Source organism: Nicotiana sylvestris, chromosome 2 (assembly GCF_000393655.2).
Source record: "Nicotiana sylvestris chromosome 2, ASM39365v2, whole genome shotgun sequence".
Lineage (NCBI taxonomy): Eukaryota > Viridiplantae > Streptophyta > Magnoliopsida > Solanales > Solanaceae > Nicotiana > Nicotiana sylvestris.
This window is the reverse complement of record NC_091058.1, coordinates 143106165-143178253: the sequence shown is the minus strand read 5'-3', so window position 1 is coordinate 143178253 and position 72089 is coordinate 143106165. Positions and strand designations below refer to the sequence as shown.

General features: G+C 37.9%; 3 protein-coding genes across 3 annotated transcripts; all 3 read right to left on the bottom strand.

Annotated features, from left to right (window-relative positions):
• Positions 1-45373: 45373 nt before the first annotated feature.
• On the bottom strand, positions 45374-47090 carry LOC104248390 (uncharacterized). The gene is made up of 2 exons (XM_009804643.1): positions 46292-47090; positions 45374-46011 (listed from the first exon to the last, which is right to left on the bottom strand). Exons 1-2 carry the CDS (start codon positions 47088-47090, stop codon positions 45374-45376), a joined length of 1437 nt encoding a protein of 478 aa, XP_009802945.1.
• Positions 47091-48315: 1225 nt separating this feature from the next.
• LOC104248383 (1-aminocyclopropane-1-carboxylate synthase 3-like) lies at positions 48316-50030 on the bottom strand. Its single transcript, XM_009804635.2, has 4 exons — positions 49884-50030; positions 49664-49795; positions 49403-49563; positions 48316-49270 (listed from the first exon to the last, which is right to left on the bottom strand). The coding sequence occupies exons 1-4, from the start codon at positions 50028-50030 to the stop codon at positions 48316-48318; spliced, it is 1395 nt and encodes a 464-aa protein (XP_009802937.1).
• Positions 50031-63759: 13729 nt separating this feature from the next.
• LOC104232898 (squalene epoxidase 3-like) lies at positions 63760-68172 on the bottom strand. Its single transcript, XM_009786184.2, has 8 exons — positions 67665-68172; positions 66663-66774; positions 66283-66457; positions 65961-66129; positions 65558-65782; positions 65111-65386; positions 64387-64665; positions 63760-64227 (listed from the first exon to the last, which is right to left on the bottom strand). Exons 1-8 carry the CDS (start codon positions 68133-68135, stop codon positions 64093-64095), a joined length of 1842 nt encoding a protein of 613 aa, XP_009784486.1. The 5' UTR covers positions 68136-68172; the 3' UTR covers positions 63760-64092.
• Positions 68173-72089: the final 3917 nt, after the last annotated feature.

Sequence of the window (72089 nt, the reverse complement as noted above, 5' to 3'; positions counted from 1 at the left end):
CTGCGAGGTCGTGTCATTAGTCACTACGCGTAACCTCTCATTTTAACCTAAATAATACTTACCTTCTCGACCAGGTCGGCGTGCTCCTACTTCACGGACAGAACCTCTTTTTGAGCTTTTTCTAACTCGGCTCGAAGAATAGGGAGGTCTTTGAGGGCCTCGTCTTTTTGCTCACTGAGAACCCTATACATGTCCTTCTGCCTGACTTGCTCTTTGATCTTGAACTCGAGCTAGCTGACTTCCATTTGAGACCGAAGGAAACTTTCATGGTAAAGAATCGAAGCCTAAAAAACAAAACGATAAGGTCATGAGGACATGCTAAAGTTAGATAAGATGCACGAAGGGCACAATGAAGGGGAAACTTACCTGGTTCAGTTCTTGTTGTGCCTCATTTATGATGCTCGATGTGCCCATTACGTTCATCTTTTCCTGGTCCTTTTCGATAACTAGGAAACGAAGATAGTTGGTCGTGCCCACCGGAGAAGATAGAACCCAGGTGTCTGCCGAGATAGTAAACATGACCGTTCTTTTACAGTTGGGATCCACACTCGGTGCAGGGAACTGCCTTACCAAATTCGGTCTCGATCTCGGCTCGCTTGCCCCTAATGATATGTTCTTTTTTGGAATCTCCAGGTGACCAAACGTGGAATAATCCTACCGCACCCTTGTCCACACTATCAAAGAACATGTTGAGGGCCGCATCTGCACCCCGTACTGTCTTGTTTGACTTCTCTATATCAGCCTAAGCCTATTCAAACATAGACTCTGTATGAGATAGTGACTTCGCGATGTTAATGATATCAGCTATTTCCTTCGGGGCAAGGATAGTTTCTTGGGAGGCCGTAGCCTCTGATTTTCCTTCTGGCTCTCGAGCTAAAGAGGGATCGGCCTCTCAACCGCCTTCCCCGGTTGCTACCTATTCTTTTTCGTCAATGATCGGCCCATGAACAACGAACTCTAGTTCATCGTTTTCAAGGTATTCCCTGAGCCGGCAGAGGGAGTCGAGGTTCGATACCTCGACTTGGGTACTCTTCGTATTGCTTTTCCAAACTTGGGCAGTTACCCTCTTTTTCTTAGCCTCGACGTACGGGGAGCCAAATGATTTCCTCTTTTTCTCCTGCAGCAGCTCCGGGCTATCCCGAAGCAGAGAGTTTAGCAAGTGAGGATGGAGCCTCATCCTCGTCCAATGGACGAAGCTCAATGGTCTTGGGCAAACGTGTGAAAGAAAAGGAACTTAGTAGAAATAAATATTGAGTATGAAAGCAGACTTGTTTGGAAGGAGCACTCACCATGGGAACAGGCCTCCCACTTGCCCTTTGAAAGTTTGCACCGGATAACTAGGGATTTTAACGTATTTCATGCTCCTTCTTGCTTATGCTTTGATTATAAATTGTTACAAAAATGTCCCAAAAGGGCTCATAAGTTGTGCTTGATTGCAGGTTTGATCGACAAAGTGACGAAATGTCAAAGATCGGCTCAAAAGGAGTGAAACCTGCTCAAGTATCAAAAACAAGGCAATTTGAGGAAAACAAAAGGCCTAGTGCGGCCGCATTCGTCTTTGTGCGGTCTGCATTAGGTGGTTCAAAGAGTTGGCAAAAATGGGCTTCAGGTACCGCGGCCGCAGTACACATTTCGTTGTCCGTGGTGAAGGCTCCACGGTCGCGCTATCATTATGTGTTGTCCGCAGAAGAGAGATTCAGAAAGGTGAAATTTTCCATGGTTCAAGCTGCGTGGTCCGCAGTCATACTTGTGCGGACCGCATTAGAGATCTCCGCGGCCGCGGTCCATTCTACGCGGTCCGCGGAGCCCAAGTTCAGAGAGCCCAGAATTGAAGTCCAAGAGCCTAGCGCAGCCGTCGTCCATTTTATGCGGCCCGCGCTGACCCCGCAGGGGTATTTTTGTCCAGGTTTTTCAGCCTAGTATAAATAGAACATTTTGCCATTTTTAGGTCATCAGTTATTTCCAGAACATAGCTGCGCTCGTGAGAAATTATTGTGTAGCCATTTTTGGCATCTTAACTTAGATTTAACGATAGATTCTCTGTATTTACATTAGCTTTTAAATTGATATGTCTTGTTCTTCATCTATTTCTCTATTTTCTCTTTCAAACATGAGTAGCTAAACCCATTAGCTAGGGTTGTGGCTCAACCCTAGTGTGGGTAATTGATGGGTGTTGCCATCTAAGGTTAGATTGACTATGGGTGTTTGTTATTTGGGTCAATTTTATGGTTTAATCTATGAATTGGTAGTTGCAAATACTGGTTTGTGCTAAGTTGACTTGGCTCTTCTTGAGAAAGAGAGCCTAAGTCTCCAAAATTGACCCAACAAGGAATTGGGATGGATTCAAGAGTATTGATAGTCCTAATTAAAGGGTTAAACCTCGAGAGAGTAATTACCCAACTTAAACCCTAGTTGCTTGAGCTAATTGCCTACCCATTTGGTCTCGAGAGAGTTAATTGGGCAAAATCACTCTCTTTACCGAGAGGTGTGAGAGTGGGTAAAATTGTGCAACAGTTATAGCATATTTCCCCAATCATGTCAATCGAACCTTAGAAGTATTTACCCGTAAATTAGCCACCTAGGTGAAAGTCACTACCCTAGTGCCTTTCTACCCATTAGATTCAACTCTAGATATTTTCTTATTAGCATAATGTAATTCTAATTAGTAATTGATAATATTAGTTTATTAAAGAAAATTCAAAAGATGTTTGGAAGTGACATTTGGAACAATTACACAACTCTACTCTAGATAGATACTCGACTCCATTCCTAGCTCCCTATGGAAATCGATCCTGACCCTCATATCGGGTAAAAGCTATTGCGACCCTTTCTTCCTACTTTTTAGTAGTGTGGAGTTGGCAACGATCACTTTTTGGCATCGTTGTCGGGGAGCTAACGGTTTTGGCTATCTATTTAGTTAGTTTTGTGTATTGTTCTTCTTTCTTTCTTTGTTAATTACTTGTTTGTGTCATTACTCAGGTACCCACATGGCTTTAAACAACGGTAATGATCCTCTTGGAAACGTGATAGCGAGGGAGGAGGTAGATGATCTTGAGCAAGATGAGGTGCCTCTTGAACCTCAAGGTCAACGGAGAGGCCGGAATGCCAATGTTAATCCAAATGACAATATTCCAGACCCTCCCTCGGTTCCTCCAAAGAGTGGCTCCCAGAGTATTACCGAACCAGGGCTACGCAAGTGCTATTGTCCCACCCCGAATCCGGGCGAGCAACTTTCAAATAACCAATGTGATGTTGACCTTACTTGTGCAGTGTGGGTACTTCACGGGCGCTGCAAATCAAAATGCCTACAAACATCTCAAGGGGTTCGTAGATACATGCTGGGGGAGCAAACAGACGAATGTATCCAAGGATGCGTTGAGATTGAGACTTTTCCCGTTCTTACTTTGGGGAAAGGCATTGGATTGGCTCGAGAGACTCCCCAACCATTCCATCACAACTTGGGATGAGTTGACGGATAAGTTTATTGCCAAATTCTTCTCTCCTAGTCATATGGCGGCACTTTGAGATGAAATATTAGCCTTTAAGCAAGAGCCAACGGAACCTTTGCATGAGATTTGGGAGAGATATAGAACGATGGTGAAGGAGTGCCAAAATAATGATATGACCGAGGCCATGATCCAACAAACCTTCTACCGGGGCATAAATACTACAAATCAATGCATTGTTAACCAATTGGCTGGGGGCAATTTTATGAAGCTTTCTTATGAGGAGGCATGTGATGTACTTGATGAAATGGCATACACTTCTTCAGCATGGCAAAGTAGAGCAAATGTGCCTCAAGGTGCCCCTACGGATATCCAGCTGCACAAGGAATTACATGATCACGGGCAAGCGATAGCTGAGTGTAATACTACGATGAATCAATTGGCTAAGGCACAGTTGCAACAAGTTCAAAATCCTCGCCAAGTGAATGCCATGGAGGGTGTTAGTATGCTTGTCAACAAGAGAAGGCAAAGGAGGCAACAAAATCAAGGAAATTCTGAGCAATTTGTTGATGAATATGATGGGTGTCAAAATGATGGTTATGATGACCAAAGTGAAGTGGTACAATATGTCAACAACTATCAAGGCAATAGAGCCAACTCTTCAAACCAACAATGGCGGCCCCAAGGAAATTGGGGCAATCAACAACAAAGTGGTGGCAATTGGAACAACAACAACCAAAATAATAATTGGGGTAATCAAAACAACAACCAAGGTAATTGGAATGGAAATAACAACAACTGGGGAAACAACAATAATTAAGGCGGGTGGAACAACAATGGAAACCAAGGCAACCGGGGGCAAGGCTTTCAAAGGCCCCCAATGTACCAACAACCGAACAACCCACCCCCTTTCCTTTCTCAAGGTCCTAGTTCTTCTGGTAATGATATGGGTAGAATTGAAATGATGTTCGAGCAGATGATGAAGAGGAATGCGGATTCTGATGCACAATTAGCTTCTCACAACACCTCTATCCAAAACTTGGAGGTGCAATTAGGCCAAATCTCTCAGCCATTGAATACTCGCCCGAAGGGTGCTCTACCAGGTGATACGGTAGTGAACCCAAAGGGTGGGAACAATCATGTTATGGCGATCACAACAAGAAGTGGGAGACGCGGTGATGTTAATGCCTCTAAACAAAAACAAGTCGTGGATGATGATGTTGAGTTGCAAGATGACGAAGTCTCTTTGGTAGTTGAAGATGTGGTTGATGAAAATGTGAACAATGAAGTGAGGATTGATATTAAAGAAGTCGAGGTGGAAACCCAAAATGATGTGAACCCGTCTAGGGAATACATAATTGACATGCCGAAGCCGATTGTGCCAAAAGCAAAGGCTTCTTTGCCAAGGCCACCTCCACCTTATCCTCAAAGGCTCGCAAAGTAGAAGAATGATAATCAGTTTAAAAAGTTCATTGACATGATGAAGAGCTTATCTATTAATGTGCCTCTGGTGGAGGCACTTGAACAAATGCCGGGTTATGCAAAATTCATGAAAGACTTGGTTACAAAGAAGTGTTCTATGGATTGTAAAACTATAAAGATGACTCACCAAATTAGTGCTATAGTGTATTCAATGGCCCCGAAGCTTGAAGATCCCAGTGTTTTCACCATTCCTTGCACCATTGGGAGTGCAGATTTTGCCAAAGCTCTTTGTGACTTGGGAGCTAGTATCAATTTGATGCCCTACTCGGTTTTCAAAACTTTGGGTATCGGGCAACCTAGGCCAACTTCAATGAGACTTCAAATGGCGGATTGATCGATGAAGTGACCTTTGGGAATTATTGATGATGTGCTTGTTCGGGTGGACAAATTCATATTGCCATTTGACTTTGTGATTTTGGATTGTAAGGTGGACTATGAGGTTCATATTATCTTGGGCAGACCTTTCCTTGCAACAGGGAAGGCATTGCTTGATGTTGAAGCGGGTGAGCTCACTTTCCGAGTGGGAGATGAAAAGTTCATTTTCCACGTTTGCAAATCTATGAAGCAACCCAATAGCACCGAGGCGTGCTCATTTGTAGACCTTGTCACAGCTGTGATTGTGGATGATACCAGTGCTATGATCAACGTGGAAGATCCTATTAAAGTACTGCTCTTAAACATGGATGTCAATAATGATGCTAGTAGAGTGGAGTGTGTGAATGCCCTACATGGGATGGGCTCTTATTCTTATAAGCTGACAAAATTATCTTTGGATCTTGAAAATCGGAAAACTCCACCAACAAAGCCATCAATTGAGGATCCACCGGTGTTGGAGTTGAAACCACTTCCTCCACACCTCAGGTATGAATTCTTAGGCTCAAATTCTACTTTACCAGTTATTCTTTCTTCTGGCCTTACTAACATACAGTTTGAAGCCACCTTGGAGGTTCTTCAAAAGCAAAAAAGGGCAATTGGATGGACTCTAGCCGACATTCGGGGAATAAGCCCTGCATTCTGTATGCATAAAATTATCTTGGAGGATGATGCAAAGCCTTCCTTGGAGCATCAAAGAAGATTGAATGAGGCTATGCAAGAAGTAGTAAAGAAAGAGGTTATTAAATGGTTGGATGCCGGGGTTGTGTACCCCATTTCTGATAGCTCATGGACTTCTCAGGTACAATCTGTGCCAAATAAGGGTGGCATGACTGTGGTGACCAATGACAACAATGAACTTATTCCTACTCGGACGTTACCAGGTGGAGAGTGTGTATGGATTACCGGAAGCTAAACAAGGTGACTCGAAAGGATCATTTCCCATTGCCATTCCTTGACCAAATGCTAGATCGTCTTGCGGAGCGTGCTTTTTATTGCTTTTTGGATGGTTACTCGGGGTACAATCAAATTTTAATTTCCCCAGAGGATCAAGAGAAGACAACTTTTACCTGTCTGTATGGCACATTTGCTTTCTCTCAAATGTCGTTCGTATTGTGTAATGCTCCAGCGACCTTCCAGCGATGAATGATGGCTATTTTCACCGACATGGTGGAGGATATCTTGGAGGTTTTCATGGATGATTTCAGTGTGGTTGGGGATTCCGTTGATGAGTGTTTGGGAAATTTGGATAGAGTATTGACCCGGTGTAAAGACACCAACCTTGTACTCAATTGGGAAAAGTGTCATTTCATGGTAGAAGATGGTATAGTGTTGGGTCACAAAATTTCAAAGCGAGGGATTGAAGTTGACAAAGCCAAGATAGAGGTGATTTCAAGGATCCCCCCCATTTCTGTCAAAGGGGTGAGGAGTTTTCTTGGGCACGCGGGTTTTTACCGGAGGTTTATAAAAGATTTTTCAAAAGTGGTAAACCCCTTGTGCAAGTTGCTAGAAAAGGATGAAAAGTTTGTGTTCGATGAGGGGTGTATGCAAGCATTTGAGCTTCTCAAACTCAAGTTGACCACTACCCCTATCATTATCACACCAAATTGAAGCTTGCCTTTCGAGCTCATGTGTGATGCTAGTGACGTTGCGGTTGGGGTTGTTTTGGGCCAAAGGATCAACAAGATGTTTCATCCGGTGTACTACGCAAGCAAGACCATGAATGAGGCTCAAAGGAACTATACAGTCACCAAGAAAGAGTTGTTGCCTATTGTGTTTGCTATGGAAAAGTTTCGACCTTATCTTATGGGGGCCAAAGTTATAGTGCACACCGATCATGCTGCCCTTAGGTACTTGATGACAGAGAAAGACTCCAAGGCAAGATTGATAAGATGGGTGCTACTACTCCAAGAGTTTGATCTAGAAATTGTGGATCGGAAAGGAAGTGAGAATCAAGTGGCGGACCACTTGTCTCGTTTGGAGGAGGAGGGGAGGCCTTGTGATGGCCTTGAGATCAATGATTCATTTCCCGACGAACAACTCCTTGCGGTGTCAATGAAGGATATGCCATGGTTTGACGATGTTGCAAATTACCTTGTGACCAGAATAATCTCGTATGAGTTCTCTTCTAACCAAAGGAAGAAGCTCAAGCGGGATATTTTGGATTTCTATTGGGATGAGCCATACTTGTTCAAGATTTGCATGGATGGTGTGATTCGTAAATGTGTCCCGGAGGAAGAACAATTGAGTATCTTAAAGGCTTGCCATTCTTTACCCTATGGTGGCCATCATGGTGGGGTGAGGACCGCCTCGAAAGTTCTTAGTTGTGGATTCTATTGGCCCACCTTGTTCAAAGATGCGGGCGATTTGGTGAAGAGGTGTGATGAGTGCCAAAGATGGGCAGAATTTCAAAAAGGGATGAGATGCCTCTCAATACCATTCTTGAAGTGGATATCTTTGATGTTTGGGGCATTGATTTCATGGGTCCATTTGTTAGTTCTTGTGGGAATACTTACATTCTCGTGGCGGTTGACTATGTCTCAAAATGGGTTGAAGTCGTGGCTTTGCCTAACAATGAAGCCCGAAGTGTTGTTGCATTTCTTAAAAAGTGCATCTTCACAAGGTTTGGCACTCCTCGTGCGATTATTAGTGATGGGGGGTCTCACTTTTGCAATAAAGCTTTTGACACATTGTTTTCCAAGTATGGTGTCAATCATAAGGTTTCTACCCCCTATCATCCTCAAGCTAGTGGTTAAGTGGAAGTCTCCAACAGGGAAATTAAGAGCATCTTGTCAAAGACTGTCAATGCCACTAGGACCAATTGGTCGAAAAAGTTGGATGACACTCTATGGACTTATCGGACGGATTACAAAACTCCGATTGGTATGTCTCCGTATCGGTTGGTGTTTGGAAAAGCTTGTTATCTTCCGGTTGAGTTAGAGCACAAGGCCATGTGGGCTTTGAGGAAGTTGAATTTGGAATGGGATATTGCGGCAAATCTTTGTGTTGAACAACTCATTGAGTTCGATGAGTTTAGATTTCATGCCTACTCAAGTTTATCCTTGTATAAGGACAAAATGAAGTACCTTCACGATAAATATGCTCTGGGTAAAGAGTTCAAGGTTGGAGATATGGTTCTCTTGTTCAATTCTCGGTTACGTCTGTTTTGGGGTAAGCTCAAATCAAAGTGGAGTGGGCCATTTGAAGTTGTGTTCGTGACCCCATTTGGTGCTCTTGATCTAAGGAACAAAAATGGTGAAGTTTTCAGAGTTAATTGGCACTGGGTCAAGCATTATCTTGGAAAATTTAATGACAGCCACGTGGTGACACTTCTTCATCTAAAATGATGTGATGGTAACATGCGTTGTGCCGCAAAGTTAAATCAGGCGCTTCTTGGGAGGCAACCCATGTCTTTTTCTTCTTGTTTTCTTTGATTTTCTTTGTAGTGTAGGATCCATTTTTGAGCTAATTGGTTGTGAGATGTTGCAGGGATTGTGTTGATATAGTGCAAAACATTTTGGAAAAATTGAACAGTCTCTGAAGTTTCCAGTGCGGTTGCATTGCACTTTGTGCGGTCCGCACTGGTGAAGGCTAAATGGAATACTCTCTAAAGTTTGCCATCGCGGCCGCATGGCATTTTGTGCGGACCGCGGTGGACCTCCACGATCGTGGTCTATTTTGTGCGGACTGCGGAGGTTGCCTTCTCAAACTTCTTCTGAACAAACCCAGCGTGGTCCGCGGTCCGTTTTGTGCGGCCACACTGGTAGGTAAGACTAGGTCCCACATGTTTTTCTATAAATAGACCACAGGGGTCACCAGTTACCCTTTTCGAAAAATTGACTCTCAAAGACCTAAAATCTACTGTTCACCCTCTCTTTTCACGTAAATCCTTGCTTAGATTGATTCCTTGCATTCCATCTCCACATCTAGTAACATTTCACTCATTTTTCTTTGTTTAATTTTACGATTTCATTTTATTTTCATATCCATTAGCCTGTAGCTTCTTCTTCTTCCCGTAATTCTTAAATTTCTAGGTTAGTTTGGTTTAACTGTTAATCTTTGTGTGCTTTGTGAGTGTAATGAAATGGGTAATTGAGTAGGGACGTTAATTAGGCAAAAAAAACTTGAACTAGTTACAAGATTTGAGAACCCTAACTCAGTTCCTTGACTTAGCACCCTCCGCGGATCGCGGTCATCCTTGTGTGGTCTGTGGTGCTGTGATGCGGTCCGCAGTAACAATTTGTGCGGACCGCGGTGAGGATTTTTTCAGGAAATTGACCTCTTGCCCAGCGCGGCCGCATTGCATTTTGTGAGGTCCACGGTGGTTAGATTCAGAGAAGTGGTTTTATAGACCTTGCCTCAGTGCGGACCGCAATTGCTTTTATGTGGTCCGTGGTACCCCCAGTGCGGCCGCACTCCTTTTTGTGCGGTCCACACTGGCCTGTTTCTGCAACTGTGTCTGCAACTGTCTGTTTTTGTTCTGCAATTCTTATTGCACTAATGTCTCACTGTCTCTACTGATACTAACAAAGTTAGATGCTTGTGCTTGCAGACAATGGTTACTCAAAGAGGGAGAGGCTCAAAACAACCTGGGAGAGGTGAATCCTCCCGGAGAGGCAAGGGTCAGAAGATGATCCGACGCACTCCCAAAGTGAGATAAAGTATTAAAAAGCTGCGGAAAGCAATTAAAGCTGCTGATAGAGCTTGTGACCAGTCGGGGAGTGAGTACATACCTTCCCAGATATATCCTCTAATTCTGTGCCCGAATTTGTCCCTGACTGGCCCGGGAGAATGAGATTGACTGATGATACTCCTCTACCCACACCCACTTCCCATGCAGCAGATCATGTCTCCACTAAGTCATCTGAGGGCTCAGCAGCCGGCAGTGGCGAGTACTCCACCTCCCCCACAGCTTCATTATTCGGGGAGAGTGCAGATGGAGAGGATGAGGGAGATGAGGAGGTACCTGGGGGTGGTGTGCCTCAGGTTGGGGGTGTTGACCGGACTAGAAACCCCGCTGTTTGGGAAGATAGATTCATCAGCCGGGTGGCGTTCCACAAGTTTAGGGAATGGTGGCCGTCACGAAAGTTTATTCTTGAGAGGAGCTTCATTGACAGAGACCTTTTAACATCAAGGTCAAACCTGTGGCTCTGTTTTCGTGGTATAGTTTGAAGGGGTCAGACAACCCCAAAGACAAGAATTACAAGCCGCCTACTTCTGCCCCAACTGGCCAGTCTGAAGAGCCGGTTTCGATAGAGCCCTCCACTAAGCCTATCTCTACTGAGCCTACCTCTACAGTTGCTGACATGCCTCCCGGACCTTCCACTACTGCTGGTCCCTCTACTTCAGCTGGCCCGAGGATTCCATCTTCCTAGGCCCATCCTATCACTGCCCACCAGCTGAGCCAGACATTTCATAGCTTGAACAACTGGATGGCGACTACTTCGTCCAAGTTGTCTACATTGACCTCTACCATTGCGGCTCAGTCGGCACCACAGACAGTGTAGGTGCCCCAGTCTATCGAGGATTCACTTAAAGAGATTCTTGCCAACCAATAGAAGATCCTTGATTCTTAGGCTGCCTTGGCTAAGGCAGTGGATTCACATGGCAAGGCGCTGAAGGGGCTTTCCAGGGAGCACAAGAAGCTGCGCAAAACACGGGCTTCCAAGGAGTCTATGAAGGAGCTTAGAGCGGATGTAGACAAACTGAAGGCAGACTAGATACCTTTAGACTTGCTATTTGAGGATCCAGCTCCAGCAACAGTACAAGCAACAAAGCCACAGTAGGAGCAGACACAGAGGCCTCCAAAGAAGAAGAGGAAGCTCACAGTAGGAGCAGACACAGAGGCCTCCAAAGAAGAAGAGGAAGCTCCCTAGTGCAGATGAGGCCATCATCCAGTCAGCCACAGGATGTACATGATATACAGCCTATCCAGGTCCAGGCCCCAGTCCCAACAACTGAGCAGTAGGATACCGGGAACCAGTCTGAGGTTCTCGTGCATACAGAGGACCCGGGGACCACTAATGATCCTATGCAGACGGACACAGCTTAGGGAGTCCTCATATCCTTTCCTTATACTTTTTGGTGCTTATTTGTTTAGTTGTCATTGGGGACAATGCCAGCTTTTATTTGAGGGGGTGCGCCCTACATTTTATCCTTGGATGATTGTATATATATACTGATTTAGTTTATGCCTTTTTGATTTTCTATTGGTCTGTATATAACTTTACATTTAGTTACTTTTATCGCACTTTTTATCTTTCCTTTGGTCTGTATATAAAGTTTACATTATTGTATATATTCATCCCCCATTGTATATTCAAATCCTCTATTGTACATATTCAAATCCCCGTAGCTTCTTATATAGGCTAGTAGCTTTTTGTTTCGTTTTTGGCGCTTTCAATAAGCCTTTGGTTTTCTTAATGCCACGGTTCTTTCCAAAGGTGGAGTATTGTGTGAACCGGGTGGCTCTTCCCGATGATTGATGGCGTAACAACCTTCTTAAAGGTTTGAGTCCGTTTTTATTGTTTTTATTTTTGGTAGTTTGTAGTTAAGGGTACCTCAAGCAAAGCTTCACTTGGGCCTAGCACATTTGCCTTTGATCCCATGGTCAAAGACAAAAATGTTGTGTTTAGGATGGTGAAAGTCGTGACATTGAGACTCTTGTGTTGACTAAACAATCATCATGTGGTCTTTCGGGACCATTGTGTGCTCAAATCGTGTCTAAGGTTGTTGTGGGCCCCCAACTCTATGTCTTTAGCAATACTTGAGCTTGTGTGGCGAGAAATCGAATTGTGAGTCCAAGTCCTGAGCTAATGGTCTAGAACTTGTCCTCAATATCTATTGAGGTGAAATCTTAAGTGAAATTTGACTTGAGAAGTGATTATAGGCTCTCCTTGATCCAAATGATAGTTGAACAATTTCATAGCCTACCAATGATATAATCTCTAGTTAACCCTTTTGAGCTTTAAATCTTTTTCTTCCAAGAACCAATGCTATAAGCCTATACCCGTTCAAAAATATACCCTCTCTTGGCACCCGATCTTTCCTTGAGCAATGACAAAAGTCTAAATTTTGGGGGAGAGACGAGAAAGGGAACAAAGTGGTAAAAGGTACAAAAGTGAAGAAAAGGAAGGCAATGAAAAAAAGAAAAGAAAAGAAAAAGACAAAAAAAAGCCCAATGTGAAAAAGAATAAAAAGGGATTCAAGAAAAGCAAAAGAGAAAAAGGTGTGGAAAAAGTTGAAAAAGGAGAAACGTTTTGAATTGCATAAGAAAGAGCGATAATGTGTCTCTCTAGCCCCTTAGAAAGAAGTGAGATACTCAAAGAGTCAAGAGAATTGTGCCAAATGAATAAAAGAAGTGCTTAAGGGAAGATGGAACCCATTTAGACCAAAACATTCCCTACGCTGAACCAAAAGCCTTCACATTGACTCCACAAAAGCCCTATATGATCTTGAGTTGAATGACGCTTGCATTAGTGGATACTTACATGAGGGGCAAGCATATGGTACTTAGAGCCGAACTTATGACCTTTCCTTAAGAGAGACGAGTGAATTCCCATTAACCTCAGTTTGTGTGCTAATACTCTAAAAAGGTGAGGTTTGCTTATGGAGAGTTGAGGATGTGTGAGTTTGGGTTCCACAATGACCAAAGTAATTGAGAGAGTTCTTTGATGTAATGAGTCAACTCATGATGTTCTTGTGTCACACTTGATCCATGGTTTTTCAAAGTTTAAATGTTGTTAATGATTCATTCGTATTGAGGGCAATTGTTAGTCCCAATTGATGCTTGTTGAGGTTACTTTAGGATAGCTGGAAATACTTGAATTTTCCCTTAAGGGGTGGGTCTTATTTTGTTTGCTTAAAGACAAGCAAAGGCTTAAGTTTGGGGGAGTTGATAACTAGGGATTTTAACGTGTTTCATGCTCCTTCTTGCTTATGCTTTGATTATAAATTGTTACAAAATAGTCTCAAAATGGCTCATAAGTTGTGCTTGATTTTAGGTTTGATCAACAAAGTGACGAAATGTCAAAGATCGGCTCAAAAGGAGTGAAACCTGCTCAAGTATCAAAGACAAGGCAATCTGAGAAAAAAGGCCTAGTGTGGCCGCATTCGTCTTTGTGCGGTTCGCACTAGGTGGTTCAGAGAGTTGGCAAAAATGGGCTTCAGGTAACACGGCCGCAGTACACATTTCGCAGTCCGCGGTGAAGGCTCCGCGGCCGCGCTATCATTATGTGCGGTCCGCGGAAGAGAGATAGAGAGGTGAAATTTGCCATGGTTCAAGCTACACGATCCGCAGTCATACTTGTGCGAACTGCATTAGAGATCTTCGCGGCCGTGGTCCATTCTACGCGGTCTGCGGAGCCCAAGTTCAGAGAGCCCAGAATTGAAGTCCAAGAGCCTAGTGCGGTCGTAGTCCATTTTATGTGGCTCGCCTGACCCTGTAGGGGTATTTTGTCCAGTTTTTTCAGCCTAGTATAAATAGAACATTTTGCCATTTTTAGGTCATCAGTTATTTCCAGAACGTAGCTGCGCTCGTGAGAAGCTATTGTGTAGCCATTTTTGGCATCTTAATTTAGATTTAATGATAGATTCTCTGTATTTACATTAGCTTTTAAATTGATATTTCTTGTGCTTCATCTATTTTTGTATTTTCTCCTTCAAGCATGAATAGCTAAACCCATTAGCTAGGGTTGTGGCTCAACCCTAGTGTGGGTAATTGAAGAGTGTTGCCATCTAGGGTTAGATTAACTATGGGTGTTTGTTATTTGGGTCAATTTTATGGTTTAATCTATGAATTGGTGGTTGCAAACACTGGTTTGTGCTAAGTTGACGTAGCTCTTCTTGAGAAAGAGAGCCTAAGTCACCAAAATTGACCCAACAAGGAATTGGGATGGATTCAAGAGTATTGATAGTCCCAATTAAAGAGTTAAACCTCGAGAGAGTAATTACCCAACTTAAACCCTAGTTGCTTGAGCTAATTTGCCTACCCATTTGGTCTCGAGAGAGTTAATTGGGCAAAATCACTCTCTTTACCGAGAGGTGTGAGAGTGGGTAAAATTGTGCAACAGTTATAGCATATTTCCCCAATCATATCAATCGAACCTTAGAAGCTTTTACCCGTCAATTAGCCACCTAGGTGAAAGTCACTATCCTAGTGCCTTTCTACCCATTAGATTCAACTCTAGAAATTTTCTTATTAGCATAATTTAGTTCTAATTAGTAATTGATAATATTAGTTTATTAAAGAAAATTCAAAAGATGTTTGGAAGTGACATTTGGAACAATTACACAACTCTAGTCTAGATAGATACTCGACTCCATTCCTAGCTCCCTGTGGAAATCGATCCCGACCCTCATATCGGGTAAAATCTATTGTGACCCTCTCTTCCTACTTTTTAGTATTGTGAAGTTGGCAGCGATCAGCGCCATTTGCGCTCAAAATATAACATTTGTTTGCAGATTCCGTCTATCCACTCCTTGAAGCAAGGGAGTGCGTTAGGAACTCGAACGACCGTCGCATGATGATAGAAACATGCAATTAGATTAATAACAAAAGAAATTCCAATTACTTAGGAAGGAAAGAAACTTACGTGCTGAGTTTCACTTTTCAGGGAATGGTAAAAATTCGGGGGGAGGGGGGGGAATGAGATCTTCGATTTTCACCTAAACAAATCTCTCCTACCAACCTCGGTCCCGATCTTCATCGATGCTTAAGAATGGAGCTTTGCTTGCTTGACGAATGAGTTTGATCAAACCCCCTCAGAATGTAGGAAGTGTATCCTCGGTAACGGAGCATACATGTACCTTCATACCCCCCTCGCCTCGGTCATATTGATTGGAGGCTTTTTCAACTTTGAAGTCATTCTCAATGGAGCAGCCCTGGGTGATGAAGCTCTTCAGGGGAGGTTTCGAGGCCACCACAGGCACGGCCACCTTGGCATTCGTGGCCGGGTTGGAAGTAAAAAGGATGGTTTGTTGAGGCATAGATTTGGAGGTCTTCGCCATCGAATTTTGGAAAATATGAAGATTTGAATGTGAGGATGAAGATTTGAAGATAAGGATGAACGTATGAAGGTCAGATTTGAAGATTTGAAGATAAAAATATGAAGATCTAGAAAATAATGTATGAATGTTTGAAGGGGTTAGGAATAGGTGAAGAGTTCAAGGGTAAATTAAGAAGCTCTGGAATCGAAAAGTAAAAATGTGAAAAGGTGATCGAAACTTTTATAGAGAAAGGGTAATCAATGTGCAACGTTTCACATTCGGTGACAGTCAACCAGCGGTTGACATGTGTCTGAAGTCAGAACGATGCGATTGATAGGACATTTCACTGCCCTGTCAACTCGGCTGTAGCGTACAGAAAAAGGAACCGGGTTTAATTTATCGCTTCATGTCGCTTCGATAAATCTACTCTCCAAGAAACAAGGGGACTATCTGTGTACGGGTAAAATCAGGGCATAATTTTCCCTATTGCCTGATGAGGAAACAAAGGTGAAGCACGACTCTGATTATAATGGAGGCAAGGACAACTCGTATCGAAATTCAGGAGGAATGAACGATTTATTTGGGTTCAGGTACGGTGAAATAATGGATCCAGACCAAGAATAATACTTAGACCTCGGCAAACGTGGAGAACAATTATGCATGACGAATAAGGGGCCGTAATATTCGCCCTCAATCGGATATTACGGCGTGAATCCCGTTTGACACCAACTGCGGATCGACATTTACCGAAAAAAGAAATTTTTTACCTTATTTAGACTTGTACTAGATTGTGAGAAAAATAAAAATAGATGGTAAAATGATTGAAGAAAGCACAAACTAATTCGAATATTATATTATTAAAATAATAAATAAATATCAATTACTACTTTTAGTAGGATTACTTCCCGAAATGACGTATAACAAAAAAAATCGATTATCAAATTACTCAAATAAATAAATATGATTATCACAATATTTCTCAATCAAACAAAAATAATATATCAAAAAATATCTTTGAAATGAGGGTGGGTCGGATCATAATGGATCGGGTCAACATATTTTGGTTGGATCTGGTTATTAATTATTTAAGAAAGACAAAATAATGGTTCCGTTAAACTAAGGGCATGAATGACCAAGTATTGGACGGATTGTGCATATATGTGCCAAACTATTAACGACGGGCATATCTGTCCTACTTCGCATAGTTCACTAGCATATATGACCCTTTTCCGTTTATTTTCTCTTTAACTTATTTATCTGTTGTTCTTAATAATGTATTGAGTTAAATCACATATCCTTTAAACCGCGTACAGATTTAATTGTTACTTATTTTTAGGGTAAACACTGTTCAATATAGAAATGTGTTATTTTTAAATAAATAATGCCACATAAAATAGAATGGGGGAAGTATTTTACATTGTCAATTACTTCTTAAATAATATTTAAATAAAGATCATTACTTTTGTTTTATTCCAAAAAGAGCACATTCATTTATAATTACAGCATTTTCCCGAAATCATGTACGTTTAGTACTCTTCAAAATTTTAAACATAGTCCACAATTTAAGAAATTAATTTTGAACCATATTAATCTATCCATATTTCTCTCCCATCATTAATCTATACTTACTATCTTTATGAAAGTTCCCGCTTTTAGAATCCCCTTTTTCATTATTGTATCAAACACAGTCTTAGTAAATTCACATTTTTATTCCATGTTTGAAGGTGTATATATACATATAATTTTTTCCAATGTAATTTTAAATATTTACATATGTAATGAATATATTATGTATATTTGCCTATACCGAACGTGTTTATGTCTATTCAACGTATAATTTTGCATGCATAATGTATAAACAAATATACATATTCAATATATGTATTATGTATATTTAGTGTATAATTACATATACTTGATGAGATCAATATATAGTTTAAGTATATTTGACATTTGAAATATATACTCCGTATATGTGATATATTTTAAATTTATATTTGATGTACATTATGTACGAACAATAACATATAAGTGTATAAATATACTATTAGGATATTGAAACATACACATTTACTATGGAAATAATTTTAAGTTTACAGATTCATAAAATACTTATAATATTTCACTCATCTAATTATATTTTTATTACTATATGTGAAAATAACAACTAAAAAAATTAAAATAAGTGATACTTTCCTTTGGAGGATTCGTACATATATGCCTTTTGGTTTGTGGCGTTAATGTTAGAAGAGAGATGCATGTTGAAGGTAATTAAATGGGTTGTATAATTCTATCAAACATTTTGGTAGAGATGAGTATTAATATGACTAATTTTCGGTAATTAATAGGGCTGATTTTGGGTCCTTTGTTTAATTAGAATCTGTTCAGAAAACTTAATTTTTGGTCCAGCATTATATGTTTTGGTCAGGACTGTAATTAATTAGGTGCTAGTTTGTTAATTACTAATTCCTGCTAGGAATCTGAAAATTTTTCTTCAATATTGGCTAGACCCACATGCCCAAAAAATAGCATCAATGTTTCCATTTGATGTTCAGTTTGTCTAAGGAATTTAACAACCGCCCAGAATCTCAGATTTGCAATGATTTAGTATGAGAAAAGAACCTTATTTTCAGATAATAAGTGGAAGTAAATCAAGTAATATAATGTTGTCTTTATTTCAGGCACATGCATAGATTCTACTTAAACATGGAGATAACCAAAAAGGATCCTACTTGGATATTTGATACTACCTCCGATCCAATTTATGTGAACTTATTTGACTTGACACAGAGTTTAAGAAAAAAATGAATAATTTTAAAATTTGTGGTCCTAAATAAGTCAAAAAAAACCCAGAGTATTTGTGTGGTTATAAAAACTTCTAATTAAGGATAAAATTGTAAGTTTAAACTAAATTATTTTCAAATTTAGAAAGGGGTCATTCTTTTTTAAAGAGACAAAAAAGAAAATAGGTTCACGTAAACTGGAACGGAAGGAATATCAAGATTTCAGTTGTTCTCATCTCTAGTTGCGGATGCAGCCTAATGGAGCAGGATTTATATGGATCCAATACTTTTGACGTAACATATTAATTTATATAAAAATTCGTTAAGTTACGATAGATAGTAGGTCAAAATCTATAATTTTAAAAATATAATAGGTTCGATGCTAAAAATATCTTAAAGATTAAATCTGTAGAGTTTAAATTGGATCCGACTCTGCTCATCTCCTGCCACCAACCTCATTATCTATATATATATATTAAAGCAAGAAAGTTACCATATATAATTGCATTGTGGTTAAGCCAAGTGACAAGCTAATAAATGCAAATAGTATATGGTAACTTTATTCTATATTTGACTATGTTAGTCATATATATATATATATTTGAATTAAAGAATAATTTTGAATTTATAGATAAAGTTTTTAGATTTGAATTAAAATAAAAAAAGAAATTATCTTTTTTTTTGTCAAGTTATCATACTTAATTCGGTTAATGATCATATGCAATCATGATAGGAACTTTTGTTATCTTTTCTGATTATTTAAATACTACTGCGCCTGTGGAAAAAAAAACTATTCCATATAACTATAAAATATTTTCACATTTAAAATCCTATAATTATAGTTCTTTAAAGGAATATAGCTAGATTTAAATAAACTGAATTTCTTTTCAAATAAATGTAACATATAGGGTATACATCTATGGTTATCCAGATAACAAAAAAGAGTTTAAAATCGAATAAAAGTTTACTTACATATATAATGAAGTAAACTTACATGTTGGAGAAAGAAACATCACTCAAAATTAGTCAATATTCAAAAAAATTATTTTTTTCCATTTTGAAAAATATTTGTTTGAAGAGTCAATTTGTATAAATGGACATCAAACAAATAACAAAATTTTGGCTATACATTTGCTATTATTAATTTTAATTTAGCACCTACTAGAAATTAAAGGGTATAAGTTGAAACCTCTTTGTTTAGCTGCAGCCAAGCCAACATTGCAAGGGTTTAATATTTTTTTGTTGAAGAATATCAGTTTTGAATCACTAGATTATGTAAAAATGTATTTTTCTCGAATTCAACAAGAGGGACATTGGTTTCTAATTGTCATGACCCTGGTTTGCCCTCCATGAACCATCGTGACGGCACCTAATCTCTACGATTAGGTAAGCCTAACTTTGCGGAAGATAACCAAACTTGCGGAAGTAAAACAATTTAAAAACAGAAATAAAGCAATAATAGTGTAAATGTGCCGCTCGGCATACACCATGTTTAACTCTCAACACCAAACATAAATCCAAGACCCGGAAACCCATGAATCACAAACTAAGAAAGAAATACTACATAGCTCTAACTCCGAAATTTCTAATAAAGAACAGAAAAGTACAGAAGGGCTAAATACTAAATGCAGGAGTAGAAAGGGACTCCTTGGTCTGCGGACGCGACAGATGTACCTCGGAGTCTCCAAGCAGTCACCTCCCTCAACGATAGTAGGACTGATCAGCGGTACCTGCATCTGCACATAAAAAACATGCGCATAAGAGGCATGAGTACACCACAGCGGTACTTAGTAAGTGCCAAGCCTAACCTCGGTTGTGTAGTGACGAGGAAGGTCAGGGCCCTACTGAGGTTAAATACAATATAAGGGTTAACTGTGTGGAATAAAACAGTATAAATAAGTGCAACAATAAGAAATAACATAGAATTGACAGAGCAACAACAACTAGAACATAGACAACACAAGCCACAGAAAGAAATACAGCTCAACACAAACTGGGGCACCTTCCATGATATCGTCCTATAATCCCAATCACAACTATCAAGTGGATCTCCCGGGATACCGTCCCGTAGTCCATCATATATATATGTCTGAAGGATCTCCCGGGATGTCGTCCCGTAGTCCAACTATCAATGCGCGGGGATCTACCGAAAATCTCGATCCGTAGTCCCCAAATATAAATACTCAGTACTAGGAAAATCTAACCCGCAGTCCCAAAGTAAATGTGCAGGGGGATCTATCGGGAATCTAAGCCGCAGTCCCAAAGTAAACAGACAAGGGGGAGCTACCGGAATCCCACATCCGTAGTCCCAATGTAAATATACAGCGGCAACAAGAAATATTCAGAGAAGGGAAATTTCATATTAAGGCAACAAATAATTCTAGCCTAGCATGCTGCACGGAGTTCAGGTAAACAGATTTGAACAATTGAAGCAATTAAATCACTTAGACCTGCTTTCCTAAGCTAACAACAGGTTTAATAGCACAAGTAATAAAAACAGGATAAGGAACATACTGATAAGTACTTAAAGAAAACCGGATTTTCAATAATTTGCAAAAGTACGCACTCGTCACCTCACGTACAAGACATTTCAATTACCAAATATATCAATCCTAAGGGGAAGGTCCCCCACACAAGGTTAGACAAGCCACTTACCTCGAAAAGGCTCAAAATCAACTTGAAACCATACTTTTGTCACGAGTATCCGACTCCAAGTGGACCAAACCTATTCAATTCAATTGCATATTATAAATAACACCTCAAGTAACTGATTCTACGATTTAATTCAAAGCTAATACACGAAATTAGGTAAAATAACCAAAACGCCCCTCGGTCCCACGTTTCGGAATTGGGTAAAATTTATGTTTTCAGAATCCTCTCACTCTCATGAGTCTAACCATATCAAAATTATCCCAATTTGACGTCAAATACCCAATCAAAACCCAATCTCTTGGTCTAAGAACTTTTCCCCCAAATTCTACCAAAATTCCTAAACTAAAGGATGGATTCAAGTGAAGATTCATGGAAATTAGTCTAAACCGAGTAAGAATCACTTACCCAAGTCGCCCAGGTAAAAATCCCTTCAAAAATCATAATCTCCCAAGCTCCCAAGTCCAAAATATGAGTTATGGTCTAAACCCTCGATTTTGGATTTTAAATTCTCTGCCCAGATGTTGTTCATTGCGATCGCAAGAAATGGCATGCGATCGCGAAGAGGAAAAATGAAGAGCTCCTGGAATGGCCTATGCGAACGCGACCAGATGCACGCGATCGTAGAAGAGGAAGAAGCGGGCTTACGTGTCCGCAGTCGAATCCACGCGAACGCGAAGAGGAAAATGGCCTCTGAGCCACCGGCTCAGTTTCTACTATGCGAACGCGAAGAATGGGATGCGAATGCGAAGAAGGAAGGAATAGACCTCCGCGATTGCGAACAACTAATGCGATCGCGTAGAACAAAATGGTCACCCTTCGGAATTGCTCTACGCGAACACGGAGGAAGGGCTGCGATCGCAGAGAAGGAAACCAGATACCAGCTGTTCAACAATTCAACAAGTTCCAAAAATGATCCATTGATCATCCAAAACACACCCGAGGCCCCTGGGACCTCAACCAAAGACACAAACGTATCCTAAAACCTCATTCAAACTTGTTCCAACCTTCGGAATGCTACAAATAACACCAAACACCTACTTTTTATCGAATTCAAGTATAAAATTTCAAAAACTCTATAAAACATACTTTTGATCAAAAAGTCTATCAAACCTCGTCCGAATGACCTAAAATTTTGCACACACATCCCAAATGACATGACGAAGCTACTGCAACTCTCAAATTTCATTCCGACCCTCGGATCAAAATCACACTATCGAACCGGAAACTTCCAAAATTCAATATTCGGCATTTGAAGCCTAAATCAGCTACGGACCTCCAAAACACTATCCGAACATGCTCCTAACCCCAAAATCACCCAACAGAACTAACGAAACCATCAGATTTCCATTCCGAGGCCATCTTCACACTGTTCCGACTACGGTCAATTTTCTAACACTTAAGCTCTCATTTAGGGACTAAGTGTCCCAAAACTCTCCGAAACTCAAAACCAAACATCCCGGCAAATCAAATTAGCAGAATTAAACTTGGGGAAAGTAGTTAATAGGGGTTCGGGGCATTAATTCTTCAGACGACAGGCCGGGTCGTCACATCCTCCTACACTTAAACATTCGTTCGTCCTCGAACGAGCATAGAGACATACCTGAAGTAGTGAAGAGATGAGGGTAACGGCTGCGCATATCCTGCTCGGTCTTCCAGGTTGCCTCCTCGACCGGCTGGCCCTGCCACTAAACCTTTACCGAAGCAATGTTCTTTGACTTCAGATTTCTAATCTGCCTGTCCAATATTGCCACTGGCTCCTCAACATAAGATAGATCCTTGTCCAACTGGACTGAACTGAAATCCAACACGTGCGACAGATCGCCATGATACCTCCGGAGCATCAAAACATGAAATACCGGATGAACTCCTGCCAAGCTAGGAGGTAAGGCCAGCTCATAAGCAACCTCCCCAACATGCCTCAATATCTCAAAAGGGCCAATAAACCTCGAACTCAGCTTTCCTTTCTTCCCGAACCTCATAACGCCCTTCATAGGTGAGACCCGAAGCAGAACCCGCTCTCCAACCATATAGGAAACATCGTAAACCTTTCGGTCCGCGTAACTCTTCTGTCTGGACTGGGCTATATGAAGTCTATCCTGAATCACCGTAACCTTCTCCAAAGCATCCTGAACCAAGTCTGTGCCCAATAGTCTGCCCTCACCCGGCTCAAACCAACCCATCGGAGATCTGCACCGCCTACCATATAAATCCTCATACGGCGCCATCTGAATGTTGGGCTGATAGCTGTTATTGTAAGCAAACTCTGCCAAAGGCAAGAACTGATCCCAAGACCCTCCAAACTCAATCACTCACGCACAGAGCATATCCTCAAGAATCTGAATAGTGCGCTCGGACTGTCCGTCCATCTGAGGGTGAAATTCTGTAATCAACTCTACTAGAGTACCTAAATCATGCTAAACGGCCCTCCAGAATCATGATGTGAACTGGGTACCTCTATCTGAAATGATGGAAACTAGAACACCATGTAGACGAACAATCTCCCGAATATAAATCTCTGCCAACCGCTCCGAAGAATAAGTAGTACACACAGGAATGAAATGAGCGGACTTGGTCAGCCGATCCACATTCACCCAAATAACATCAAACTTCTTCAAAGTCCCTGGGATCCCAACTACAAAGTCCATGGTTGTAATGACCTAACCGGTCGTTTTGAGCTTTTGCACTTTGACCGCCAGTTCTCGGGCATGACTTGCCCTGTATGGTGTATTATGACTTATGTAAATCGTTGGTTTTGGTTTTCAGGGTAATCGACATGAAATTTGGAAGAACAGTCTTCAGTTTGAAACTTAAAATTTGAAAGGTTTGACCAAGATTTGACTTGTTTGTATATCATCTTAGATCGGGACTTTTATGATTTGGTTAGCTCCGTTTGGTGATTTGGGACTTAAGAGCGTGATCGGAATGCATTTTGAAAGTCCGTGGAAGGTTTAGGCGTGAATTGGCGAAATTGAGATTTTGGAGTTTTCTGGTTGATAGGCGAGATTTTGATATAGAGGTCGGAATAGAATTCCGAGAGTGACAGTAGCTTCGTTGTGTTATTTGGGATGTGTGTGCAAAATTTCAGGTCATTCGAACGAGATTTGATAGACTTTTGATCGAAAGCATAATTTAAGAGTTCTTAGGCTTGAATCCTATGTTAAATTGGTGATTTGATGTTTTTGTGAGCGTTCCAAAGTATTGAACAAGTTTGAACGATGTCATGGGATGTGTTGGTACAATTGGTTTGAAGTTATGGGAGTTCAGGGATGTTTTAGGCCGAAAATCATAGCTGTAGCAGGCCCAAAAGGGTTGCAGGCCTCGGAACCCACCTGCGCGGTCCACACAAAAAGAAGTGTGGCCGCGGTATGTGTTGTGCAGACCGCACAAAATGAAGTGCGTCCGCGGTAGGTGTTGTGCGGACCGCACAAAATGTTGTGCGGCCGCGGTGAGAGACATTTCACTGGTCCTACTTCGGAAGCTCATATCTTTTAATCTACAAGGAATTTTGAGATGATTCAAAAATGAAAGTTGTAGCTCTTCATGTCTAGCTTCTAGAAAGGTAACGATAATGCAATTTGGACATATGTAGAGAAAGTTATAGCCAAAATACTAAAGCCTGTCACTGCAGAAGAAGGCCTGTGCGGCCGCGGTCAATTTTGTGCGGTCCGCGGAGGTGGAAATCTGTGGGGTACTCTATAAATATGAGGTTTGGGTTTTATTTTATATTTTGACCTAGAGAGCTCGGATTTTGGCGTGAAGGTTTTTCAAGAACTTCATCGGGGTAAGTGATATTAACTCAGACTTGGCTAGAGTACATGAACCTATCATTGAATTCATAATTTAATTCGTGAATTTGGGAAGAAAATTTGTGGAATCTTCCAAAAATATAAAATGATGATTTGAAGGACCAAATGGTACCGGAATTGGATAATTTTGGTGTGGTTAGACTCGTGAGGGTATGGGGATTCTAAAAATATAATTTTTACCCAATTCTGAGATGTGAGCCAGGTGATCGGGTTTTGGTAAATTCAGGAATCGTGCCTTTGTTGGTTGTTTTCGCTTGGGCTTTGTTCCCTTAGCATATTGTGACGTATTCATTCTGATTTTGGATAAATTTGATGTGCGTGGAGGCCGATTGGAGGAGCAAAGGCGTCGCGGGCTAGAGTTTGGACCGGATCGAGGTAAGTAATGATTGTAAATACTGTCCTAAGGGTTTGAAACCCCGGATTACACATCGTTGTGTTACTTTGAGGTGACACATACTCTAGATGACAAGCGTGGAGTGGTGTACCATTGGGGATTGTGACTTGGTCCGTCCTGTACGACTGTTAAGTCGCGTATTTGATTTGAAATCTTATGATATTCCATGTTTTAGAGATTTATATTATATTTTGGGTTGTATGCCATGTTTGGGGTCTTGTGCCGACCTGCTGAGACCCTTAGGAGCCCTTTCACTATTTTTCCTCACTCTATTTATTTTGAAAGCATGTCCTCATTCATGTTTTACCTGTTTATTGTTTAAATCTAGTTTTATCACTTTATTTCTTAAAAATATGAAAACTGTTTGGGATGGGTTCCCTGTTTTACTGATGGTCCGAGTGATCGTGAGTTGATAACTAAGATAGATCGAGGGTCTGATTTTGAGGTTGATGACTGAGATAGACTGAGAGTCTGATTGTGAGGTTAATGACTGAGAGAGGCCGATGGCCTGGTTTTGAGGATTATATTTCTATGGATCGGGCTGCACGCCGCAGTAATATATATATATATATATAGATCGGGTTGCACGCTGCAGCGATATGTGGGTCGGGCTGCATGCCGCAACGATATAGCGTTTGGGCTGTAGGAGCCCCTCCGGAGTCTACACACCCCCAGTGAGCATCGTCGACGAGATATATGGATCAAGCTGCACGCCGCAACAATATATGGATCGGGCTGTGCGCCGCAACGGTTACTATGTGGTACCTATTGAGCGTGAGTGCTAAGTGTAAATACTGATTAGTAAGAGTTGAGTCACGAGTGACTGAGAGGCTAGCCCGAGGGGCGATATATATATATACATGCACCTGAGTGATGCTTTGCCTGAGAGGCCTGTTTATGAACTTATTGATTTTTACTCCTCTTTAAGTGAGTTTCTATCGAATATGTTGATTTATTGACTGCTTTCACTCATCTTTATACCAAGCCTCTGTCGAAAATATTGAATAAATGTTTCTAAACAACTTTCATTTAAGCTGGGGCTTATGAGATGTTCAGAACTTAACCACTGATTTGGTTTTGATATTTCTACTGAGATTTTCTTGTTATGAGGTATTTATGACTCCTATATTGCCCGAGGGGCCGATTATGGTTTTCATCTCCTTTGTTAAAAAAAATGATATTGAACCCCTACTGAAACCATTGGAAGGTATTTTTAAATGATTTTTACCAAAAGTTGGATTTTAAACGAGACGATTTACTCGTACTCTGATTTGAAAGCCTGTTGTACTTATTGAGTTTAACATAAATGTGGATTCATTGTTTCCTACCGCTCAGTCTTTATTTACTCTTATTACTTACTGGGTTGGAGTACTCACATTACTCCATGCACCTCATGTGCAGATTCAGCTATTTCTGAACCCGGTAGCGGGTTTTGGATGCTCATACGCGGAGTCATCAGGGTTAGCAAGATGGCTGCACAACATTCGCAGTACTGCTTCCTTCCTCTCATTTCAATTCTGTACTTAGTACACTTTGACTATTTTGTAGTATTCAGACCTTGGTAGATGCTCATGGATAGTGATACCCCGATGTTATGCTTGTATGTTATTTCTGCACTGTTCATTCAGACTCATGTTATGAGATATTGTTTAATTAAAGGCTTAAAAATGCCTCTTAACGATTAAGGGGTTAATATTGGTGTTGTATTGGCTGGCCTTATCTTCAAGAGAGGCTCCATCACGACCGGGCCGATTTGGGGTCATGAAAAGTTGGTATTAGAGCCTAGGTTACATAGGTCTCACGAGTCATGAGCAGGGTTAGTAGAGTCTCGTGGATCGGTACGGAGATATCTGTATTTATCCTTGAGAGGCTGCAGAACCTTCAGGAAAAAACTTCACATTCTTGAATTCTTATCGTGCGTCCTTTATCCGGCTTGAAATATAACTCTTTGAATTCCTTCCATGTGTTCGTATGCATGCATGAGCGCTCAGTATCAGATGTACATCGATGGCTGGTGATTCCCTGATCGAGGGACGAGATGTGATCTCTGTGAGTTGATGTTGGGCCAGTCTGGAGGACTTGAGGCTGGATTTTTGCCTATAGTTTGAGCACTGAGGTGCTGATTGTGTGTGCACGTGTTTTTGAACTTATATATTCGATAGTGCCCCTATTAGTAGAGGTGATAGCTGGATGGCTCCGTGATGAGTATGTTATGACTGCGAGATGTATCTATACGAATTTGAAGCGATGAGAAGGGTCTGGTGGAGGATAGAAGAACTATTAGGTGCTTGGATTCCATCTTGATTCGAGGTATAGCCCCGAGTTATGGGCGTGTGAAGAATCTTTTCATGCTTTCCAGTTGTGAGTAAAGTAAATTTCATGTTTCGGTATGAATTCAAAATTAGGAAGACTAAGTGATTGCGTAATGTTTGTGACGGTAGAAGGTATACAGAAATGATAATTAAAGGCAAAGCAGGTGGGCTATCTCCTGCGAAGTGTTCTGAGGTTGTGTGATCCTTATGTGTCTGTTAGAAGATCTTATGTACAAGTGAAATATAAGTGCGGAAATTTGAATTGTGGGTCGCTTAAGAGAGTGCGCTTAGCTGTTGCGATAGTGAATGCGCGATTTGCAGAAGATTTAAAGTACTAGATGATCTGTGTTTTCACTAGCTTATAACATATTTGAGTTTAATCTCACTATGGTATCATGGCATCAATAGAGTATAATCGTTATGAGTTATTGAGTGTGTGTTGATCTATGGCTTCGAGCCAAGTGGGGGAGTCTGCTATTGATTAGGCAATTGCACGATTATGTGCTATGTTGGTTCCAGTTTGAGGCGTGCTGGTGAATCAGTTATGGCTTGCGAAAATTGAGACCGAGGATGGCTCGAGTAAAGGAAAATTTTGACAGAGGTTATATTATACTTCATAGGGTATGAGAATCACGGAATGTCTTGAGTTGTTGTTGGTAAAGGATGCTCGGTGCATAGAGAAGGAAGTTGCTTGGTTGTACCAGAATGAGGTTACATTCTGCGGTGTCAGAGTGCTAGTGAAGCACGGGCTGATGGTTTTTTTGATCAGGCTAATTGCGGTTTGAGTAGAGTGGATGACTCTCGGGAATGGTTCTAATGGGTTCAAGACTTTCAGGTAATAATTGGAGATTTTCAAGTGTATAATTGGGCTAGAAACTGAGGTTTGCATCAGAGGGTGCCAAGACTGTATCACTTCTATATCAATTATGGGATCCTATGTATCACTATCAGGAAGGTAAAGGTAACGGATATAGATTCACATGAAGTTTTCTCAGAGTAAAGTATTTTGAATATGGTGCCTTTGGGAATAGATAAGAGAGTATTCAGCGGCCTATGGGTCTCAGAAGGTGTGGCTTAATGCTTGGATCCCATATGGTAAGTTTGGGTTGAGGAATTGTGATGTTATAGCAAGAAGGAGTATCAAGTTGAAGGTAAATCAGAAGGAAACTCGGACATATGGTATAGCTTGGTAGTGGGTCGGATCGATGTGGTAAAGATATGATTAACTCTTTGGATGCTTATGGGGTAATGAGTCTCTACAGGTGTTTTGCAGCAATTCTTTTGGGTTCTAGAGTCATGCGTAGCTCGGTTGAGTTAGAAGGAATTCAGTCCTGATGAATTAGGGTTGTACAAAGGGAATTCAAGGAGTTCTTAATGGTTCCTACCTTGGTTGGAGATGTATATTTTCCTATTGGCATGAGGAGCATGGGATGTATAGTGGTTCTTTTCTAGATGGGATCAATGGGAAGTTCTTGGCTAGTGGAATGCATAGTTGCTTGCGGTTCGGAAGGGGTATGAAGTTCTCACAGTTATCCTAGAATGGTATGGGTCATGTGGTATGTTGTAAATGATTGAGAATTGCGTGTGTGAGGTTGTGGTTCGGTTCTGAAAGGAAGGTTATAAAATTCTTAGGCAGCACGTGGAGCTTCAGATGATTAGGGGGATGATCTTCAGATGATTAAGGAAATGGTGTTGCTAATTGGAGTGATTTGACGAGGGTATATGTTTCAGAAAAGGCAATGTGGTGCAGTTGATGGTACTTCGGTAGTATTGCGGCACTTTCTTATTAGATCGACTGCTGATATTCGAGTGCTTAGTGGTACAGAAGAATTTTAGAGTATCTCTCGTGGAATGATTAGGATCAGGTGTGGTGATTCGTGTGCTATATGGAGTTGGAGATTGGGAGTTCTCATGTTCAGGCTATGTTGTGGTTGTGGGTCGCGTGTATTGGCATTGTTTAGTGACTATCGGTGTTTGGAGACCCAAGCGGATCTTTTGCTACTTGGTATGTTAGATTTTGTATGTGATATTGGGTTCAGACTGGTTGGCTCCGAGTTGTATTGTTGAGGGATGTGTTGATTCGATTCTTATTGAGCTTATTAGTATTCTGGGGAGATCTATGAGCTGCATTTCTGTCTTGCGAGGTGTTATGACCTATTGGTTATAGGCACCTATGGTGCGGTTCTATCGAAGTTTCATAGTGGAAGTCGAGCGAGGAGAGTAATTGTGTGTAGCTCAGTGAATGACGTATCGGTTATGTCCTTTCGGTTGTGTGATGTATGTTATTGGCTTCACCGTGGGTATGATAATTTGCTTTAGTTTCAAATATCAAATTGCGTGTGGTTGTCGATTTCAAGCATAGTAACCTTGTGGGGTTAGATTTGTGTGTTATGTTCTGATGATGTAAGACGGGTTCTCAGCCTTGTGTTGTGGTGGTACTGGTGAACTTGATGTATAGCTCTTTCATTTGAGTCATTTTCATGATTTGAGTATGTTCGGACTGTTGCTTATTGGTGTGCGTATTGTGCAAGTGGTGGCTTAGGCCTGTATTGATGTGTCATGTCACCAGAGTAGTATGTTGGATTAGATGAGATCGTTGGGATCATTAATGAATACAAACGGATTTGATTTCAGCTTGTTGGAAGGATAATATCGAGCTTCGGCTCAGGAAAATTGCTATGGTCTTTTCCAAAGGAGAAGTGGCTTCATGAATAGTTGATCTGAGAAATAGTTATGGCTAACTGTGTGGTTTATTTATCATTGGCAGTATATGAAAGTGTGGGAATGAGACTTTAGTTGATAAGAGGTTTTCTATCGGTATTCGGTTGTTATGTGCAGCTGCTGTCATTAGAAGTTATTGCTGCGAGTGTTTGAATTATGTGGTATATCATGTGATTGCACCTGAGATAGAAGATATGGTTTGTGACAGCTTGTTTGGACTTATTCACAGTATAAATGTAAGATTCTGATCGTATTGAGGATATTAGAAGCAGAAATGTTGTTCTATGGTTTATGGACTAGGATGGATTGTGAAATTTCAGTTATATTGTGTTATCGAACCTATGTGAGATAGGGTGACATGGGATCACCCCCGGGTATGTGCATGGTGAGGTTATTCTGTTATTGATTGGCTTTTAGAACAACTTTAGGCACGTTCGATGATGAACGTATATTTAAGTGGGGGAGGATGTAAAGACCCGACCGATTGTTTTGAGCTTTTGCACTTTGACCGCCAGTTCTCGGGCATGACTTGCCCCGTTTGGTGTATTATGACTTATGTTAATCATTAGTTTTGGTTTTCAGGGTAATTAGCATGAAATTTGGAAGAACATTCCTCAGTTTGAAACTTAAAATTTGAAAGGTTTGACCAAGATTTGACTTGTTTGTATATGAGCTCGGATCGGGATTTTTATGATTTGGTTAGCTCCGTTGGGTGATTTGGGACTTAGGAGCGTGATCAGAATGTATTTAGGAAGTCCGTGGAAGGTTTAGGCGTGAATTGGCGAAATTGAGATTTCGGAGTTTTCCGGTTGATAGGCGAGATTTTGATATAGAGGTCAGAATGGAATTCCGAGAGTGACAGTAGCTTCGTTGTGTCATTCGGGATGTGTGTGCAAAATTTTAGGTCATTCGAACGAGATTTAATAGACTTTTAATCAAAAGCATAATTTAAGAGTTCTTGGAGTTCTTAGACTTGAATCCTATGTTAAATTGGTTATTTGATGTTGTTGTGAGCGTTCCGATGTTTTGAACAAGTTGGAACAATGTCATGGGATGTGTTGGTACAATTGGTTTGAAGTTTCGGGTAGGTTCCAGGATGTTATAGACCGAAAATCATAGTTGTAGCAGGTCCAGAAGGGTTGCAGGCCTCGGAACCCACCCGCGCGGTCCGCACAAAAAGAAGTGCGGCCGCGGTATGTGCTGTGCGGACCGCACAAAATGAAGTGCAGCCGCGGTACGTGTTTTGCGGACCACACAAAATGCTGTGTGGGCGCGGTGAGGGACATTTCACTGGTCCTACTTCGGAAGCTCATATCTTCTGATCTACAAGGAATTTTGAGATGACTCAAAAATAACGGTTGTAGCCCTTCGTGTCTAGTTTCTAGAAAGGTAATGATATCGCAATTTGGACATCTCTAGAGAAAGTAATGGCCAGAATACTAAAGCCTATCACTTCAAAGGAAGGCCTGTGCGGCCGCGGTCGTTTTTGTGCGGACCGCGGAGTTGGAAATTTGTGGGGTACTCTATAAATACGAGGTTTGGGTTTTATTTGATATTTTGACCCAGAGAGCTCGGATTTTGGCAATTTTTTGAAGGTTTTTCAAGAACTTCATCGGGGTAAGTGATTTTAGCTCAGATTTGGCTAGAGTACTTGAATCTATCATTGAATTCATCATTTAATTCGTGATTTGGGATGGAACTTGGGAAGAAAATTTGTGGAATCTTCCAAAAATATAAAATGATGATTTGAAGGACCAAATGGTACCGGAATTGGATAATTTTGGTATGGTTAGACTCATGAGGGTATGAGGATTTTGAAAATATAAATTTTACCCGATGAGGAGGCGTGGGCCCGGGGCTCGGGTTTTGGTAAATTCGGGATTCGTGCCCTTTATTGGTTGTTTTCACTTGGGCTATGTTCCTTAGCATATTGTGACGTATTCGTTTTGATTTTGGATAGATTCGATGCGCGTTGAGTCCGATTTGAGGAGCAAAGGCGTAGCGGGCTAGAGTTTGGACCAGATCGAGGTAAGTAATGATTGTAAATACTGTCCTGAGGGTTTGAAACCCCGGATTACACATCATTGTGTTACTTTGAGGTGACGCACACGCTAGATGACGAGCGTGGAGTGGTGTACCATTGGGGATTGTGACTTGGTCCATCCCGTACGACTATTAAGTCGCGTATTTGATTTGAAATCTTATGATATTCCATGTTTTAGAGATTTATATTATATTTTGGGTTGTACGCCATGTTTGGGGCCTTGTGTCGGCCTGCTGAGACCCTTAGGGGCACTTTCACTATTTTTCCCCACTCTATTTGTTTTGAAAGCATGTCATCAGTCATGTTTTACCTGTTTATTGTTTAAATATGGTTTTATCACTTTATTTCTTAAAAATATGAAAACTATTTGGGCTGGGTTCCCTGTTTTACTGATGGTTCGAGTAATCGTGAGTTGATGACTGAGATAGACCGAGGGTCTGATTGTGAGGTTGATGACTGAGATAGACTGAGGGTCTGGTTGTGAGGATTATATTTCTATGGATCGGGCTGCACGCCGCAGCAATATATATATATATATATATATATATATATATATATATATATATATATATATATATATATATATATATATATATATATATATGGATCGAGCTGCACGCCGCAGCAATATGTGGGTCGGGCTACACGTTGCAGCGATATGTAGGTCGGGCTGCACGACGCAGCGATATAGCGCTTGGGCTGTAGGAGCCCCTCCAGAGTCTGCACACCCCCAGTGAACGTTGTCGATGAGATATGTGGATTGGGATGCACGCCGCAACAATATATGGATCGGGTTGCGCGCCGCAGCGGTTACTATGTGGTACCTATTGAGCGTGAGTGCTGAGTGTAAGTGCTGATTGGTAAGAGTTGAGTCACGAGTGACTGAGAGGCTAGCCCGAGGGGCGATAGATATATATACATGCACCTAAGTGATTCTTTGCCTGAGAGGCCTGTTTATGAACTTATTGATTTTTACTCCTTTTTAAGTGAGTTTCTATTGAATATGTTGATTTATTGATTGCTTTCACTCATCTTTATACCGAGCCTCTATCGAAAACATTGAATAAATATTTCTAAACAACTTTCATTTAAGTTGGGGCTTATGAGATGTTCAGAACTTAACCACTGATTTGGATTTGATATTTCTACTGAGATTTTCTTATTATGAGGTATTTATGACTCCTATTTTGCCCGAGGGGCCGATTATGGTTTTCATCTCCTTTATTAAAAAAATGGTATTGAACCCCTACTGAAACCGTTGGAAGGTATTTTTAAATAATTTTTACCAAAAGTTGGATTTTAAACGAGACGATTGACTCGTACTCTGATTTGAAAGCCTGTTGTACTTATTGAGTTTAACATAAATGTGGATTCATTATTTCCTATTGGTCAGTCTTTAATTACTCTTATTACTTACTGGGTTGGAGTACTCACATTACTCCCTGCACTTCGTATGTAGATTCAGGTATTTCTGAACCCGGTAGCGGGTGTTGGATGCTCATACGCGGAGTCATCAGGGTTAGCAAGATGGTTGCACGACGTTCGCAACACTACTTCATTCCTCTCATTTCATTTCTGTACTTAGTACACTTTGACTGTTTTGTAGTATTCAGACCTTGGTAGATGCTCATGGCTAGTGACACCTCGATGTCGGGCTTGTAGGTTATTTCCGCGTTGTTCATTCAGACTCATGTTATGAGATATTGTTTAATTAAAGGCTTAAAAATAACTCTTAATGATTAAGGGGTTAATATGGGTATTGTGTCGGCTGGCCTTGTCTTCACGAGAGGTGTCATCACGACCGAGCCGGTTTGGGGACGTGACAATGGTGATCCGCTCCCACTTCCACTCTGGAATCTCTATCTGCTGAAGCAACCCACCTGATCTCTGGTGCTCATACTTCACCTGCTGACAGTTGAGACACCGAGCTACAAATCCAACTATATCTTTCTTCATCCGCCTCCACCAATAGTGCTGCCTCAAATCCTGATACATGTTCGCGGCACCCGGATGAATGGAATACCGAGAGCTATGTGCCTCCTCCAGAATCATCTCCCGAAGCCCCTCAACATTGGGTACACGAATCCGACCCTGTATCCTCAATACCCCATCATCACCAATAGTCACATCCCTAGCATCACCATGCTGAACCTTGTCCTTGAGGACAAGCAAATGAGGGTCATCATACTGCCGCTCCCTGATACGATCAAATAAAGAAGACCGAGAAACCACGCAAGCTAGAACCCGACTGGGCTCCGAAAGATCCAATCTCACAAACTGGCTGGCTAAGGCCTGAATATCCATCGCCATAGGCCTCTCTGATGCTGGTAAATAAGCCAAACTCCCCAAACTCTCTGCCAGACGACTCAAAGCATTGGCCACCACATTAGCCTTGCCCGGGTGATACAAAATAGTGATATCATAGTCCTTTAGCAACTCCAACCACCTCATCTGGCGCAAATTTAGATCTTTTTGTTTGAACAAATGTTGCAAGCTCCGATGGTCAGTATAAATCTCACAAGGCACACCGTATAAGTAATGGCGCCAAATCTTCAGGGCGTGAACAATGGCAGCTAACTCAAGGTCGTGAACAGGGTAGTTCTTCTCATGTATCTTTAACTGTCTGGACGCGTAGGCAATCACCCTACCGTCCTGCATCAACACCGCTACGAGGACAACCCTCGAGGCGTCACAATAGGAACCTATAGGCAGTATCAAAATTGGGGTTGTAGTCAATGCTTTCTTGAGCTTCTGAAAGCTCGTCTCACACTCCTCCGTCCACTGAAACAGAGCACCCTTCTGGGTCAATCTGGTCATGGGGACTACAATTGATGAAAACCCATCCACAAAACGACGGTAGTAGCCAGCCAAACCAAGAAAATTGCAAATCGCGGTAGCTGAGGATGGTCTGGGCCAACTCTGTACAGCCTATATCTTCTTCGGATCCACCTGAATACCTCACTCGCTACCACGTGGCCTAAGAATGCCACTGAATCCAACCAAAACTCACATTTCGAGAATTTAGCATATAACTTCTTCTCTCTCAGAGTCTGAATTATAGTCCTCAAGTGTTGCTCATGATCTTCCTGACCCCGAGAATACACCAGAATATCATCAATAAAGATAATGATGAACGAGTCAAGATACGGTCGAAACACACTGTGCATCAAATGCATAAAGGCTGTTGGGGCATTGGTCAGCCCAAATGACATAACAAGGAACTCGTAATGACCATACCGAGTCCCGAAAGCGGTCTTCAAGATATCTGGCTCCCGAATCTTCAACTGATGGTAAATTGAGCGCAAGTCAATCTTAAAAAACACCCGTGCGCCTTGAAGTTGGTCAAACAGATCATCAATACGAGGCAAAGGATAACGGTTCTTCACTATAACCTTGTTCAACTAGCGATAATCAATACACATACGCATATAACCATCCTTCTTCTTCACAAACAAAATAGGAGGACCCCAAGGTGATACACTAGGCCGAATAAAACCCTTATCAAGCAATTCTTGTAACTGATCCTTCAACTCCTTCAACTTAGGAGGAACCATACGATACGGAGGAATAGAAATGGGCTGAGTGCCCGGCAATAGATCAATGCCAAAATCAATATCTCTATCAGGCGGCATGCCTGGAAGGTCAGCTAGAAACACATCGGGAAAATCCCGTACTACTGAAACTGAATCAACTAAAGGGGTATCAATACGGACATCTCTCACATAAGCTAAATATGCGTCACACCCCTTCTCAACCATACGCTGAGCTTTAATAAAAGAAATGACTCTACTAGGGGTGTAATTTAAGGTACCTCTCCACTCAACACATGGTACACCTGGCATAGCCAGCGTCACGGTTTTGGCGTGACAATCAAGAATAGCATAATGGGGCGGCAACCAGTCCATGCCCAAGATAATATCAAAATCGACCATACTGAGTAATAATATATCGGCTCTGGTCTCAAAACCACTAAGAGCAACCAAACACGACCAATAAACGCGGTCCACAATGAGAGAATCTCCCACAGGAGTAGAAAAATAAACAGGGGAACTCAAAGAATCCCGAGGTACACCCAAATGCGGAGCAAAATAAGAAGACACACAAGAGTAAGTGGAGCCTAAATCGAATGGAACTTATGCATCTCTATGGTAAACCATGACAATAGCTATGATGACAGAATCGGAGGCAACAACCTCGGTACGAGCATGAAGGGCATAGTATCTGGCCTGGCCTTCCCCTCTAGGTGGCTGAGCAGGTGGGGTAGCATCTGGGGCTGTAACCATAGCCTAAGAACTCTGCGGGGCACGCCATGGCTGGGAAGTCCGTGGAGGTGCACTCCTCCCAAGTCTAGGGCAAAATCTCACCATATGGCGTATATCACCACACTCAAAGCAACCTTGTGGCTGACGTGGCAGTGGGAACTGTGCGGTACGGGTAATCCAAGACCCCTGAACACCTGAAACACTGTGTGAAATCTGAGATGCAAACTGAGTTGGCTGGCCTATAAAATCTCTACCATATCGTACTCTTCCTCCAAAATAAGGACTAATGGGTCTCCCTAGTCTACGAGGTCTACTCACTCCCCTATACTCTCCCTCCTGACCTCGTCTGTCCTCTTTCTCCCGGACCCACCTGTCCTCTACTCGGTGAGAGGTCCTCACCACCCACTGAACTGGGACCATAGGTTGTGTCGCCATGACACCTTGAACCTGACCAATGGAAACTCGCTGCTCTAGAGTGGGGGCGGCGAGAATCTGGGTCCCTCCCCCAACCTGCTAAGTAGTTGGTACAACCTGAATCAATCCCCACCTGAATTAATGTACCAAACATGCTCAGGAACTGTGCTAATGTCTCCTGAAGTGCTGGAGTAGTAGTAGCAGTAGTCATGTCCGATGCCTGGGCTCTGGCTAGAATTGCTGGTGGCTCCTCAGTGGTATCTCGCGTGGGTGCTCTAGCTGCACCGCGTGCGCGTCCTCGGCCTATACCCCGGCCCCGACCTCTGACGGCTCTCGCAGAGGGCGCGGGTGTCTGATCATCTCTGGTAGCACGTGTCCTCACCATCTGTGAGAGAATGGAAGACAGAGATTTAGGTTTCGTGATGTCAAAAATCTCGCACGACAGGAAAATAAAATGAAGTGGAATTTTCCTAACGGTTACATAGCCTCTCGTAGATAAGTATAGACGTCTCTGTACCGATCAGCGAGACTTTAATAAACCGGCTTGTGATTCATGAGTCCTATGAACCTAGAGCTCTTATACCAACTTGTCACGACCCTGGTTCGCCCTCCATGAACCATCGTGATGGCACCTAGTCTCTACGACTAGGTAAGCCTAACTTTGCGGAAGATAACCAAACTTGCGGAAGTAAAACAATTTAAAAACAGAAATAAAGCAATAACAGTGTGTAAATGTGTCGCTCGGCATACACCATGTTTAACTCTCAACACCAAACATATCCAAGACCCGGAAACCCATGAATCACAAGCTAAGAAAGAAATACTACATAGCTCTAACTCCGGAATTTCTAATAAAGAACAGAAAAGTACAGAAGGGATAAATACTAAAGGCAAGAGTAGAAAGGGACTCCTTGGTCTGCGGACGCGGCAGATGTACTTTAGAGTCTCTAAGCAGTCGCCTCCCTCAACGATAGTAGGCCTGATCTGCGCTACCTGCATCTGCACATGAAAAACATGCGCAAAAGAGGCATGAGTACACCACAGCGGTACTCAGTAAGTGCCAAGCCTAACCTCGGTTGGGTAGTGACGAGGAAGCTCAGGCCCTACTAAGGTTAAATACAATATAAGGGTTAACTGTGTAGAATAAAACAGTATAGATAAGTGCAACAGTAAAAAATAACATAGAATTGACAGAGCAACAACAACTAGAACAGAGACAACACAAGCCACGAAAAAGAAATATAGCTCAACACAAAGATAACAACCGGGGCACCTTCCAAGATACCGTCCTGTAGTCCCAATCACAACTATCCAGTGGATCTCCCGGGATACCGTCTCGTAGTCCATCATATATATATGTCCGAAGGATCTCCCGGGATATCGTCCCGTAGTCCAACTATCAATGCGCGGGGGATTTACCGGAAATCTCGATCCGTAGTCCCCAAATATAAATACCAAGTACTGGGGGAATCTACTGGGTGCATTCCCGTAGTTCCATATAACTGTGCAAGGGGATCTATCGGGAATCTAACCCGCAGTCCCAAAGTAAATGTGGAGGGGGATCTATCGGGAATCTAACCCGCAGTCCCAAAGTAAACAGACAAGGGAGAGCTACCGAAATTCCACATCCGTAGTCCCAATGTAAATACACAGCGGCAGCAAGAAATATTCAGAGAAGGGAAATTTCATATTAAGGCAACAAATAATTCTAGCCTAGCATGCTGCACGGAGTTTAGGTAAACAGATTTGAACAATTAAAGCAATTAAATCACTTAGACCAGCTTTCCTAAGCTAACAACAGGTTTAATAGCACAAGTAATAAAAACAGGATAAGGAACATACTGATAAGTACTTAAAGAAAACTGGATTTTCAACAATTTGCACAAGTACGCACTCGTCACCTCACGTACAAGGCATTTCAATTACCAAATATATCAATCATAAGGAGAAAGTCTCCCACACAAGGTTAGACAAGCCACTTACCTCGAACGAGCTCAAAATCAACTTGAAACCATACTTTTGCCACGAGTATCCGACTCCAAGTGGACCAAACCTATTCAATTCAATTGTATATTATAAATAACACCTCAAGTAACTGATTCTACGATTTAATTCGAAGCTAATACACAAAATTAGGTAAAATAACCAAAACGCCCCTCGGTCCCACATCTCGGAATTGGGTAAAATTTATGTTTTCAGAATCTTCTCACTCTCATGAGTCTAACCATATCAAAATTATCCCAATCCGACGTCAAATACCCAATCAAAACCCAATCTCTTGGTCTAAGAACTTTTCCCCCAAATTCTACCAAAATTCCTAAACTAAAGGATGGATTCAAGTGAAGATTCATGGAAATTAGTCTAAATCGAGTAAGAATCACTTACCCAAGTTGTCCAGGTGAAAATCCCTTCAAAAATCATAATCTCCCAAGCTCCCAAGTCCAAAATATGAGTTAAGGTCTAAACCCTCGATTTTGGATTTTAAATTCTCTGCCCAGATGTTGTTCATTGCGATCGCAAGAAATGGCATGCGATGGCGAAGAGGAAAAATGAAGAGCTCCTGGAATGGCCTATGAGAACATGACCAGACGCACGTGATCGCAGAAGAGGAAGAAGCGGGCTTACGCGTCCGGGTCGAATCCACGCGAACACGAAGAGGAAAATGGCCTCTGAGCCACCGGCTCAGTTTCTACTATGCGAACGCGAAGAATGGGATACGAACGCGAAGAAGGAGGGAATAGACCGCCGCGATCGCAAACCAACTAATGCGATCACGTAGAACAAAATGGTCACCCTCCAGAATTACTCTACGCGAACGCGGAGGAAGGGCTGCAATTGCAGAGAAGGAAACCAGATACCAGCAGTTCAGCAATTCAACAAGTTCCAAAAATGATCCATTGATCATCCGAGACACACCCGAGGCCCCCGGGACCTCAACCAAAGATACCAACATATCCTAAAACCTCATTCAAACTTGTTCTAACCTTCGGAACGCTACAAACAACACCAAAATACCTACTTTTCATCGAATTCAAGTATAAAATTTCAAAAACTCTATAAAACACGATCAAAAAGTCTATCAAACCTCGTCTGAATGACCTGGAATTTTGCACACACATCCCAAATGACATGACGAAGCTACTGCAACTCTCGGAATTTCATTCCGACCCTCGGATCAAAATCTCACTACCGAACCGAAAACTTCCAAAATTCAATCTTCGGCATTTCAAGCCTAAATCAGCTACAGACCTCCAAACCACTATCCGAACACGCTCCTAATCCCAAATCACCCAACAGAGCTAACAGAACTATTAGATTTCTATTCTGAGGTCGTCTTCACACTGTTCCAACTACGGTCAATTTTCCAACACTTAAGCTCTCATTTAGGGACTATGTGTCCCAAAACTCTCCGAAACTCAAAACCGAACATCCCGGCGAATCAAATTAGCAGAATTAAACTTAGGAAAAGCAGTTAATAGGGGATCGGGGCGTTAATTCTTAAGACGGCCGGCCGGGTCGTCACACTAATTGATAGTTTCTATAGCAATTTTCATGTGTAACAAAAGTATATTTTTTTTTAAAAAAAAAAGGTATGACATGAAATATTTTTTTTTTAAATGTAAACAAATTATTTCAAAATGGGATTATCTTTTAAAATATTTTGTAATTTTTTAAAAAAAAGGATAAGATATTTTTGAATTTTAATAGAGTTTTTAAATTATTATTATAGAAGTCATATCATGGATAAAATTAAGAAACCAAAATCTTATGGAATATTTACATAAATATCTGGCCAGATTTATTGTTTACTTTTTATAGCTAATATCCATAGATGATATATTGGCAACACACGATTATACACATATTATATGGATTATATATAAATTACACATTCTTCAATTTTTTCATTTAAGTGGTAAGGCGATCACTTATTTTGGTTGATTAGATAAAGCCAAAAGAAAAATATGAAGAATTTCAACTAAAGACTAAAAATATAAATAAAATTCTTATGTAGACAATTTCTATTTAAACTCGTCCTTTTATAGAGAAATAAATTATTTCTTTGTAAATAAAAAAGAAAAAAGAAAGACATAAAAAATAAGATAAAAGAAAATAAATATAGAAAAAATGTATGTGAAATCTAAAAACCAGAAATAAGAGATGACAACAAATTTCTTCTTATGTTTCATCTGTGTTAAGTATAAAAAATTTGGAAGTTGATATCATCGATTTTAAATATTTTTTTCAACTCAGATTCATAGATTATAAGACAAGGATATCTTAAAATATTTTTTTTATTTACATTGTGTGGCATTTTTAAAAAATCACTATTACTAACAAATTGATATGATATCTAAATTTGAATATAAATGCAATTTCAGTAGTTTGTATTGAGGTTAAGCTAAGTATGATTTCGAGAAAAAACTACTTGGCAATTTCAAGGCAATATATGCAATATTATATAATAACAATCAACTAAGGTTATTTATATATCATTCAAATAACACGGATATTTAATATGGTTAATGTCAAATATCAAAATGGAGTCATACTGGAAAACAAAAATTTACTGGCTAAACAATTTTTTAAATTTTTAGATAGCCAACTAAAATGGGTTTTGAATTAAGGATAATATTTCACTTACATTATTATAAAATAAATTATTATTCAAAAGTAATAGTTTAGAAACTGAAATTTTAAAATAGAAATAATTTTTAAAAGATATCAACACACAAAATAAGAGTTCAAGTAGTAATAAAAGAGTCAAGTCGTATCCAAAGAGTCCTTCATAATCTCAACATTTGATTGTTTGTCATAGATATGAGTTATTATTTTGCTTCCCGACTAATTTTAGGATCCAATAACACCGGCGAGAATGGTATCAAAAAAAAAATAGAATTATATCCAGAATTTGAAAAATGATTAATCTTTTTCATGTAGTGTTTCTTAATTAATATTCAATGATTATCTATATTTAATAGAGAAAATTTAAGTTTTAAGATTATTTTCATATAATCCAAATAACTCAAATATATTATATGGTTAGTGTCCGCGCATTCGCGCGAGTGATAATACTAGTAGAAATGCAAATGACCAAAATATATTAGCTTCATGTCATGGAGATTTATATATAAAAGACATAACGACTAGAGATCCTTATATTTTTTTCAATGCTAGTCTATATATTATTGTTCTTTCTATACTAATGTATAAATCAGTTGTGGACCGAAAAAATGCAATTTTCTTTCTTATAATTCTTAATAAGTTTTCAACCCATGATTAGATTGAAGAATATTACCTAATAATCAGATTCAGGCCAAAATATCCGATTTCATACTTCAAATTCTTCGGTGACCGATATGTTATAGTTGTAACTACTAATTCAAAACGGATGACAGCAACGAAAGGTATATAAGTTCGATTCCTAAACTAGATTCATGAAGATCTTGTACCAAAAAAAAAGAAGAAAGGCAATTATTCCCTTCATTTTCTTTTATGTGATTCTATTTGACTGACTAAGAAAGAAAAGAAAAATTAAAATTTGTGACGTTAAACATATCATAAAATTTAATTAGTATGTGTAGCCATAAAATTAATTGGGTTATCGCTAAGGGTAAAATAAAACATTTAAATTAGATTTTTTTTTTCAAATTTAGAGGGAGTAATACTTTTTGAATCATGCTCCCCATGAAGTTAATCCACATTCCATGACGTATTCGTAGGATTACGATAGCTAGGGAAAAAAAAAATTTAGCACTCTTTTACTTGCAACTTGCAAGTATATCTATTAAGAAAAACACTAAATATAGATAAATATTTTATAATTCAATTATTCTATTAAATTGAGATTATTATAGGAATTCATAAACTTTTAATTCTGAATCCACCTCCAATATCAATTTGCGTATCGTGATTTATATCTAGAAAGTAGACTAGCAAATATTCACCCTTTATCGACTCATCCTGTCTCTTTATTTTTTTTATTTTTTGGTCTAAGAGACATGGTTAGGGTTTTCCCTTTATCCCATTTACACGACCACTAAAGGAGAACTTTTGGACAATAACACATCCTTTTATTTTTTGGCGAAGAAAATTTTTTATTTCATCACCACAAATCTGTTACAAGCTTTTTCCTCAGTACTTTCCTTTTCCTCCTATTTTTTCTATATACATATATATTAAGCTATGTATTCAAAACATTTCTTCCTATCTATCTGTTCTTCTATTTCTGCATGATCTTCTCAATCCATTCTCTTTCTTGAATACTTGTCTTGCTCTTCAAATAGGTGATCTTCCTCATTCTGCATTCTTGCTTTATCTGCCTTACAATGTATGTAGTTATAGGTAGTTTGAAATCCCATACAACAGTATTTCTTGCTTTCCATATCCAGTACACCAAGGCAGCCAATATAGTAGTGGCAACTTCCCTGCATCTTCTCCCTTTAAGTAGTCTGGTTACTCATCTCCAGATCCTGGTTATCTCTGTATTTTGTATGCCTATGTTCATCCACTGTAAGCATTGGTGTGAATATACACATTCAAAGAATAAATGTTGGGTGGTTTCCTCTTCTATTTCACATATTAGGCATCTATCTTCTTGGCTAATGCCCATGTTGTACAATCTGGACTTTGTCAGCAGCCTTTGATGCATAGTGATCCAGCAAATAAAGTTATGCTTGGGTAGGTTCATGCTATTCCATATCCATCTTCTCCATGTCCAGCTCTCTTTTTCCCCCATTCTCCATATGTATCCTCCCTTTATTGTGTACTTTTAATTGGCATTGCTCCATAAGTTCTGATTATAGCCTGGAGCAAATATTTCCTTGATTCTACATATTTTCTTCCAATACCAGCTAACATCAGTGGGGCATCTGTACTGCCCCAAATCCTTCTCCTTTAAGTAGATAGTGTTGATCTATTTCACCCATAGGTTATCAACTTTTGGGGTAATATTCCATACATATTTTGCAACAGCAGCTTCATTCCATTTTATTATATCTGTTATCGCCAATCCTCCTTCATGTTTTGCCCTGTACACTAGATCCCATGCCACTATGGGTGATTTATGTGTGACAGGTTTCCCATCCCAGATGAAATTTCTACACGTAGCAGTTATCCCTTTCAGCACCTGCTTTGGGAGTAAAAATAAGGTTGACCAGTAGCTGTGAATGTGAAGTAGTACTGAATTCACTAGTTGCACCCTTCCTGCATAAGACAAATGTCTTGTACCCCACCCTTTGATTCTAGCTGTTATCTTATCTATAAGTATTTCACAATCCATTTTAGATAGTCTCTTAGCTGATATAGGCACACCAAGGTACCTGAATGGCAGATTTCCTTTCTGATATCCTGTCATGTCTATCAAATCCTTCTGGTGCTGGTTTTGCATATTGACACTGAAGATGTTTGACTTGTTTGCATTTGTAGTTAGGCTTGAAGTTTCTGAGAATGTTTTCAAGCCCCTCAATAGTAATAGCACTGATTGAAAGGTTCATTTACTGAATAGTAGTACATCATCTGCAAAGCATAAATGATTCAACTTCAAGTGTTTGCATTTAGTGTGATATTCAAATCCCACCTGCTCTGTAACTATGTTCATTATACTTGTGAAATATTCCATGCAAATGACAAAGATCATTGGGGATATAGGGTCCCTTTGTCTAAGTCCTCTTTCCCCTTTTATGTTCCCATATAAACCTCCATTGATTGCAATTGCATACTGCACTATAGTGATGCATGTCATAGTCCATTTGATAAATTGCTGAGGGAATTTCAGTGCATGCAACATTTTAGTTACAAACTCTCATTCTACTGTGTCGTAAGCTTTCCTCAAGTCTATTTTTATCAGGCAGCTACTTGTGGTTTGTTTCCTATTATACAATCTTACCAAGTCTTGACATATTAGTATGTTCTGAGCTATGGTTCTTCCAGCCATAAAGGCACATTGATTGGGGGATATGATATCTGGCAGGACTTTCTTCAACCTGTTTGCTAACATCTTGGATATTACTTTATAGATTGTATTGCAGCAAGCTATAGGTCTGTAGTCTGTTACTGTGTTTGCGTGATCTGATTTTGGTACTAGAGTCAATACAATGCTATTCCATGCCCTCAATAATTTCCCTGTTTTAAAAAACTCCATTATTCCTGCTTCAAGATCCTCTTTAACTATTTCCCAGCAATCCTTGAAAAACTGGCTTCCATAGCCATCTGGTCCAGGTGCTTTATCTTCATCTATCTCCCATAAAGCTTGTTTAATTTCATCTATTGTAAACTCCTCAACCAACATACATCTTTGTTCCTTTGAGACTACAGGTCCTTTTTTAAAAGTAGCACTGCATATCCTACTTCTATTCTCAGTTTTAGTGGCAAGTAGAGTAGAGTAATATTTCATAAAAGCATCAGTAATCCCCTCTATATCATTTCTTGTTCTCCCTTCAGTGTCTTTTATAGTGAAAATTCTGTTAGCATTTCTTCTAGCTTTTAGCATGCTATGAAAAAACTTTGCGTTCATATCCCCTGAGTTCAGCCAATGCATTTTACACTTCTGCTTTAGGTACCGGTTCCGTGTCAGATTCCAGTATGAATATTATTTAGCTAGCCTTGCCTCTTCTTCAATCAACCTTATATTTAAAGGATCTTTCTGTAGTTTCTTTTGGCACTCCTCTAGCTCTATTTTTGCCTACACATCTTTCCCTTATACATCACCAAATTGAGTTCTTCTTATTCCTTGCAGAGTGGCTTTCAGTCTATTCAGCTTCCCCACCAATCTATACTGCTTAGTACCTGTAATCCCCTTATTCCAGCTATATTCCACTTGTTGTTTGAAGTCAGTGGCTTGACTCCATATGTTGAAATATCTGAATCTGTACTGTCCACTTTGAGGTCCTTGATCCCAGTTAATCAGAGCTGGACAATGGTCCATGAGTCCTTCATTTCCAAAGTGAACTTCTGATCCTAGCAATTTCATCACCCAATCTCCATTAACTAGCACTCTATCAATCCTGCTGTAGACTCTACTATTGTCTCCATGTTTATTGTTCCATGTCAAAAAAGATCCAGATGATTTAAGCTCTTGTAGTGAACATCTCCCTACACACTCTTTGAATTCTTTTATTTCTGAAACTGTGATTGGACTCCCCACCCTTTCATCTCTATTCAATACATAGTTGAAATCTCCTATAACTACCCATGATTTTTTAGTGACACCATGAATTTTCTCCAACTCTTGCCATAATTGTCTTCTTAAAGCTTGGTCATTAAACCCATACACAAATGTTATCTGAAACTTGTGCTGAGTCCCTCTATGTTCTACCTCACAATGCATCATTTGTGCTGATACATCAGTGATATTTACAGAGAATATATTTGCTTTCCAAAGCACCTATATTCTTCCACCTAGATGATGATATAGATTGTGACTAAAAGACCATCCATTACAAAGATTAAGAGAAGCTAAAGATGTTTTCTGCCTCTTAATCTTTGTCTCCAGGAATCCAAACAGGCCTACCTTAGTATTGTGTAAGAACAGATTCATTTCTTTCTACTTGTCTTGCCTGTTTAGACCCCTCACATTCCAAAATCCCAATTTATCCATTTTGGAGGGGGTTTGTACCTCCCCTCCCTATTCCTGGACCCATCTCTATTTTCCTTTGTATTCCCCTCTGGTAGCTTACTGTTGAGCTGCCTTTTCCTTGTTGAGTACCTTCTCCTTGTGTAATTCCTTTAGCTTTATTTCTCCTGTCTGTCATTGTTTTCTCTCTAGCACTCTCCTCTGCAATTTGCTCTTCCCCATTATCCTCCAGTGTTGAGAAAGAGTTACTCACTGGCATGATAATCTGCTTCTGTAAAGCTTTCCCTTGTACATTCTTTGGCTTTTGTTCCATGCTTTCCCCTGCTATGGCTGGCTTTTCTTTTTGCTCATTCCTCTCCACTACCTTCCACTCTTTTCTTACTTGTTCTGCTTGTGGTTTTTGTTGTACTCTTCTACATTGTTGGTCTGTGTGCCCAAACAATTTGCATTGTTGACACATTGTAGGCTTCCATTCATACTCTATTTCCTGTTCGATTATTTGTCCCAATTCATTTTCAAACATCACTGAATCTGGATATGTTTTGTTCAAAGGAACTTCCACCATTACCCTTGCATACATGAGTTTCTCCTTTCTCGTTGTTGCTGTATCAGCCTTCACGGGTTTCCCCACCAGCCCAGCTATTTTTATTAGAGATGCTTGCCCCCAGTACTTTAGATCTAGGCCCACTAGTCGAATCCATATAGGCACCTGCTCCACTATTACATTCATTATCTCCATTCCTGGTTTCCATGGCTTAATTATCACTGGTTTTCGATTAAATATCTGCACTCCCCCTTCAATTGCCTTTGTACGCCCTTCATTACTGTAAAATCTGACCATGAATACTCCTTTTTTAATTTGAGCTACCTTATCAATTCCCAAATCCTTCCATATACGATTGAAATACCCCTCCACCACTGTTAAAGGCGGATTTGACCCAGCACAAAGCATACAACCGCAGTTTGCCAGTATTCTATTTCCTCTTTTACATCTTCCATCGTTATTTTGACATTAGCATTAGAATTCACTCCTTCTAGGTCAAATCCCTCAGTTACTGGTGTATTTCCAACTATTTTACTCCAGGATTTCAAATTTAAAGCTAGGGCTTGAGATTTACCTATTAGTTCCTCCTCTTTTCCCACTTTGTCCGCCCATGATTGCTTCCCGCTAGACTGTGCTTGATTGCTATTGTCCTGCTGCTTAGTTGCTTGCGTAATTGATTGCGTAGCTATCGGTGTTGCCATTGGCGTTTCCTTTGATGGCCCCGTCATAGGTGTCTGCTGCAGTTCCAACGGAATTACTCCTTGTAACACATTAATGCTTCTAGTTTTCTTTGCATCTTCAGTTTGTGGAATTGCTCTCATGCCAAAATTTCTCTGCTGATTTACCGTTCCTAATTGCCCTCTCCCTCCAGTTCGTTGCTTCTTCGCCATTTCAGCCTTAGCTGAGAGAAGCTTCTAGTTTCTCCGCCGTGGATACTATTTTATGACAACACATCCTTCTTCATTTGTCTGTTGACTCTATTTTGTATCCTGCTACCGTATGGTCGTGAAAATGGGTAATACCCAGATTCAACAACTTAAAAATGAATCAAATAGTCATGGTCGAGAGAACAATCCATTTTAATATCAAAACTGATATCCTCACCACCATGTGATATAAATAATTCATTTATCTCAAGAAAATTTATGAGATTATGGAACTAAATGAACATTTCGACAAGATTTGATGCAGATTTACAAAATAATGAAAAAGCACTTCTCGTCCATCAAATGGACCGAGTGCACCTTCTACATTAAAAATATAAAACACAAAGTGTTACTATGATACAAAAGGATTTTGGGATCAAACTCAACATCTAAACGTTGAGATAAAAAATCATCTAGACAAGGCAGGGACGGGGCTAGCGTTCTAGCTATGGGTTGGCAAAACCCAATAATTTTGGCCGAGATCCTATATTTATGTTAAGAAATCCATCTGTATAAATAATATACAAAGAACCCTCAGAAACCGTAAATTCAAGATTCTAAATTCGCCTCTGAGACAAGGAAATGTTCAGACATGATTATCGTTCTCTTTGACGGCTGTCATTAAACGATAGTCGGAAAACCCACCTGGGCTTCTTTGAACTCAAACTTGACTGGTGGTGATTTTGGTTGTTGTTATTGGTAGCATCAACAAAAGCCTTCAAACGTTGTATGGCGAGGTTTAGCGTATCTTCGGACATGTTAGCGAAACATGCACGAAACCAGCCCGGTTCTGTACAATGGCACGAGGATCCAGGGGAAATATTTAGTCCAACGTCGTACACTATTTTCTTCCATAATTCAATTTCTGCATCAAAAGTATTTGATCTTAAGAGATGTCTCATGTCAACCCAACAAAACAAGCCAGCATTGCTATCAAGGCAGCTAATTCCAGCATTTTGAAGACCTCGAACTAGCATTTCATGTCTTTTCTTGAGCCTCTTTTGATTTTCGGAGATATACATTTTTGTGAATTTTTTGTCAGAAAGCATGGCCGAGAGAAGGTACTGAGTTTGGGATGAAATTAATCCGAAACTGGACATTTTGGTGGCGGCGGCAACAACTAATTCGTCGTTGGAATAAATGGCACCAATTCGAAATCCTGGGAGACCTAAATCTTTTGAAAGGCTATAGACAATGTGAACTCGATCCCATATTTTGGAGTTCATATAGTTGTTTTCTATTAGTATTTCCACGACACTAACGAAGCTAGGCGAGTTAAAAACAGCGCCAGAATAGATTTCGTCGCTAATAAGATGGATGTCTTTTGTAGAAATGAAGGTTAAAAGGAGTTGAATTTCTTGTTTGCTTAATGTTGTGCCCAATGGGTTTGAAGGGTTTGTCACTAAAACACCTTTCACTCTAAGGTTTCGTCTTTTGGCTTCTTGGTAAGCTTCTTCAAGAGCAGATTCTGTTATTCTAAAGCCATTTGAACTTGTGCATTGTATTGGCACAATCTCAGCCCCCGTTCTCCATTTCAGATCTCTATCAAATCTGCACAACACAATACAATAGTACCATAGTTAGTAAAAAACATAGTTTTCATTTTAGCAAAAGAGATGTTAATACATTAGTTAGTAGTATAGTAAAATCTACGTTAGAAGCAAAAGGATTAACGTAACGTACCCAGGGTAGTATGGAGTGGGAAGGAAAAAAGCATCGCCGTGATCGGCGAGACAAAACATGAGTGTCTCATTTGCAGAAGTAGCGCCGGCTGTTAGTACAAGCTTGTTTGAATCAAAGCTCACTTTGTTCCCTCTTATTTCTGCCATGAATTGAACCAATGCCTGCATATGGTAAACATAACAATGTAAGACTATTATGTAAAAGATACATGCACACTTAATTAATGTAATATTTAAATTAATTAGTGGAATATAGACGTACCTTTTTTAAAGCTGGAAGGCCGTGATAATCTTGAAATAGGGCAAGCTCTCTAAATATTGACTCTCCATTTCTCTTAAATCCAGCTGCATCTGGGTTTTGAGCAAGCCATGACTCTAGTAAATCGAAAGAGAGCTGCACATCAAAACGTCCACGTAAATTCCAAGTCAAAACAAGAACTAAATGCATAAATTGAAAAATTAATGCGTTACTGTTATGTAACCTGATTCTCTGCAAGACCCATCTGGATTATTCCTTTAGGGTTACGAGTTTCATCGTATGGGTTCTTCTCGTACTCTTGCCATCCTAGGAAGTATGAAGAATCTTGTCCGTGCGAGTTACACATGACTTTCTTCGATAGGAGCTTCATATTTTCTGATGTTTTTGTCTTTGAAATCTCACAACTTCAAGCAAATGTGCCAAGAAATAAAAGGCCAACAAGAATTATTAGGCCAAGCAATAAGTAAGCACTTGAAAAATATTTGTTTGAGAGACAGAAAATAGTACAAAGAAGAATGAAGGGTTGTATTTGAATGGTATGTTGCTAGGTGCTAGATATCCGGGTGAGCTATACATATATAGGAGTTTAGTAACAAAGAAACAACGTATCAGCAATTAATTACTCACCATATTTTTCAAACTTTGACTCAGCCGTTTTTGTTTTTTTGTTCCTTTATTATGAAACAATCAATTACTAGTAATTTAAGTACATGTGCTGGGATATGTATAATAATTTAACGCGCTTTTATATCGTTTTATTGAACGTTAGGGACATTTGGGGTTCAATTGTCCCTGCTTGTCCAAGGGTTTAACGAGAAAGTGGAACTAATGTCCCCATCCATATATATTTTTCCTATACTTGTTAAAAAAAACACTTGGAAAAAGATAATGTTGCCGATGTTAATTAGTGTGCTACTAGTACTACTCTAAATTAACATAAGAAAAGTAATAGTACTCTTATTTTCTATTTTATATAATATTATTACTAACTAAGAATAAATTTGTCTCTATTATATATTCCTCTGTCCCAATTTAATGTATATTCTTTTGTTTTTAGTGTGTCTGGAGAAAAATGTCATGCTCCTTATTTTTTTTTAAAAAAAATTAAACTTTAAATTTTTCATTTTACATTCACACCCACACAAATGTTTATGGCTTATTTTAGATTACAAGTTTAAAAAATCTTACTTTTAAACTTGGATTAGCATCACAATATTCATCAATAAGTACTTAAAATATTTTTCCGACTCATAGGAATAGTGTTTCTTATATAAGTTATAATAATAATTAGTTATTAATTTTCTGTGAGAAATCGATGTTTGAAAGGAATATCGATTATGGTATTTGAAATATTTTTACTCTTTTCGGGTGAACAAAATATGTAACTTAATAATGTCGACAAGCAAATGAAGAAGACAACCATGGGCACACATATAAAAAATTCCATCCAAAAGTAAAGACCAGTGGCTGTGCCCGTGCTCCATTTGTTCCCTCCTATTGTCCCACATCTCCTCGCTATGTGTCGGCCACTCAATCTTTTCTTGTCCTCAGGTTGCATTGGGCGAAAAACAAGTTGTTTTCTTAATTAATTCTAAATTATATTTTTCCACATGGTAGTTTCTTATTTCTAATTATTTGAGTGAAATAGCCTATAAAATAATGAGTTCAAGTCAACCTCCGGTTTCTAATAGCTTGGCATTTCGCATTAGTGAAAATTAAAGAATTACAAAAATAAAATTATGCATAAGTTTAATTTGGTTTGCACAGAAGGAGCATTCACACTGCTTAATGCGCTTAGACCCAATTCACATTTCTGAAAACAGCTCAACTATTCAAGATAGAGAAAATCTGCAATTCTTATAGCACAATTTAGTTTTATTTATTAGTGGGGCCGTTTGGTTTAAACAAGTGAGGAACAGTTCATGATCCAAGTCTGTAATTTTACTTATGATCGTGGAATTTTAAGTTAACCATAAAGTCAATGGTTGACTTCGAACAAACACTTATGACTCTAAAAAGTGTAACTGATATAATTAATTAATTAATTAAGGTAATAAGAAGTTGATAAAACGGAAACGCATATATATCTCATTTAATGGATTTAATTACTCGGGTGTGATTGACCAAATGAATCGTTTTTAGAATTTAATGAACAGATGCTTAAATCGTGCTTCAGTTTTGCACAACATTAAGGCAGTTTGGTAATGCATATTGTAGATCTGATTGACTGAATCAACCTTTGCCTTAAGCTTAATTAATTAAGGGAGTAGAAACGACATGATACTCAGATCTAAAACAAGGTGGTGACTGTTTTTCCTAGGATTGACTACGATTAATGTCTGGATCCATATGTAAATTTTGTGTATCTTTGATTGAAGCAGAGCATTGTGCTGTCTAAGTTCGGGATGAGAAATCTAAATTCTTACATGTATATGTTAGGGGCGGAGCTACATAATTCAAAATGATTAAACTAAATCTCCTTTATCGAAAAAATATACATGCAAATAGGGGTAAAATAAGGCCTTTTACTTTTTGTATAATGAATGAATTGCTTAATCCCTTTGACCTCCTAATCCAACACAAATGTAGCTCAAAAATTATTTTAGGCCGCACGTTATATCTCATGTGTGGTATTGTTGTATTTCTTTTAGTATCCTTGTTAGAATTGTTGGCTCTGCCGCTTCGTTCGAATTATTAGATCCGCGCGGACGAGACTTAATTTGCTTTCTTGTAATACAATCTCAATCATAATGCGATGTAACGAAAGCTTATATTTCAATATTACTGGAAAAAAACATACCAATATTTAGGTTTAAGATACTTTAAAACAGTGCATTGACAGATGTAAATACGCCAAAAACATTCACTACTAGAAATCCGGTAAAGCGACCAAAATTGGTCTGTCAAGAAAAGTGACCAAAGTTGGTCGCTAAATTGGAGAAAATAATTAAATAATTATTCTAAATACATTAGCGACCAAGGTTGGTCGCTTTTTGGTCGATAATGTGGTCAAAATGTTGACCGGACTGGTCAGACTTGCTTGGTCAAAGAAATACTGAAATTAGCGACCAACTTTGATCGCTAAAGTGGGACCCAGTTATAAAATTTTAATAATTATATTATTATTTAAAAAAATTATAAAATATAAATAAATATAATTTAAAATTAGCGACCAAAGTTGGTCGCTTACGAAAGGGGAAGCAGATAGAGACCAACTTTGGTCGCTAATCTGGGATCCAGTTATAAAATTTTAATAATTATATTATTATTTAAAAAATTATAAAATATAAATAAATATAATTCAAAATTAGCGACCAAAGTTGGTCGCTTACGAAAGGGAAGCAGATAGAGACCAACTTTGGTCGCTTATCTGGGACCCGTTCTAACGTTTAACAATTATATTATTATTTTAAATATTATATAAAATATAAATAAATGTGATTTAAATTTAGCGACCAATTTGGTCGCTAATTTTAATTTCTGGATAACTAGCGACCAAAGTTGGTCTCTTTTCAGGTCAACATTGGTCAAAATTAAAAATCACTTTTGTATTTACTATCTAAATAATATAAATGTAATCCGTTAACACTTTTGTAATACAAGGGATGAATACACTAAAATATACTCTAACATGTTATATATGTAGTTAAAGTAGTACAACGAAGCGTGTATATATATATATATATATATATATATAAGCGTGTATATATATATATATATATATGTATATATATATATATATGTAAATTGATTCATCGACTTATAACCTACTCAGATGCATCGTTGAATATTAAAAACAAAACGTCTCGACTTATATCACTTAATCTATTATAATTGATTCATCGACTTATAACCTAGTGATGAATGAATGCAATTCATTAACTCTGTTACAATACAAATAATAAATACAGTATCATGTACTATAACATGTTATATGCTATATATGTAGTTAAAGTAGCACGAAGTGTGTGTGTTATATATATACACTATAACATATACAATAACAAGTTATATATACGTTATAGTATTACAGTGAAGTGTTTGAGTGTGTCTAAATATATATATATATATATATATATATATATATATATATATATAAGAATATGAAGCGCTACGAACACAGGGTCGGGTTCTTTTAGGGATTGCTTAAATTGTAAATTGATTCATCGACTTATAACCTACTCAGATGCATCTTTGAATATTAAAAACAAAACGTCTCGACTTATATCAATTAATATGTTATAATTGATTCATCAACTTATAACATAGTGATGAATGAATGTAATTCATTAATTCTGTTATAATACAAATAATGAATACAGTAGTATATACTATAACATGATATATATGTAGTTAAAGTAGCACGAAGTATGTGTTATATATATACACACACACACTAACATATTGTCACGACCCAAAAATCCCTCCGAAGAAGTCGTGATGGCACATAGTCTCTAAACTAGGTAAGCCTAACATTAACTGAAATAACATTGACATTTGTCAACTTTAAATTCAATAACTCTTAACAATTTACAATTCCCAAAACCGGTGGTACAAGTCACAAGCCTTTCTAAGAGTAGTTATACAAAATAAGTACATCACTGTTCCGAAACAAAGGGGACAAGTAGAAATAAGTACAATTTAAGGTGACTCCGAGGACTGCGAACGCTGCAACAGGTTTACCTTGAGTCTCCACCGCAACGAACAGTTACTATCGATCAAATACCTGGATCTGTACACAAAAATATACAGAAGTGTAGTATCAGCACAACCGACCCCATGTGTTGGTAAGTGCCTAGCCTAACCTCGGCGAAGTAGTGACGAGGCTAGGACCAGACTACCAAATAAACATGTGCAATATAGCGTACAAAAATAATAGGAAGCAGATAACAATGATGGCAAAAATGACCAACCAGTGATATAAATAGCAGGCAACAGGAACACCATAAATGCTTCTCTCAACAAATAATAAATACAAGTGCAATCAATTAATCAAGTCCTTCAAATATAAATCTTTCGCCTATAAATCCTTCAAGTAATAATCTCTAAGATAATATGCTTTTCAATAAATATATTTCGAATATATTTCCTTCAAATAAGTATCTTTCAAATAAGCATCTTTCGAATATAATTCTTTCGAGTAAAGGTCACCTTGTGACGCCTCATTTCATAATCATAGATAATATAGGTCTCAACCCACTTTCATATTTTCACGGCACCTCGTGCCCACATATTTCTGTCTCATATTGCACAACAATATTCTCATATTACTCAGTTCATAGGTTCCATAACCCAATACAATTAAAAATGTTCAAGGAGCCTCATTCACTTAACATAAAGTAGAGTACAACCCCCAACCCAAATAGGAAATCAACAAGAAAAGATGAAGTAATTTTTAGAAATCATTTGATAAAGAAAATACCCGTTTCAATTAAAGTACAATATCGAATGAATCATTACCTTTAATACGAAAAATCAATAAATCAAGACATAGAAGGAATTCCCTTTTAAGTAAAGTACAACCTCAAACGGTTTAAGGAAAAATTTAGTTGAGAAATCAATTGAGTTAAAAATGTAACAATTATTGAAATTTGAAGTATTGAACATATAAAAAAATAAGGCGAGGTATTGTAAACACTATGGATTCCAACACAAAAGATCACAACAGTAAAGAGATCTAAACAGTTAATACACTTGAACTGTTAATAACAAGTAAACACATCAAACAGAAAGTGCATGGCATTACCCTTTGTGTTTTAATACTCTCTCATCAAAACAATACACGACATCACCCTTCGTGTTTTAACACTCTCTCACCAAAACAATACACGGCATCACCCTTCGTGCTTTACACTCTTCCTTACCCAAGCAACAAACACAAAGCAAATAGGGTAAGGGAATCTATAACATCGAAATAAAATCAAGTAACAACAGAAAATCAGTAAATAAACGTAAAGGACAACATAACTCAATTAGAATCAGGAAAAATCAAGGACAAGTGCACGGCATCACCCTTCGTGCTTTTACTCTCGTCCTCACCATAAGAATCAATATAAACTGCACGGCATCACCCTTCATGCTTTTACTCTCAATATAATAGGCACGGAATGGTACATCGTGTTGCACGGCATCACCCTTCGTACTTTACACTCTTTCCTCACAAATCATACACGGCATCACCCTTCGTGTTTTAACACTCTTCCTCACCCAAACAACAATTACAAGAAATAAGGGCAAGGAAATAAATGAAATTACAATAAAATCCCGGCAAGGGAACAATAGTACAACAATCAAATCCCGGCAAGGGAAACAACATCAAAACAATAACATCCTGGCAAGGGAGACAATGTCATGATTCTCTCTCTCCTTTATTCACAACTTGAGTCAATGCTCTACAATGTTCAACAATTTAATTGTCAACTTGAGCCAATGCTCAATAATGTTCAACAATTTTATTCTTAACTAGAGCCAATGCTCTACAATGTTCAACAATTCAATTTTTCAACTTGAGTCAATGCTCTATAATGTTCAACAATTCTATTTTTAACTAGAGCTAATGCTCTATAATGTCCAATTAACAATAATACTTCCGCAAGTTATATTCCTCAATAGAAATTATCATATAGAGCATATACAATACGAAACAGAGTCACATTAATCAAAGTATAAGACTCACGGGTATGCTTGTCACCAACGTATAGATACTCGTCATCATGCCTATACGTCGTACTCAACAAATAACATATAACAAATAGGACACAACTCCTAATACCTCAAGCTAAGGTTAGACCAAACACTTACCTCGCTTTGCAACCAATTCAAAATTCCAACAAGCCTTTGCCTCGCGAATTCGTCCGAAGCTTCAAATCTAGTCATAATAATTCAATATACTCAATATAAATCATACGAATTATTTCCATATGAATTTACTAATTGTTTCCGGATAAAATCCGAAATATATTTTAAAATTCAACAGTGAGACCCACATCATGAATCCCGGGAAAACTTACGAAATCCGAATACTCATTCCGATACGAGTTCAACCATACAAAAATTATCGAATTCCGACATCGGATTGGGAAAAAGAAATTCTTACCTCTTGAAGCCTTATCAACCCCTTTGATGCGATTTCAAGGTTTGGACAAGATTTTTGATGAACGAGGAACTTGAGCTTCTTACTCTCTCTAGAATTTCTCTTCCCTCTCTCTAAAAGCACCAGAAAATCCCAAAATAACAAACCCCAAACGAGTTAAATGAAATGGGGTTCGGGTCTTAAAAAACCCGTTTTTGTACTGCCGCGGCGCATGAGGTACCGCGGGGGACGGGTCGGCTGTGCAAAATATGCTCAGAAAACATTTTCTAATGCTCTCTGGATTTTCCTACAGGCACGCCGCATGGGGCGCCGCATGGGACGCCGCGGTAGTGCAAGTTTCTGAGCTGCTTTGGTAATTTGGTCATAACTTCTAGTAGGAGTGTCCGAATGACGAACGGTTTGAAGCGTTGGAAACTAGACTCAAAAAGCTTTCATTTGATAGGTTGTCCATCACATAGTTCTTTATATATATATATGTAAATATGATCATCCAAAGTGAGGTCTTGCGCGTACTCATTTGCAACTTTAGTCTATTAGGAAATTTTTCAACTTGACTTAGACTTAGGACATTCGTTAAACCCCATATCACTTATAATATGCATCGTACATTTATTATCATATCCAATTGATATCCATCATTTTATCAGTCCTCGTTTGTATACAAAATAATTAGAACACGTCAACTTTGTAATTTCGCCAAAATGTGATGAATTGCTCTACAGACTTCTAACTCCAATTCCGATCAAGTGTCTAAGTCCGAAATAATCATAAGAAGCTATTGGAACCATTAAAATTCTATTCCGGGGTTGTTTGCACAAAAGTTAAACTCCGGCCAACTCTTTTCATTCAAGCTTCCAAAACAAGAATATATTGTTCTTTCAATTAAGTCTTGAATAATTCGAAAATCAAAATCGATCGCACACGCAAGTCATAATACACGCTATGAAGCTTCTTGAGGTCTTAAGCCTCTGAACGGGACACTAATTCTTAAAACGACAAGTCGGGTCGTTACACATATACAATAACAAGTTATATATGCGTTATAGTATTACAGTGAAGTGTCTGTCTGTGTGTACATGTGTCTATATATATATATGTATATATATAAGAACATGAAACGCTAGGAACACATGGTCGGGTTCTTTTAGGGATTGCTTAAATTGTAAATTGATTCATCGACTTATAACCTACTCAGATGCATCTTTGAATATTAAAAACAAAACGTCTCGATTTATATCAATTAATATGTTATAATTGATTCATCGACTTATAACCTAGTGATGAATGAATGTAATTCATTAACTCTGTTATAATACAAATAATGAATATAGTAGCATATACTATAACATGCTATATATGTAGTTAAAGTAGCACGAAGTGTGTGTTATATATACACACACTAACATATACTATAACAAGTTATATATACGTTATAGTATTACAGTGAAGTGTCTGTGTGTGTGTCTATATATATAGAATAATATTATATTGATTTATCAATTCATTAATTATTCGTACATAGTAATGTATAAGATTGATCATCAATTACAATATAGTTTATGCATGTGTATGAAATTACTCATATACTTAAATATAACTTAAAAATTCCTTTACATACATGCTATTATAATATATTAAAAGTAATTACCTAGTTAATATAATTTTTTTTAAAGATTGTGCTTGTAGTTTTAAATTATTTATAATAATTGTAGTTAAATAAAATAAATATTTATAGCTAATAAGGCTTTTTTATAGCTTATAATATTTAAAAACCAAAATAAAAAAATTTTATTTAATTTTTTTTAGAAATTATTTTGGTCAATCAGTCAAAAAATAGCGACCAACGTTGGTCGCTATTTTGGTCAAACAGTCAAAACTTAATTAGCTACCAAAAATAGCGACCAACGTTGGTCGCTTTTTGTAAATCTAGACTCAAAAACGGGTTTCCCCCTCCCATTCTCTTATTTTCTTCCTTAAAATTTTCCCAACTCTCTCTCAACACATTCCTCTCCCGTTCTCTATTTCCCTCACACAAATCAATCCCCCACCCCGCGCCACTACTGTGACCGCCGGAGCCACCGCCAGAGCCGCTGTTGCCCCTTTCTCTCCTTCTCCACCTAAAAAAAACCTAGGTTTGAATTATAACCTTGAATCCTTGTTATTTCTAGTTTTTGTTTCAATTATTTTAATATTGTAGTTTAAGGATATGAATTAGTGTTTCAATTCTTTGAACATAGTATTTTATTGAGGATTAGGGTTTAGGTCTTGTTTTAGTTAGCTTTGTGTATGAATTGAACTTTTAGGATATGAATTGAAATTTTAGGATATGAATTGAACCTTTAGGATATGAATTGAAATTTTTGTGTATGAATTGAACTTTTAGGATATGAATTGAGCCTTTAGGATATGAATTGAACCTTTAGGATATGAATTGGACTTTTAGTTTATGTATTGGAATTTTAGTTTATAAATTGAAATTTTGGGATATGATTTGAACTTTTGTGGATATGAATTGAAATTTAGGATATGAATTGAACCTTTAGGATATGAATTGGACTTTTAGTTTATGTATTGGAATTTTAGTTTATAAATTAAAATTTTAGGATATGAATTGAACTTTTGTGGATATGAATTGAAATTTTAGGATATGAATTGAACCTTTAGGATATTAATTGAATTTTTTGTGTATGAATTGAACTTTTAGGATATGAATTGAGCCTTTAAGATATGAATTGAGCCTTTAGGATATGAATTGAACCTTTAGAATATGAATTGGACTTTTAGGATATGAATTGAACCTTTAGAATATGAACTGAAATTTTTGGGTATGAATTGAACCTTTTGTTTATGTATTGGAATTTTAGTGGATATAAATTGAAATTTTAGGATATGAATTGAACTTTTGTGGATATGAATTGAAATTTAGGATATGAATTGAACCTTTGGGATATGAATTGGACTTTTAGTTTATGTATTGAAATTTTAGTTTATAAATTGAAATTTTAGGATATGAATTGAACTTTTGTGGATATGAATTGAAATTTTAGGATAAGAATTTGACTTTTAGTTTATGTATTGAAATTTTAGTTTATAAATTGAAATTTTAGGATATGAATTGAACTTTTGTGGATATGAATTGAAATTTTAGGATATGAATTGAACCTTTGGGATATGAATTGGACTTTTAATTTATGTATTGAAATTTTAGTTTATAAATTGAAATTTTAGGATATGAATTAAACTTTTGTGGATATGAATTGAAATTTTAGGATATGAATTGGACTTTTAGTTTATGTATTGAAATTTTAGTTTATAAATTAAAATTTTAGGATATGAATTGAACTTTTGTGGATATGAATTGAAATTTTAGGATATGAATTGAACCTTTAGAATATGAATTGAAATTTTTATATATGAATTGAACTTTTAAGATATGAATTGAGCCTTTAGGATATGAATTGAAGCTTTAGGATATGAATTGGACTTTTAGTTTATGTATTAGAATTTTAGTTTATAAATTGAAATTTTAGGATATGAATTGAAGTTTTGTGGATATGAATTGAAATTTAGGATATGAATTGAACCTTTAGTTTATGAATTGGAATTTTAATTTATAAATTGAAATTTTAGGATATGAATTGAAATTTTGTGGATATGAATTGAAATTTTAGGATATGAATTGAACTTTTGTGTATGAATTGAACCTTTATTTTATGTATTGGAATTTTAGTTTATAAATTAAAATTTTAGGATATGAATTGAACTTTTGTGGATATGAATTGAAATTTAGGATATGAATTGAACATTTAGTTTATGAATTGGAATTTTAATTTATAAATTGAAATTTTAGGATATGAATTGAAATTTTGTGGATATGAATTGAAATTTTAGGATATGAATTGAACTTTTGTGTATGAATTGAACCTTTATTTTATGTATTGGAATTTTAGTTTATAAATTGAACCTTTAGTTTATGAATTAGAATTTTAATTTATATATTGAAATTTTAGGATATGAATTGGACTTTTAGTTTATGTATTGAAATTTTAGTTTATATATTGAAATTTTAGGATATGAATTGAACTTTTGTGGATATGAATTGAAATTTTAGGATATGAATTGAACTTTTAGGATATGAATTGAAATTTTTGTGTATGAATTGAGCCTTTAGGATATGAATTGAATTTTTTGTGTATGAATTGAAATTTTTCTGTATGAATTGAACTTTTAGGATATGAATTGAGCCTTTAGGATATGAATTGAACCTTTAGGATATGAATTGGACTTTTAGTTTATGTATTGAAATTTTAGTTTATAAATTAGAATTTTAGGATATGAATTGAACTTCTGTGGATATGAATTGAAATGTTAGGATATGTATTGAACCTTTAGGATATGAATTGAAATTTTTGTGTATGAATTGAGCCTTTAGGATATGAATTGAATTTTTTGTGTATGAATTGAAATTTTTGTGTATGAATTGAACTTTTAGGATATGAATTGAGCCTTTAGGATATGAATTGGACTTTTAGTTTATGTATTGGAATTTTAGTTTATAAATTGAAATTTTAGGATATGAATTGAACCTTTAGGATATGAATTGGACTTTTAGGATTTGAATTGAACCTTTAGGATATGAATTGAAATTTTTGTGTATGAACTAAACTTTTAGGATATGAATTGAGCCTTTAGGATATGAATTGAACATTTAGGATATGAATTGGACTTTTAGTTTATGTATTGGAATTTTAGTTTATAAATTGAAATTTTAGGATATGAATTGAACTTTTGTGGATATGAATTGAAATTTTTGGATATGAATTGAACTTTCGAACGAGGATGCTGAAAGAACACTCCTTGAGTACTTTATATACTTTTAATAGAACCAGTTTTCGAATTGGCTTGTAATAAGCGTTAACTTAATTTTGTTAGCTTAATGTGTTAGTTCTATTGAACTTTATACTTTGTTGGTTTTAATGTTGTTGTTGTTGTTGTTGGTGGTGGTATTGTTGTTGTTGTTGCTTGTACTAGGGAATTTGGTATGCTGGCAGGTGGTGTAGCTGCCAAAACAGGCAGTTTCGGCCAAAATTATACCCAGAAAAGCGACCAACTTTGATCGTTTTTCTATTTAAAAAAAATATTTTCTATTCAATAGCGTTAACCCAGATTTCCTAAAAAGCGACCAACTTTGGTCGCAATTCTATTAAAAAAAAAATTCTAGAAAATAGCGACCAATTTTGGTCGCTTATGTTTAAAAAATAATTAGATTCATGGAATTAGCGGCCAATTTTGGTCGCTAATGTTTAAAAAAAATTAATATTTTTTTAAAAAAAGCGACCAATTTTGGTCGCTATTTTTTAGATTTTAAAATATAATATTTGGTTTACAGACCAAAGTTAGTCGCTATATTTTGATTAATAATAAATAAAAAACGTAATTTAAATATAGAGACCAATTTTGGTCGCTAAATTTCTATTATTAAAATAATAAAGCGACCAAAGTTGGTCGGTATATTGTTTATCCGGAATATTTGGTCCTTTTACCTTAGAGACCAAAGTTGGTCGCTAATTAGCGACCAACTTTGGTCTTTAAGGTAAAGGGACCAGCAAAATAGCGATCAAGCCAGTTTGGACGCTTTTTGGTCGCTTTTTGACATATAAGCGACCAACTTTGATCGCTTTTTTCCGGATTTCTAGTAGTAATATTAAGGAATAAGTTCAGATGGAAATAATATATAACACAAGTTACACGTAGTGGGAATCACACTTGTCTTTTCAATTGAAAACTGATCATAGAAAATCAGCCTAAATATTAAAGTTTCAGACCCATATATTTAAAATGTTTTTGAGGAGTTGTATGGACATAATGATGCTAGTTATTTTACTAAATGAGATACAAGGCTTTATTTGTTAACAACACATAAGTAGCACGAGCCAATTATTCTTGCTGGGCAAAATAATTTTTGGACTTTCATGTTTGTATAGGATAAAATCGGTTCACATTACATACTCAAATAACATAATGACATGTGAAATCGGGGACAGACAGAAGACAAAGTGAGTGGAAACCAAGACCAAGGACAGTAGCTTCGTTTGGCATCAGATAGATCCCGAAGGAAACATTGCTAATGAGGGCAAACGAATATTTGCCACCAAATGATATTTAATGAAGAATATTCTTCAGTAAAAAATACACAATTCATTACGGAGAATTTTGACATTCATATCTTGTCGCTACGCATTCATCAATGACCCATTATTGTCATTTAAGAGGAGCTTAATCCTACGATCTTGTTCCCTAGGTATTACTATAAATAGTGACTTCAACAGCCATTGTAAGAGAGGAAATTTCTAACAAACTTATGCTACACATTATCCCAAGCTAAATGATATTTTATTTTCTGTCTATCAATGTTCTTATTGCTGCCTCCGAAAGCCTGCTCCCGGAACCAAGCTGTCCGCTACACCTTATTTCGATTTCAACACTAAGTCTTGCATATTATTTAATTTGTTTATAATTTTGGGAATCGATTCGTTTGTCTATAAACCACGTTATAAATTCAATTGTACCGTTTTACGGGTAAACACATGTGTTTCTCAATATGCTTGACGATGGAAAACACAAATTAAATAGAAGAAAATGACTTTGCAAAGATCTTTTGTGTTTAATTCATAGTTATCTGTGATGCTTTAACTAATCCTAATAAAAATAGTCATAATGAAGTCCAAAACCAAATCTTCTGTTAGTTGCAAGGAAAGGGTGATTAGGGCATGTGAAGCCTTGCCCCACAAAACCTTCAAGATATGCACAAAGAGTTAATGGTCCATTTCTCTTAACTCATCAATTAACTAAACAAACTCATCATACATGGTTTTTTGAACGCCCCATGAGACATTAGAGATTCTAGTGAGATTAATTCCATGGGCTCTGAGATCCCAAAATATTTAAAACAATTGTTATTAATTGAAGATGCAATCTTTTAAGAAGTTGAGAACGAAAAGGCAACTTTAAACAAACTGATAAGCAATACATAACCGTGATGTACAATATAGAAACGTAATTGTGAATCTCTTACTCAGAACTACAAATGAGGTATGAATTGTACTGTCCAAGATAAAAAGGCTACAATGTTCAATTTTACAGGTTAAAGAGTGGCACTGGATTTCAACTACTACGTACTTGAGCTTCCTTAATTGGTATGATATGGCTACAATATGGTAGTCTCTCTTTATTTTTATTTTTATCTTTAATTTTTTTGGGAGGGGATTGCAACTTACATTTCTTGCTTTGAAAAAGCAAGTGTATAAATGTTGATGCTATTCATGGAACAAAACTTCAATTATTTATTTTGCTTAATCTGATCTGACCCCTTGTTTACTGGAGGAGCTCTGTGATATGCTGGTATTGTTGTTGGGAAGAACATTTGCCTGACCCCTTCTGCTTTTATAATGGGAAATATGATACTCGATGCAGCCTGCAAAAAGGGAATTCATGCCATACGAGTCACACTTTTGCACAAGGAAAAACGATGATGCAGGAAAGCAGGAATTTCAACTGGAACGAAGTGCAACATAGCACATGTACGAAGATTCAATGGAGGAGAAAGTTTGAAAATCATAGTTCAGGTACATACCGAGATTAATCTAGCTCCAATCCACAATCTCTTTGGGGAAGGAAATGGAACGAGTAAACGACCAACTCCATATATGGCCACAGCAAAGAAATGGAGTACCAAGCTCAGCGGGCTAGGATTAAGACCAGAGAGTAGAGCTACGGGTCCTGTTGAACAAGTACCTCCAAGACTCAAATAGTCGAAACATGCTTCTCGCATCTCCTTCCTCGCTTGATCAGGAGAAGCACAGAACACCTTGTACAGTGCTCCAGCCAAAGTATTTATTGTTGAAGCCACTGGCTGCAAACAGAGACCAATACAATAATGAGTGACAGGCTAATTAAGTCATAAAAAAGAAACAATTTTTTCAATCCAGTGTTTCAGTTCAATTTGTTTGTATTCTTTTCAACGGAAGAGCTATCAAATAGAGACGTATGTTTCAGAAATTAACCCCACTTCAAATAAAATATGATTTTCTGAGAAATTGGCAAAGCTATCAGGTAAAAGATTACTCATGCCACGTTAAAATGCAACTTTTCAGTTCATAAAACATGAATAAAGCAGTTAAAAGTAGAGAAAAGAATATGGATGTTTTAGCTAATGATAATTAAGCATATGTTCTTTCTCCTACACTTGATCAAGAAACTGAAATCAAATTTTCTTCTCAATAAGCCATAACACATATTACTACAAATCAGTCAAAACTGATAATAGAGTAAACCAGAGGACAGAGCCGGAGCTTTACCTTGCGCAAAGTATAAAAGGACTCCAGATATTTACATAGCTCATCTGCATCATTCAGGTCGTTCAATGGCTTAAGAAGATTCCTTAACACTGCAATATCTGAAAGCGCAACTGTCATTCCCCCACCAGTTAAAGGATGACGCATGTTGAAAGAATCACCAAGTAACAGAGCTCCAGGGGTAGGATACGGAGCAGCTGGCATGCTCCTATTTGGCATAGTTCTAATATGCCCCTTATCAATTGCAGTTATAAAAGCATCATGTAGCTCAGGTGGGACCTGAATAAATCAATAGATCAGTAACAGAAGCATGTCGGGAGGTATAAAAAATGTATCTTCAGAAACAGGAAGTTATATATGAGGTAGAAAAAAAAATCTAGGACTTAATAACCGGCAGTATATATTCTGATGTTTTAAACGATTAGTACTATGTAAGGAAACTATAGCTACCTGGGGAGCCACCATAGTCTTCAAATAATTTGCCATATCACCATTAGCAAGAGAAGGAAGCTTTTGACCAGGTACATCGACCAAGCAGCGGATTTCTGTGCTACTAATAGGATAAAATAAGATGGGCGAAGGATCTGCCAGAATAACATGCCCATGGTTTGGGTATGGAAGTTGATTGTTCTCCAGTTCCAATACCAAACCAACAAAGCAAGATGGGATATCAACCTGCAAATGTCAATAGGTAATCACACTTACAATGATTCCAAGATCTAAATATGTCAAACTCAGCCCAACTCACATATATCACCAGGCATATGAAGGCACAATTTTTTGCTTGACCTGATGCATGCATATGACATCAAAGAAAGCAATCAAGCGACGCGTTTAATGGTTCTAAGTTCACCTTAGGGTTGCAAAGAGAGCGTCGCAAGTTTGAAAAGCACCCATCACAAACTACTGTAAGAGGAGCATGTGCTTTAAGTTCTTGACCAGCCTTCGTTTTGTACTGGATACCCTTAACGGATCCATTTTCTTCAATCAGGGATGTTACAGTGCCTTGCTCCAATCGTACACTGTACATAATTTAACAAAGAGCAGCCAGCTGATAATTTGCGACTTTGTTAAGGAGAAGGATAATTACATAAACAAGACTGCATCCATTACTAAAAGTATGAAACATCTCAAGCAGATCAATACAATAAATAGACTACATAGGGAAAGCTTACTTGGGAAAAGTAGCTGCTTTTTCTCTCATCTTTTGTATGAAACGCCCATTGTGGAAGCTTCTCCCAGCCACATCAGAATGGAAATTTTCCAAGGGATAGGAAACATTTGTGCTTTTCCCATCCTTGAAAAGAGCATATCCAACCACCCGCTGGGCATCAATATCCTCAACACAATCTGCAGCCCAATGGAAAACGTTAGGAGTGCACTACCAAAAACAATTACGCAAACTTAGACTGGAAACTGAAATATTTGTCCATAATTCAGTTAAAAGTAGAACTTAATTCATAGTTTATAGTAAAATCTAGTATTGCGCCTACCAGCTCTATCACAGAACAATCAATTGTAAGCTCTTTGTTTTACTTTTTTTTTTTCCTCTTACCTTCAAGGCCCAACTCAATCAATTTAAGATAACCTCCAGGCTGTAGCAACTCGCCAACAATCCGATCGGGCTCTGTCAAATCCCTTTCAATGACAAGAACTCTTCGCCCTTCCTGCAACAGTTGCCAAAAGGATAAAAAGTTTAGGGGTTTGGGGAGGATCAGGGCAATTGGTAAAAGCTCAAAAGATTTAACAAAAAAAAAAAAAAAAACAAGTTGAAGGATCAAATGCCAAAATTTCCATGACAGCTAGAGACTCATAGTTTTTTACCCCGGACCATTAAAATATCACACTTACCATCATGATATGAAAATTAACAGCACCATTATGTTGGATTAAAGATAATAAACAACTCCCTCTTCCGAAAGTTTAGCATATTTCCCTTCCCAAGATACAAACTAAGTTAATCTCACATCGTAGAAGTCTGCTTGCACCATTTTGATATGAGTGGAATTGCAACTTATAGTACTTTTCCTATGGTTTCTGGTCAGCTGGCTTTTAATTTCAAAACAAAAATGAATTAATCGAGTCCAATTTTGCTCTGAAATTTAGTCCAATTAACTCTTGATAAGCAAAAGTGCCAGACTATATTAGGATGGAAGGACTAGTTTATACGCATACAAGTAATTTAAATTCAAAAGACCTTCTTCAAAAGAGCTAAAAGTTACTCTTTACTAGAACTATTAATGAATCTGCATATGCAAAAACAAATTTTCCTTCATCCCTCTTTCTAGACCCACAATATCACCTCACCAATAAGATAATTTCCTTTTCTTTTTTCCTTTTTTTTAATGACGGTAGTGTCGGCAAGTTTGTACCCACCTAGACTATTCCACCAAGTAGCTGTTCGTTCTTGCTTTCTCAGAAATGACGAATTAATCTTCTCTTAGTTAGAAAAAAAGGTTTTTTTTTCTATAACTAATATGTTAGGAAAAGGAACTTGGAAATTAAAAAATGAAAACAGTAAATAGAAAACAGACAATAAGAGAAATTAGGAATAGACCTTGGCAAGGGTATGAGCAAGAGCAGCACCAGCAACCCCAGCTCCAACAATGATGATATCAGCATCGGACCCTTTTTCCAATTTGCATTCACCATTGGTTAAATTGCTAGAAATTACATTTTGGGTGTCACATTTTTGGCTGGTTTTAGGGTCTTTTTTCTTGTAATAGGGGCCGGTTCTTAATCTTGGTCGCAAAATATAAAGAAGAAGGAACCCCAATAGAGAAACAAAGAAAGTGGGGACAATATATTTATCCATCATGAAATTCACCATTTTCTCGTTGGTAGAGATGAATTGGAGCTGTGTATTACGCAAATATTTGGAAAAAGAGATCAAGGCTAATTTTTTCTTTTTACTTGAAGCAGAGGGCTGAGATAATTGTGGGGGTGTTTGGTTTGTAGACACACGAAAATTGTGTTTGGAGAAGACGAGGGAGAAAGGTGGATTGTTGGGGATATTTATAAGTAGCATTTAAATCGGAAGCGCAGATCCAATTGGAACGTTTAGTTTTGAGTGGAAATAGGGAGAACAACAAAGCAAGTAGAGACAATATTGAAGTCTGGTAGGACTAACACCGTTAAAGTTCGTTGGTGGAAAAGTAACTAAGGTAGGACTTGAGTGAATAAAAGACTATGCATATTTTATACGTGAAAATTCTATTGCCAACTCCATCTTTTTATTATATCAATAAGCATTCATCTAGCTAACTTCAGAAGGGTAAAAGGCAAATTTATCCCTCTATTTTACTAAATTATTTACGTTTATTCCTAATTTTACTATCGATCCAAATACGTCTCTGTCATAAAAAAATAGATAAAAATAACTCTAACGGTTGTCCACTGTGGCAAGGGACCCCCTCAATAAAAAATATCACGTAATTAAATAATCCACATAATTAACTCTAAATCTCTATTCTATTTATTTTACTTCTTTTTTACTTTTTATTTTCCCTTCCATCTGATCCCTTTCCCTCCACCAATTATATTATCCTCATCTTTTCCACCACGAAATGCCCCAATAAATTCCTTCGTCTGTACCAAATCTCTCCACGAAGGGTTTTGTGTGTAAGTCCAAAAATAAGAAAATTTGTATACGGTCAAATTCGAGTTTTCCCTTTTTGTATGACTGATCGAGACTGGAGCGCGATAAGCCAAGGTTCAACCGAGTATTATATCAAACTATGATGCAAAGTTAGGTTGCCGAGCATGTGGCCCTGAGACCGATTAAGACTGAGATCGACCAAGATCGAAACCGAACAAGATAGAGATTGGGGGAAACTTATCAAGTCGAATAACGAAAAGACGAAATATCCGCAATCGGGCGAGGATCACGGTGTAAATTCCGGCACGTATCAAGAAAAGGCGGATTGATTAGCCAATCATGGGATTTCTTTCTTCATATAGAATTGTACTTAGAGTAGGACTTGTGAGGACGTGATTTTTGCCCGACTAAAATACTCCTACAAAATTCACAAATAGATTTTTCTTAATTATTTTTAACTTTCATAGAATATTTAGGAATTTCTTGTTAATTGTTGCATTTAGTTGCCATATTTAAGATTATAAGAAAATACCACAAAAATGTCAAAAAATATTCATGCATTGCATTTTATGTTTTTATTTGCATTTTTTAAGATTTAAGTTGTGTATTAGTAAAAATCTCAAAAATACCATGGTCATTTGATCCTTAGCTTTTAATTTTAAATCATTAATTTCCTTTCATTAGTGCTAAATTAGTTGTTAAGAATAAATTTGATTTAGGAATTAATTTAGGTTCTTAATTAATTTGATTAGGGTTTTTAATTAAAAAGGAAAAAAACAAAAAAAAAAAGAATTAAGGTTATGATGAGTTTTGTAAATTTTGGGCCAAAGATAATTTCAATGGGCCAAATTCGCCCCAAATCTTGCCCAACCTAGTTAGCCTACCTAGTCCAATTTCCCTCCCCCCCCTTACCAAACGATCCCGTTTCACCAAAATAAATTCCATCCGTTGATCACCTTAGATCTAACGGCTGGGAACTAAAATACCAAATCCCTTATAAGTGTCTGAACAGACTCCCCCTCCCCAAACCCTAGAGTCAGACCGATCTTTATTATCTTTTTCATCGCCACCGTCCGCCACCCGCCGAAAATCTCCCCACGGCAGCGGCGACACCCTAAACTACCCCAAATTGATACCAAATAATCTCCAACACCCCATAATCATCATTCTACCAACAATTTCCCCAAAATCCTCACCCATCTTCTCCAATTTCGGATCTAAGAAGTCACAAAACCTAAAATCCACCACTATTTCGAGTCTCCCCCGATTCTGGGTAATTTGAGGTTCATACCAGCACTAATCAATTACCCTCGTTGAGAGATTAGCGTTTGGAGTCATGATTGATTTTATTGCAAACCACTAGAATCCGGTCAATCACCCACCGACCCACCTGAACTCTAATCCTTTCTTCATCATCTTGCATTCGATTCTCCAGCAGAGCTATGGTCATTATCATTACATGCAGCCATTGTTTCTGCCTTACAAGCTTGAATAAGTGCTCTTGTGACGATATCAACCACTCCTCGAATTGTTTGAATCCAGTCGAGTTGTCGTCAATAGGTAATCCGTTCTTCCATTCTTGTATGGTTGTTTTGCTTAGTTGGATTTTCTGTTAGATTTTTTTTTGTTTTACATATTATAGTTTAGCTTTAGGTTAATTAAGGCACTGTTTTAGCTTAGTTTCAATTATACTTAGTTGAATTTGCTAAATTGTCATTTGAATTGCTTGTTTAATGATGCATCGGCAGTTAACTGATAATGTGTTCCTTAATATATTTAACATGTTTAGATTAGTTAGGATTTTGAAATTCAGTTATTCTATGTTAGGATAATAGTCCAGGTGCATAAAATTGGTCAGAATTCGAATTTTGTTTTGCCTTGTTGTGAATTTTAGTCCCTTTAAGTTTCTTATGATAGCTGTTTGTAATTAACAAAAGCTTAAGGGATCAAAGGGATTTGAAAAATCAGGGAATCAAATTAGATTGTTTAGAGAAGTTTCTAGAAGGGACTAGAGTGCATTAAAAAATCAGAGTTTAGATTAGATTGGGGTTAAAAGGGTAATTTCCAGAAGCTAAAGGGTAGGGAATAAAAAGAACTATCTAGAAACAGGGACAACTATCCATTTTCAGTTGTAAAAGATGTTTTTTTCCTGAAATTTAGGGGTGGCCTGCTGAGAATTATTCCCTCATTTTTTGGAGCACATGACAAATTTTATTCCCTATATATAGGACTTCTTATCTTCTCAAAAACACACTTAAAATCACCTGCATATTCCCTCAAAAGAAACAGAATTCACTTGGGATTTTTCCACTTTTCTGCTCTCATACTGATTTCTTCTCCAAAAGACAGTCTGAAATTCCATTTTAATACAAAATGAAGATTTAGGATCCATCTTAATCTCCTGCTTGCTTTCCTATATTACTGGGATTTTCTGGATTTCTGGGTTTAAGGTTTTAAGGTTGTTGTCTATTGCTTTCTGCTAATGTTTTCTTGCTACTGCTTTCTTCCGAGTTTTCAGAGACTTATTTTCTTCTTTTCTTTCTTTGATGTTGTTAAGGTATGCGCTGACAACTTCAAATAATATAGTAGTTATTTGAATATCACATTGCTTTGAAATTTCTGTTTTTTTGTTAGTTCACATATGTGCTGGATATTCCTCTGTGTTTGACTATAAATTTGAGTTTAGATTGAAGAAAAAATGGTTTGATAAATCTTCGTACATGTTGGTAATATGAATTACAAAACAGTTATTAGTTCTGTATTTTGATTCATGATTGCTAAGATTTGGTTTGCTGTTGTTGGATTCATACATGTGAAGTTCTGAAGATTTTCTGTTAGAATTGTGGCCTAAGAAGTGAGAAGGCAATGTGTGAAGATGAGCTTGAAAATCTGACCAGTACTTGGCCTTATTTTAAGTTTTATCAAATTGAAAGTGGCCATCTATTGTAATTGTTGAATTCCAGTTTGGTATGATTATTAGTATGGTTCTTGATACAAAGTTATAATAATTCATGTTCATTATCAGTGAATGTAGTTGTGGATTCAGTGGAGTGATAGTTAGTGTTCAAGAAATATAGATTATGGCTTCATTATTCGTCAATGTGGATGTAAGTGTTAATTTAGTAATGTTATTGTATATGTAATCCAAACTGATCTAATGTTTAAATTTGTTTGAAATACTCTAGTCTGTTGTGATTAATTATGGGCATAGTCGATCTTTCCTTAAAGTAATTTGTTGTTTTCATTAAAAAATAATAATTCTTGCTTACGTTTTAAAATCCGCATTAATAGACGTTTTCATTTGGGTTCAATCCTAGCAGCCTGGAACGTTGGCCTCTTTCAAAAGTTGGGACATTTGGGCTTTTCTCATCTAAGAGCCCGTTT

Coding starts and splice junctions, on each gene's coding strand:
- LOC104248390 (XM_009804643.1), bottom strand. CDS start 47,090: ATGGTCAGATTTTACAGTAATGAAGGGCGTACAAAGGCAATTGAAGGG. Junction 46,012..46,291: donor TCCAGGAATAGGGAGGGGAG/GTACAAACCCCC, acceptor CTGATGTATCAG/CACAAATGATGCATTGTGAG.
- LOC104248383 (XM_009804635.2), bottom strand. CDS start 50,030: ATGAAGCTCCTATCGAAGAAAGTCATGTGTAACTCGCACGGACAAGAT. Junction 49,796..49,883: donor TGGGTCTTGCAGAGAATCAG/GTTACATAACAG, acceptor TTTGATGTGCAG/CTCTCTTTCGATTTACTAGA. Junction 49,564..49,663: donor GCCTTCCAGCTTTAAAAAAG/GTACGTCTATAT, acceptor TACCATATGCAG/GCATTGGTTCAATTCATGGC.
- LOC104232898 (XM_009786184.2), bottom strand. CDS start 68,135: ATGCTACTTATAAATATCCCCAACAATCCACCTTTCTCCCTCGTCTTC. Junction 66,130..66,282: donor AAAGCAGCTACTTTTCCCAA/GTAAGCTTTCCC, acceptor AATTATGTACAG/TGTACGATTGGAGCAAGGCA. Junction 64,666..65,110: donor CCTTTTATACTTTGCGCAAG/GTAAAGCTCCGG, acceptor CTCTGTTTGCAG/CCAGTGGCTTCAACAATAAA.